Source organism: Panthera tigris, chromosome A3 (genome assembly GCF_018350195.1).
Source record: "Panthera tigris isolate Pti1 chromosome A3, P.tigris_Pti1_mat1.1, whole genome shotgun sequence".
NCBI lineage: Eukaryota > Metazoa > Chordata > Mammalia > Carnivora > Felidae > Panthera > Panthera tigris.
Window position 1 is genome coordinate 98,828,156 of NC_056662.1, and position 71,569 is coordinate 98,899,724.

The 71,569-nt window shown below is 44.6% G+C and overlaps 2 protein-coding genes and 2 long non-coding RNA genes across 7 annotated transcripts in view; 2 read left to right on the forward strand and 2 right to left on the reverse strand.

Annotated features, from left to right (window-relative positions):
* Positions 1–355: 355 nt before the first annotated feature.
* On the reverse strand, positions 356–9,922 carry LOC122237368. 2 transcript variants are annotated; one of them, XR_006215845.1, is made up of 5 exons: positions 9,817–9,922; positions 9,349–9,439; positions 4,760–4,885; positions 1,555–1,602; positions 356–935 (listed from the first exon to the last, which is right to left on the reverse strand). It is a non-coding gene; the product is annotated as an uncharacterized LOC122237368 (long non-coding RNA). The 2 variants fall into 2 exon arrangements; XR_006215844.1 differs by having other exon boundaries at positions 4,760–4,889.
* Positions 9,923–11,339: 1,417 nt separating this feature from the next.
* Positions 11,340–12,367, forward strand: TMSB10 (thymosin beta 10). The gene is made up of 3 exons (XM_042981853.1): positions 11,340–11,441; positions 11,718–11,832; positions 12,086–12,367. Exons 2-3 carry the CDS (start codon positions 11,733–11,735, stop codon positions 12,118–12,120), a joined length of 135 nt encoding a protein of 44 aa, XP_042837787.1. The 5' UTR covers positions 11,340–11,441; positions 11,718–11,732; the 3' UTR covers positions 12,121–12,367.
* A 14,466-nt stretch (positions 12,368–26,833) lies between these two features.
* On the reverse strand, positions 26,834–57,293 carry LOC102952812. 3 transcript variants are annotated; one of them, XR_006215847.1, is made up of 3 exons: positions 57,199–57,293; positions 49,584–49,723; positions 26,834–28,036 (listed from the first exon to the last, which is right to left on the reverse strand). It is a non-coding gene; the product is annotated as an uncharacterized LOC102952812 (long non-coding RNA). The 3 variants fall into 3 exon arrangements; XR_006215846.1 differs by lacking the exon at positions 26,834–28,036 and adding an exon at positions 40,595–41,734; XR_006215848.1 differs by lacking the exon at positions 26,834–28,036 and adding an exon at positions 48,569–48,605.
* Positions 57,294–61,049: 3,756 nt separating this feature from the next.
* KCMF1 (potassium channel modulatory factor 1) overlaps positions 61,050–71,569 on the forward strand; it is a 78,036-nt gene continuing 67,516 nt past the window's right edge. Inside the window, exon 1 of the mRNA XM_042981854.1 lies at positions 61,050–61,169. Coding sequence (XP_042837788.1) covers positions 61,154–61,169 — 16 coding nt within the window. The 5' untranslated portion in view covers positions 61,050–61,153. The remainder of the gene's footprint in view (positions 61,170–71,569) is intronic.

A 71,569-nucleotide genomic window follows, 5' to 3' on the forward strand; every position in this document is an offset into this window, starting at 1 on the left:
AATTATTCATCACATTTAACTGCATAGCCAATAGTTTAATTAAATATTTCATTTTTAAATAATGCTGGTTTGGGGCGCCTGTCTTGTTCAGTCAGTAGAGCATCCAACTCTTGATCTCAGGGTCATGAGTTCAAGCCCCACATTGGGCATGGAGCCTACTTAAAATAAAATTAAAATAAAATAAAATAAAATAAAATAAAATAAAATAAATAAAAAATAATGCTGGCTTACAATTTTGAAATTCATTAATAATTATTTGTACTTCACTTTCGAATACTAGATAATATTTTAAGAGAAAATATCGTTTAAAATATATATGAACATCTTAACATTTTAAAATTAACTGATACCTTTTATGAAAACAGCCAATCTTCATTTCTCATGGATTCCCTATTGGAGAATTCACTTACTTGTTAAAATTCATTTGTAACCCCCAAATCAATATCCCGTGTGATAGTACATTATCTTTTGTGAAACTAAAAGAATATGTGTGCGCACATATGTAATGCCAGCATCTCTGAAAGAGTGCACAAAAGACCAGTAGCAGGGATTGCTCCCAAGGAAGGAAATGGGAGATTTGGGGCTTGGAGGTGGGAGAGAGATGTGCCCCAGTTTACTGGTGTGCCCCAGTTTACTCTACATAACAAATCATCCCCCAAAACTCAGTGGTTTAAAACAACATCCAGGTATGAGAGTCACAATTTCTGTTGGCTAGGAAATCCGACAGCGCTTGACAGGGACGGCCGATCCCTGCTCCATGGAGTCCGCAGTCTTTACTCTTACACTGGCTCTATTTGATTCCACCAACATTTTAGGTTTCTTTCAAATCCGTGTCGTCTGCTAGACTGTATGATCCTTAGGACAGGAACCACAGCTTACTCGTCTCTATATCACACGCAGGATGTAGCACAGATACTCAGACAAATCTCGATGGACTTAATGGAGAAACAAGAATACATGTTCTTATTTTCTCTGTAATCCTTCTATTCATCATTTCCTAATCCCAGGTATGACCCGTACCTCCTCATTATCTAATACCATGCCCTAGAGACGAAAAATTCACAACCTAAGGAAAAAGGCTCATTTGTTCTTAGGTATAATTTTCTTGCATCAGAGTGACTCTTCAAAGAGTTTTATCAACATGGAACACTGGTGCCATAGACTGAATGTTTGGGTCCTCATCTCCAAGATGATGGTATTAGGAGGTGGGCCTTTGGGAGGTGATCAGGTCATGAAGGTGGGGCCCTCATGAATGGGATTCATGTCCATATAAAAGAGACCCCAGAGAGCTGCCTTTCCCCTTCTACTAGGTGAGGACACAGTGAGAAGATGGCCGGTTAGGAACCAGGAAACACATCCTGACTAGACACTGAACCTGCCAGCAGCTTGGACTGTCCCGCCTCCAGAATAGTGAGAGATAAATTTCTATTGTTTATAAGCTACTCAGTCTATAGTATTCTGTCATGTCAGCCCTCATGACTAAGACAAAAGGTGTAGACAATAAAGGATTGAACACATTAGCAAGCACTGGTGCACAGAGCAAACTTTACGCACAGATGGGTGGCAGGCAAAATCCAGGACCTCAAGGCTTTCCACTGAGATCTATACCAAGCAGGGAGGGAAAAGAAAAAAGAAAAAAAAAAACTTCTTTATCATTTAAAAGAAAGAAAAACACAGAGGATAGATTATCCTGCCAAAAGACACAAGTGGTATTATCTTAATAACTAACACCAAAATCCCACTGAGGAAGGAACTATCTTTGGGGAAATATTTCCATCAGTTGCATGGAGTAGAAAGGGAGACCCAAAAATTTCCTTTTAGCAAGAACCAGGGTAGCAAAGAACAAGTACACTGTTCTACTGGAAAGAAAGAAGGGACTTTGGTATTTCTCAATGGAAAGAATAAAGAGGAAGGAGGGAATCAGAAAATGGAAATGAGGAGATAGTGACATAGTGTGAGTTACCAGCTAACTAGAAAAAGACCCCAATGTACCAAAAGGGCTTTCAGGATTCAGAATATATCAACAAAGGGGTGCCTAGGTGGCTCAGTTGGTTGAGCATCTAACTTTGGCTCAGGTCATGATCCTGCGGTTCAGGGGTTTGAGCCCCGCGTCGGGCCCTGTGTTGACAGCTCAGAGCCTGAAGCCTGCTTTAGATTCTGTGTCTCCCTCTCTCTCTGCCCCTGCCCTGCTTGCTCTCTGTCTCTACCTGTCTCTCTCTTGAAAATAAATAAACATTAAAAAATATATATATACATATATATATGTGTATATATATATATATATATGTATATATATATATATATACACATATATATATACCATTAAAAATACAGGTTCGTCCCTCTCCTTCACCCACAAACCTTTGGTAAAAATTGTACTGCACAGACCAGCCTTATTTTTACAGTTGCTTTGAAGAAAGAAATGAAAGCCAAGGGCTGGCCCTGTTTGGATGGGATCACTGTGGCGACACAAAAATTCAGAGACCAGAAATAACCATAAGAATATTCAGAGAAACCATGGGAAAGCATCAGACAGGAGTTGGAATCATTCTTATCTAGATCTTTTTCAGACACCAGAAGACATCTAGGTTAAACATAAAATTTCAGGAACATCTGAGAAGGAGATGTTCTAAATTCTCCTTAAATTCTCTCTAAAGGAGAATTTAGAAGTTAGAGATGATTTGAGAATAATGGACGCTAAGCCACTGATTGAAATTATCCCCCTACAGCAGAGTTTGAACTGCTGGACACAACCAGTTAGTGGATGATAAAATCAAGTTAATAGGTCACAATCATATTTTTAATGAAATAATAAAATAAAAAGGAATAGTTCGACACCAGTGGCCATTAGGGAAACGCAAATTAAAACCTTGATGAGGGGCACCTGGCTGGCTCAATCAGAAGAGCATGCGACTCTTGATCTTGGGGTCATGAGTTTGAGCCCCATGCTGGGTGCAGAGATTGCTTAAATAAATAAAACTTAAAAAGAAAAAAACCTTGATGAAATAACTCCATGCCTATTAGAACAGCTAAAATTAAAAATAGTGGCAATACCAAATACTGGTAAGAATGCTAAGAAACTGAATTTCCTATAAATTGCTAGTGGGAATATAAAATAATATCACCACTCTGAAAATTTCTTGGCTATTTCTTTTTCTTTCTTTCTTTTCTTTTCTTTCTTTCTTTTCTTTCTTTCTTTCTTTCTTCCTTTCTTTCTTTCTTTCTTTCTTTCTTTCTTTCTTTCCTTCCTTCCTTCCTTCCTTCCTTCCTTCCTTCCAGAGAAAGAGAGAGCAGGGGAGAGGGGCTGAGGAAGAGGGACAGAGGGACACAGAGAGAGAATCCCAAGCAGGCTTCATCCTCAGCGCAGAGCCCAACATGGGACTTGATTCCACAACCCTGGGATCATGACCTGACCTGAAATCAAGAGTCAGATGCTCAACTGACTGAGCCATGCAGACCCCTGAGCAATTTCTTACAAAACTAAAATGCACTTACCCTATGACCCAGCAAACACTTCCCTAGACATTATCCAAGAGAAATGAAAACTTATGTCCACACGCACCAAAAAATGTACACAAATGTTCACAGCAGTGTTATTTTTAATAGCTGAAAACTGCAGTCAAATGGCCTTCAGTAAGGGGTACATTCATGCCACGGAATACCACTCAGAAATAATAAGGACTGAACTTGTGGTACACTCCACAATTTGAATGGATCCCAAGGGCCTCGTGCTCAGTGAGAAAAGCCAATCTCAAAAGACAAAATTTTAGAGACAGAGGATAGATTGTGTTTGCCAGGGGCTATGAGTCGGGGAAGAGTGGGGGTAGGTGACCCTATAAAGGTGTAGCACAAGGGATTTCCCTTTGTGGTGATGGAATACGTCTGTATCTGGATTGTAGTGGTTGTACAACTCTGTACATGTGATAAAATTGCAGAGAAATACACACACACACACACACACACACACACACACTGCACATAATAAACTGGTGAAATCTAGAAAGGTCTGCAGATTGCACCATTGTCAGTTGCCTGGTTTTGATGCTGCACTATAGTCATACACGATGCTACCATTGAGTACACAGGGGACCTCAGTTGTACCATCTTTGCAACTTTCCATGAGTCTATAATTATTTCCAAATGAAAATGCTTTAAAAAATGAAAATGAATACAACAGAGAAGCTTAGAATATATCACTCATAGTGAAAGTGAATATTGTTCTAGAGAACTTCTGTTTCATTTGTGTGCGCTCATGTGAATACCATATCACAGTGTGAAGTGTACTTAATGGACTTCTTGGGGAGGGAGTCAATCATCAAGGTCAAAAACGATTTGAAAACCGTTGCTTTATAGCAAGCTTGGAAGACTTAAAGACCTAAAGGGGCCAGGTAGAGCACGTGAGGAAGTAAAATCGGCCTGGCTCATGAAGACTGTCTCATCCTTCCCATATACCATAGTTCTTACTACGGCAGGCTTCCTAATGATATAAATATTCTTTACTTCCACAGACAAATAAGCTCTTTCTTAATTTTTTTAACTACATGGTACTCTTGACCTATCTGTTCTCCCCACTTTTGATAGTGAATGAGTTTGTCTCTTGCTGACTAACAAATTATTCCTAACCCTGGCAGCATAAAACAGCAAACACTTACTATCTCACAGTTTCTGGGAATGGCTTGGCTGGGAGGTTCTGGCTCAGGGTGTCCCAGAAGGTTACAGTCAAATTGTCACCCAGAGCTGCAGCCATCTGAAGACTCACCTGGGGCCGGAGGACTTGCTTCCAAACTCGCTTGTTGATCGCCTCAGCTCCTCACTGGCTGTTGGCCACAGACTGGCGCTCCCTCACTCCGTGGTCCTCTCCGTAGAACTGCTCACAACATGGCAGCTGGCTTCCCCCAGAACGAGAGACCCGAGAGAAAGAAAGAGAAAGCCAGGCACCAGAATGGAAATTATAGTCTTTTATAACTCAACTTCAGTCTAACTCATAACTTAACTATCTCCTCTGCCGTATAACATTGGTCACACAGACCCATCCTGGTACAATAGAGGAGAGGACTTTACAAGGGTGGGAACAAAAGGCAGGATCACTGGGGACCATCTTAAAAGCTGACTTCCATAGAGAGAGGCCTGGGAACAAGAAATATTTCTCCACTGGGAGCAAAATACCTGTAAAGATAGGATAAATGACAACTGACACTGGTCTCCATGCAGGGAAGACATTAGGGACTGGTAGAGAATCAGTAAAGTGAAGACAACATGCCCCATTTCAAGGGTGCAGCTGTTAATCACAATGCTGCCATGAGAAGATCCACATCTTAAAGTGGAAATCTTCCCATGTGAAATTTAATGCGGCCAAACAAAATACATATGCCAGCTGGATCCAGACTGCTGGTTTGCAAACACTGCTGCGAGATCAAGGCAAAAGTGCCACAGGTAAGGGGCGCCTGGGTGGCTCAGTCGGTTAAGCGTCCGACTTCGGCTCAGGTCATGATCTCGCGGTCCGCAAGTTTGAGCCCCGCATCAGGCTCTGTGCTGACAGCTCAGAGCCTGGAGCCTGTTTCGGATTCTGTGTCTCCCTCTCTCTCTGACCTCCCCCCATTCATGCTCTGTCTCTCTCTGTCTCAAAAATAAATAAACGTTAAAAAAAAAAAGAAATTTTAAAAAAAAGTGCCATGGGTAAGAGCTCAGGGTTCAGAATCAGCCAGACCTGGGTTCAAATTTCAACAACACTAATCACCTGCTGTGTGACCTTGCCCAAGTCAAAGATCCTCTGCTGTAAAGCAGAAATGATCAAAACAGGATTAAGTGAGATGATACCTGTAAAAGTCCTTAGCACAAGGCTTGGAACACAACAGCCACTCGATAATGTTAGTTGCCATCATCACTGCTATTCTAGCACCAGAAATGAAAACTGGAGCCATACTATTCGCACTCGCACTCTGGCTGTTAGCCACCTGGGTGAGCTAAGCAGCTGCCAAGCTTTATTTAGGGGTTCATCCACACATCTACAGAGCAGAACAATCTACAGAGCTGAACCTCAAAGGCCCGCTTTACATTCTTCACAATTTTATCTCAGGTCCTTAAATTCCATGACCTACAAAGAGAAACAGCCTTTTGATGGCATGGAAAATACAGAGATCACCTCCTGATTTCCTTGCTTCCCATACCTCCTTTGTGCAAGACTCGTGCAGCTATTCTTCAGGCTGGCAAAACTGGTACCCAAAAGGAGGATGTTTCACAACTAAAACAACAGCAAGAAAAGGACCAGAAAGGTCCTGTAGGGACAAGTAGATTTGCTTGCCTGCAAGCCTACTCCAGCCCAAGGTCTGAACCATCTCTATAATAGTCCACATACTTGGCTATCCACTTCTCATTGAATGCCTCCAATGACAGGGAACTCATCATCTCACTCAGAATAGCTTATTTCATCTTGATTAAGAATTTTATGTATTGTTCATTGGGGTGCCTGGGTGGCTCAGTCGGTTAAGCGTCCGACTTCGGCTCTGGTCATGATCTCACACTTCGTGAGTTCCAGCCACCCATCGGGTTCTATGCTGACAGCTCAGAGCCTGGAGCCTGCTTCAGATTCTGTGTCTCCCTCTCTCTCTCTCTCTCTGCCCCTCCCCTGCTCACACTCTGTCTCCCCGTCTCTCTCAAAAATGAATAAACATTAAAAAAAATTTAAAAAAAAAGAATTTTATGTATTGTTCAAAGAACACTGATTGAGCACTTAAGGTGTCAGGGCATTGCATTTGGTGCTGGGGATGCAGTAGTAAACCAGATAGATGAGGTCTTCAATTTCCTAGTATGGGGGAGAGACAACAAATAAGTGAATATATAACACATTTGGTAGAGATGGATTCTATGAAGAAAGAGGAAACAAGGTAAAGGTTGAGAGAATGTCAGGGGTATTACTCTATATGGATGGTTAAGGAAAGCTCTCTGAGAGGAGGACACTTAAACAACGTTCTGAGTGAAATAAGGTGCACAGTGTGAATATTTAGAGTAAAAACAGCATCTCACATGAGGATCCCAACAAGGGCAAAGGCCCTGAGGCAGAAGTGAATGTCTTCCTTGCGGTCAAGGAAAACCTGGACTGAACTCTTTCTTATTCACACAGCCACAAAATTCACCTTCTTTTGAGAGGTAATCATATTTATCATGTCTGTCTGTATTTGTAGGGTTTGTGGTCAGACCAAGCAGGCCCCGCATCTGCCCCTATCAGGTCTAATCTCATCTTATTTTGTCTATATCTCCACTGGATCCAGCTTGCCTTAGTTTTGTTTTGTTTTTTTTAATGATCATTTATTTTTGAGAGAGGGGTGCGGAAGGGGAGAGAATGAGTGGGGAGGGGGCAGAAAGAGAGGGAGGCACAGAATCCAAAGCAGGCTCCAGGCTCTGAGTTGTCAGCATAGAGACCGCTGTGGGGCTGGAACTCGTGAACCACCAGAACGTGACCTGAGCAGAAATCAACTGACTGAGCCACCCAGGTGTCCCTTGCCTTAGTGTTTACAGAGCTACATCCTTCCTAATATGATCAGCATTCTATCTATATCCCCATTCAAAGCCCGAATTAAAAAAAAAAATGTCAAATTGAACAGGCCTGAGGAATGTTGCCCCACAGCAAACCTCCAAAGGCTTCTCTCCACTGCCTTCCCCACCTCCTCACCCCGCAGTTGACAGTCATCAAGACTCCATTAGCTCCCTCTTATTAGCTCGACATTTTCCAAAGCATCCTTCTCAACAAAGAAAATGGAAATGTAATTGGAGTTGAGTGGTTCGGCTCTCTCAATACCATCTGTTAACAGTACACAATCTGTTCCAAGCAGCAGGCTGAAATGTTGTCAGACATAAATGACACCCAAGTCATAAGTAAATGCAAGGCATGAGCATGAGCTTGTTGATTGACTTAGAGCGATTCATTTACTACACTAGACTTGTAACTCAAGGGTCTCATCATCTTTGTCTCTTCCACATCCAGAGAACACTGCTAGAAACTTCATGGATATTTGATAAATGACAACTGACTAAGTATATGTGTGAGTATTGCAGAAGATACTTAGGAAAAATCCCCAAACGGGACCTGAGACCCTGACACCACTAAGTTATGATTTTTCCATCTCACGGTGCTGCTGCATAACAAAACATCCTGAAACTCAGTGATTTAAAACAACTACACATTCATTTTGCTTACGAATCTGTAATAATCTGGCCAGGGACAACTTGTGTTTGTTCCACTCAGCAATAGCTGGGGTAATTTAAAGCTTCGAGGCTCATCTGTTTGCCTGTTTAGTGGTTGATGCTAGCTGATGGCTCAGACCTCAGCTGGGGCTGTAGCTGGAATGCCTACAAGCAGCCTTTCCTTGTAGGTGCTTGGTTTTCTCAGAGTGCAGAGGTATCCTGAGAGAGAGTCGGGCCTTTTATATCTCCATGGACTTTTATGTCTTAGCCATAGAAGTTAAAAAGCATAACCCTTGCTACATTTCACTCGCTAGAAGAAAGTCATAAAGGACAATCTATTCTCAAGAAATGGTGGGAGTGGGGCCCCTGGGTGGCTCAGTCGGTTAAACATCTGACTCTTGGTCTCAGCTCAGGATGTGATCGCACGGTTTGTGAGTCCAAGCCCTGTGTCAGGCTCCACGCTGACAGTGTGGAGCCTGCTTGGGATTCTGTCTCTCCCTCTCTCTCTCTCTCTCTCTGCCCCTCCCTTGCTTGCTCTCTTTGTCTCTCTCAAAATAAACTTAAAAAGTTTTAATAAAAATTAAAAAATTAAAATAAAAACACTACCCATGGGATTGAATGAAACTAATAGATTTGACGAGCGTTCTTAGGCAAAAAATGACAGAGGATACCCATTTTCTTAGAGACGGGCCACAGAGCTGAGAATAAAGAATATCTGTAAGTCCCTGTAGGCTCCTTTGTTTAGGTATCCTGTGCGCTTGATGTGTTTGAAACATGTGTTATAGCTGTATCGAGAAGGAATAGATCCCTTTGTTTTCAAAATAAAAATTGGAATTGGAGTTCACCCTGGGTCCAAACTGGGACAAATGCTCAGGCCAAAGGTGGGGTCCCATAAGATAACACCTAAATAATGCTTGCCATTGCATCTGAAAAGGAATCAAGTGCCAGTGAGACCCAATGAAGAGTTGATGTCTCAGGATGTCTGCATTTTTTCACACTCAAGTTTGGCAGATCCTTTAATAGTGTATGCTCCAGGTCTGCCCAAACCTGCCTTCTTTTTCTCCTGGGTGCACAGCTTGACTACATTTCTCAGCCTCTCTTGTGGTTAGGTAAGACCATGTGACTAAGTCCTGCCAATGAGATGAGGGCAGAAATGATGGCGACTACCTCTAAGACTGGTCCATAAAAACTCCAGTGCAGTCTTGTATTTGTTTCCTCTTTTCCTATCTCCCGGATGCACGGAGTAAACTCCCAGGACCTGGAGGAGGGCAGAGTGACAAGAGAGAAGAAGCCTGAGTACCTGAGTCACTACATGGAGGTAAGCTGCCTGACCAGAAACATCAACGTATAGTGTTGCCACATGAGTGCAATATAAATTCTTATTGCTTTAAGCCACTATAGGGGCCATTTGCTACAGTTGTTTGCCTACCCTGACCACGAAGTTGGATTTTTATTCAGGAAATGTCCATGCCCCTCCCTCCCCCACCAAGGGCAGAATATAATTCTCCACTCCATTAACAGTGGGTTTGGCCAATGTGATGTTCACAGACATGAGGTAACATGATATGCTTTTACACGCACTTCTTCACTTCTACACTCTCTTGTGCTACAACCCTATTGCTGCTCTGCCATCACCTTGAGAAGAATAAGCACCAGCTAGTTCCTGGTCCTGCAGACCTAGATTCAGCTGGCAACCTGCAACCAAGCCCAGCCTGGTCCAAACCAGCAGCAGCTGACTGACCTGTAGATGAACATGCAAAAATAAATGATTAATATTTTAAGGCACTGGGTTTTGGGGTAGTTTGTTACACAGCATACTCTAGAGCTAGATGACTGATACACTAAGGAAGTAAGAGTGTGGCAGTCTCATGGGGCTGCCCTATTAGGCTTCCACTTGATGCCTGTTCTATTAGCTCACTTAAGCTTTATGCTAAAGCTGTTTTCCAGATGAAGAAATAGAGGAGTAGGAAAGACTTGCCCAAGGTCACACAAGGGGTTTGGGATATCAAATTCATAAGCCTAAATCCTCTTCCTTCTCTTCCAAACACACTGAGAGAATGCAAGACAAGCAGAGAAAATAGGGAAGACGTGGACAGAATTTAGATGTTTCCACCAAATCCCACTTTAACAGAGCTTGCTAATACTCCTTGGCACTTGAAAAAGGAAAGTTCTGCACAAATAAGACAACAACCAGCTCCCCCCCCCCCGTTGTTAATTTATGGAACTTACTACCTAAACATCTTTCGATAATACCACTGAAAATAACAACTTTTCTAAGAAAGATTTGAACAATCGCATTATACCCCTCCTATAATGGGTTAATATGGAAAATAAGAACGTTTGTAGGGTATCTTCAAGGTTATCTTCAAGGAGGAAAACCACACCCTTGGACACAGTGTTCTTGGAGCCCTGGTGTGAGAAAGAATAGAGAGCCCTCTCGGACTGCCTGCTCTCACCACCGCCCTTCAGACAATGCTTACAAGCCTTTAAGGAACACCCGCCACCACTCCCGCGAGAGCCTCCCAGCTCAGGGAACGCAGACGACGACGAGAGGGCAACCGGCCCCCAATCCGAGCAAAGAGCAGTGGAAACCCCGTCTCTTCATCTCTAGGAACCCTCGGCTCAGATTCTTTTAGGGCGAGTCTATGCAAGGGTTCAGCCTCCCCAAGGAGAGGAAGAGGGGAGGTTGGGGGAGGGGGGGGGAGGGCAAAGGCATGAGACGTGGGAACTGCACAGGGACGGGGCGGGGGGGATCTCCTGCGAGCCGGGATGACTGCAGAGCCAGCGTGCAACGCTGCACATCCACACCTACAACTACATACTACACACACAACCACACACACAACCACACACTCCTCCCCCCGCCGGCCCCCACGCCCATTATTTTGGAAGGGAGCAGCAGATTCCTGGGGAGGGGAGCGCAGCCCCGAACGGAAAGCAAGGGCCCAGCACCCGTCCCGGCAGCACCGACAGCTTCCACCGCGGGGTCACCGCGGGCTGGGGGCGCGGGGCGCTGGGGCCCCGGAGCAGGAAGTGCCGCGCCCAGCCCCCAAGGCAGCCTGGGCTGAGGGCGCGGCGGGGAAGCGAGCCGCCCGCGCTGCCCCCGCCCCTCGCCTATCAGCACCGCCCCCGCTGCGGCGGGTGAGGGGCGGGGCGGGGCGCGGCATATATAAGGCGAGGGGCGGGCGCCGCTCTTTTGTCTCTTGCTGCAGCAACGCGAGTGGGAGCACCAGTCGCCGGGCTCGAGGCGGAACTCCACGGTGAGCGCTGCCCTGGGCGGGGGCCCCATCCGGGTGGGGTCGAAGTGGGTGCACCTGGCCCGCGCGCCGCGGCCGCAACAGGCGCCCTTCCCCGACGGGACGCCTGTCCGGCGGACCACGCCCTGGGGCTAGGAGGGGGGTGCGGGCCGCGCCCAGATCCTCGGCCTGGGGCTGCCGGGAACGCCCCGGCCGAGTGCCACGTCGAGAGGCGTCGGCGGAGAGGCGGAGGGGACGCGGGCCCCGACCGCAGGCCAACCGCCTTGCTTTCCCCACTAGGATCGCTTTAAGAAAATGGCAGACAAGCCAGACATGGGGGAAATCGCCAGCTTCGATAAGGCCAAGCTGAAGAAGACGGAGACGCAGGAGAAGAACACCCTGCCGACCAAAGAGAGTGAGTGCACCCCCGCCTCCGGGTCCGCGGGCCCCCAGCCCGGTCCCCCCCACCCCGCCCTTCCCGCGAACCCAGCCCCACCCCCACCTGGCCAAGGCGCCGGGTCCCGGCGGCCCCGGCCCCCTTTCTGTTCCACGAAGTGCACGTCTCCCCAGCCCCAAGCCTCTTTCCTAATCCCCAAACCTCGTGGGTGCCTCGGCTGGGGGGTTGCAAGGTGTCCTCCTCCGCCAGTGCCGCTTCCTGCTCTCCACAGCCATTGAGCAGGAGAAGCGGAGCGAAATTTCCTAAGAGCCTAAAGGATTCCCCACCCCCGTCATCTTCGAGACACCCTAGTCGTGGAGGAAGAAGAGCCACCTGCAAGATGGACACGAGCGACAAGCTGCACTGTGAACCCGGGCACTCCGTGCCGACGCCACCGGCCTGTGGGTCTCTGAGGGGACCCCCACCAATCGGACTGCCAAATTCTCCGGTTTGCCCTGGGATATTATAGCAAATTATTTGTATGATTAATGAAAATAAAACACACCTCGTGGCATGGCTGGCGTGGTCTGAGTCTTCGTTGGGAATCTCGTGGGCAGTGTCGCTGCAGCACAGCCCCACGCACAGGAGTTGCTGCCGCAGAGCGGGAGGGGGTCGCAGAACGGGCCGGTTTGGAGGGACCATTTTAAATTTTGACTTTACCTTCTTCAGGGAATTTTGTGCGTTATTGTTAGCTGCTTAGCTCGTGCTTATAATGCAATCTATGTAAAAACTAACCTCACCTTGTCCTTTCTGGAAGCTGGGGAAATGCTTTCTCAGGGGAGCAGGATTTTTGATAAGCTTTTACCGTCCCCCTGTCTCCCTGGCCTCTTAACGGTTCTGATTCACACCCAGAGAGAGAACAGTGATTTAAAGTCTGAGAAGAGAAGGGGTAAGAGACTAAATCTGGAAGGTTGGAAATTGGGTGAGGTCACAAACTCTCCAAGAGGCTTTCTTGGAACTTAAAAGAGGAGGCATTGGAAGGAAAACAAAGGCGGGATCCAGGGAAACCACAGCAGGAACATCGGAACTAGAGGAGCCTTAGGGGACAGCCTAGCTTTTTGTCTTTCAACCCTAGCGCGGAACCTTCCACAAAAGCTAGCCATTAGAGGGAGCGCTGGGCTGAGCAGCAGCAGGAAGGGTAGGCATGCTGAGGGAGGGCTGGGGCTGGCAGCAGAGCCCCACAGGGTCACACCCTCTAGACCCATGGGGAAGAGAGGGACCATCCCAGAGTGGGGTGGGGTGGGGGGATGGGGAGGCTGCAGGACATTCTGGAACAGAAGACCCTAGCTGATGATTTCAGGGGTGAAATCTAAAAAGGGAGATGAGGACACTTTAGTGATTTGTCCCACATTTTTGTCTGACCATAAGGGACTGGACACTGGGTGAGGGCAAGTAATCTCAATGAGGTGTGATCCCTGCCCACAAGAACTTAAACTCCTAGCGGGTGAGATGGGGCAGCCACAGCAGACAAGGGCAGGAACACCTAGGCTGAGGGAGCTGCTGCCCATTTTGCACAAAGAAGTGACTTCTGACAGTGACACCTATGCTGTGGAGGGTAAGTGGGGGTAGGGGGGTAGGGAGGGTAGATAAGGAAACACCTTAGGAGGCCCCGGTGGGGAGGGGCCTTAGCAGAATATCTGCTGTGAGTCAGGCACTGTTTTCGGATTTTTAGTTCTCAGAAACTATTAAGGCAGTATGATTATTATTCCATTTTACAGATGGGGAAGCTAAGTTTCAAAGAGACTAGGGATTTGCTAAAGCCACACAGCCAGTGAGTAGTGGAGCCAGAATTTGGGGCCAAAGCTGTGCTTTGGAGATTCTATAACCTAAGGTTCGGGACATCTGTTGTGTCAAACATTTCATGAGATTTCATGAGCATTTACTACTTGAGCATAATGGACCCTGTTAGGGTCTACCGCTGGAAGGTTAAAGAAAAGGGACCAGAAGAAATGACTACTGCCTTCAAGCAGTGACACAGTATGCCTGCTGGTGAGAAGGGCCCTGGAGAAAAGGCAAGCTGGGTAGGGGGGAGAAGTGTGCTGGGCAGGAAAGGGCATGTAAGTGCCATTGCAGTTTTCAACAGGTCAGTCGAGGGAGGCCTCTGGATAAGACAAGTGCTTCCAGGAGGGGGAACACAAATGCAAGAGTGTTGGGTGATCTGAGGAAGAACAAGCTGGAGTGGAGGGAGCAAGCAGCAGGGAGATGAGGTGTGAAAAGGCAGGAGATGGAGGAGGCAGATTTGAAGTTACCTGCAACTGTTACAAGGTTGGTTGCTGAGGAGTTCCTCCTTCCCCCCACCCCAAGCACCCTCCACCTCTGGACCTCCCTCCATAGGTGCCCCTCGTGGGCATTATGAATCCTGTCCCGGCAGCCACATCTAAGGCCTCTTTGGCCCCAACCTCCTCTCTGGGATGCAAATCACATGCTCCCTTCCTTTGGATCCCACAGATTCTCTGACCCCAGTGAGCTCACCTGGAGAGCAGTTCCTGAGCCCCATTTCCTGGGGCCCCCTCACTCTCAGAAGATTCCCATGACTTTCTCACCCCCTCCCTGAGAAATCTATTCTGAGGTTGCAGGGTGCTGATGACAGCCCTGCTCTAAGATTTAAGTCACAAATCAAGGGGAGACTTAAGGCACTTTTGCTTTTCCACCCTCAGATAATGAGCTGATCGGATGTGGCCAGGACAAAGTGGGGAAAGGAGATGCGCATAGGGGAGGGGGGTCGCTTAATCATTTCAGAAGTCTTAAGCACCGCATCAGTTTATAAGGTAAGCCTGCCTTCCACAACCCACTTGAGCTGCACACTGGCGCACACATCTAGGTATTCAGAGGCCTGAATGTTAAGACAGACCCCAGAGGCCAAGTACTGGCAGGGAGGCCTAGCTTCCTAGGCCCCGCCTCTCTCGCAGTGATTGGTCCCCTGGGATCACTTGGAAATCACAATGGCCCCGGCGCCAGATCTGGGAGTTGGAGTGTGGAAGAACACTGAAGCACCCACGCCTCCTTCCCCCCTCTTTTCTGTCCCTTGCCACATGGGAATACTGACATCTTGGGAGGATTATAGTCAATTGCTGGTTTATCCCTTTTCCTTCGATCTAAGAATTCAGGGACCAATTACTAGTCCAGTCACAAATGACTGAGGTTTGCCCTGAAGCTAAGATAAAACTGCAACATTTGTTTTTCTTTTTTCTTTCAGAAAGAGAGCAGATGTTCCAGGGAGAGGCGCAGAGGGAGAGCAAGAGAGAATAATCTTAAGCTGGCTCCACAGGTGAGGTGGGACTTGATCCCACAACTCTGGAATCATGACTTGAGCTGAAATCAAGAGTCAGATGCTCAACTGACTGAGCCGCTCAGGTACCCCAACAACATTTCTTTTTAAACCTACTTGAATTTCTAGTTTTGTTTCCTTATTTCATTCCTAAGACCAGTTTTAACAATTAGGCCTCAGGGCTTGGGCCTTTCCACTGTCTTATGGTCAAACCAGACCACTCAGGGATTCTTGCAGACGTCCCTCCACCTCCTATTCAACATGCATGTGCTGAATGCCTGCTCACCGTGCTGAGAAAACAGATGGAGGACACTTAGGGAGCACCTGGTCTAGATTAGAAGGAGGAGCCAAGCTCTCTTCCTCACACTTGCCAATCCCCCAGATGGCTTTCCCACCCTCTTTCCCCTCAGGCAAACACCTCCTCTCCTCTGACAATATCAGATGCGTCAGGTCCCATGCCTTTCCTCACCTTCTCCTGTCATTTCCCTGGAATAGAAAAAGCACTTCTGGGGCACCTGGGTGGCTCAGTCAGTTAAGCATCTGACTCTTGATTTCCACTCAAGTCATGATCTCACGGCTTGTGAGTTCAAGCCCTGCTTCAGGCTCAGTGCTGACGGTGCAGAGCCTCCTTGGGATTCTCTCTCCCTCTTTCTCTGCCATCCCCCACCCCACCCTCAAAAATAAATAAACTTAAAAAAAAATGAGAAAAAAACACTTCTGTGTTTCTTCTCTCTACCCTTACTACACTACTTACACCACACATAAAGGAAAAAATCGGTTTCTCCTTTACTACGACACTCTACACAGAGAATACTCTACTTCAGGTCACCAAATGTGTAGGTTTTCCCAATCAAGCAGTTCTGTGATTCTCTGGACACTAGGTAGGTGTCCTAAAATTCAATTCATTGTGACACTATCCGCCTGAAGTTAGTGCAGACCCTATAGGTGAAGAGCTCAGTCCCACAAGGCTGCCGCCCTACCCCCACTTCAGACACCAATCCCAAGTCCAGCCTGGCAACGTGCACCTACTAAAACTGAACATAAGAAACCCAATGACCCAGCAACTCCATTCCTACTTCTATATCCCGGAGAAATTAGTGCATGTGTCCACCAGAGGACATGTTCCTGGCAGCTTTATTCATATTAACCAAAGAGCAAAAACATTCCATATGTCTCTCAACAGAATGGATAGACAAATTTAATATATTCACACAGTTATTCATTAAGTTACTCAACAATAAAAAGGAACCAAGTATTGATACCTAACATCTTACAATTCCATTTAGATGAAATTCTAGAAAAGACAAAACTGCTTTCTGATAATATAACTCAGCCAAACCTACCAGGGTGATGAAAATGTATACCTTGATCAGAGTCATAGTTACATGGGTGTGTACATGTGTAAAAAATCATCAAGATGTAAACTTATGATTAGCACTCATATGCATTTTACTGTATGTACATTTTATTTCAATGAAAAGATTCTTTTAATCCCATGAAGAGCTAAGAATTCCCAGCTTTTAAGGCCACATGCTATTAACTCAGAGGAAAGAGGTGAAGATTGTGTAAACAACCCCCCTTGAATATTTTCCCCACTTTGAGTGATCCTCCATTGGTTTTCTAATTAGTCAAATACTGGCCATCTACAAGGCCCTCCCAACCACCACTCTCTCTGATTAGTCTTCCTACATATCCCCGCCAAAGATGTTCTCTTTCTCCTCTCACCTCCTGTCCGTACCTCCCTATGTATCTGGACACATACATCACCTTCTTGGCTAGGCCAAATAGAGATGGATTCTTATTAGTTGAAGCCAGCACATAATACACAGTAGTTGGCACATAATAACATACTCAATAAACGCTTGTTGAATTGTAACTGAAATATCACCTGCCCTCACCTACTCCATCTTGGCCATGCTAAAGCCAGGCTACTATCAGGCCCCACCGCTGTCGTATTGCTGGTTCTACTGTGCATTGACAGAGCCCAAGCATGAGGGTATGGGAAAGTTACCATGGTTCAGGAAAGCCAAGCATCCTCATTTTCCTCCCAGAGCCCAGTTCAGGATACAATCCTACTACAGTGAGGGGAAGTACAGTTAATTCACAACTGAGGCTATTGACGGAAAGCTGTATGTTTCCTAGATGGCAACTGTGGGTCTCAACCAGTTAAAAGATTTTAGATGTTGGATTGCTGATTTCTGTGATATAGAGGCTGTGTTCTTAGTCAGTTTAATTCAGCATGCATTTTTGAGTATCCAGTGGGTGCCTATCACTGTACGAAACCTATGGCTGCTACAAAAGACATGAGCCAACCAACAATACAAAAGGCAGAATAGGGGCGTCTGGGCGACTCAGTCAGGGGAACATCTGACTCTTGATTTCAGCTCAAGTCATGATCCCAGGGTTGTGGTATCGAGCCCCGTGTCAGGCTCCAAGCTGTGGAGCCTGCTTGGGATTCTCTCTCTCTCCCTCTGCCCCTCTCCCCCACTCACATAAGGCACCCAGGGGTTCAGCATGATAGAAATTTGTGAGGGTGTTTTGTTTCAGTTTGGCTATCATAATGATTAGGGGACCCCCACTGACAGTTCATAAACAGGAATCAGGAATACTAGACAACTGTCAATACTAGACAGTTCCACACATCAAAGATTTGTACTGTGCCCTACATGACTCTTTAAAGGTTCTTTATTGTTGTATAACACAATTACAGAAAAATGCACAGATCATAAGTGTGTTACAGCTCGATGAATCTCCACGAACTGAACACCCCCTAGTGCTGAGGAGAGTCCTATACCTATCCTAACTTCTAACAGCATGTATACATTTTGCATACTTTTGAACTTTACATAAATGGACCCATGACTTGTAAATGAATCACTACGCATTTGCAGAGCTGAACTATCTCTTCACAATTATGTGACTCCAGCAAAAACTAATTCTGCCCAAATTTATTATACATTGCCTATTCCAAGAATGCAGCTAGCATATAACTGTAAATTGAGGGATGCTTTTTTGTTTCATTTTGTTTTTTAACTCAGAGCTTCACCAAGAGTTCATGGCACTGATAGCGATACTTTTTCCTGGTTTTTGAATTGTTGATACAACACAATTGTGTCAGTGTTCCTCTGAAGCTGCTGGATTCCTGGTAACGCTATGTGTAGGTGCAAACACACATAAAGTGCAGACTGCTTCTTTAGGTGCAGAAATAGCTGTGTCAATATTTATTAGTCAGCTTGTGATAGGTTGTACCGCAGTAACAAACTCCAACAATTTCAGTGGCTCGCAACAACAAGCTGTATTTTTTATTCATATGTACATCAGGTGAAACCCGATGCACATGTCTTTAGTCTGAGTGCCAAAGGAGCAGACCCTGTCTGGAACACGCTCTCCTTATGGCAGAAGGAAAGAACGGCGGAGCCATATGATGGCTTTTCAAGCTCTGCCCGAGTGTGGCACTTCCATTCACATTACACTAGCCAAAGCAAATCATAAAGCAAGCCTGACATCACTTGGGTGAGGTGCTGCAAGCCACATGCTATCAGGTTGGCATGTATAATTCTGTGATGGAGAAGGCAGGAAATAATCAGGAGTCATGATAATACAATGTACCATATATACTGAAATGCATATGCATATTTTTTTGTAAATTATATTTCTTTATTTCACCTTTATATTCCAATAAGGGCTTATATTACTTTGTTTTTAAAGTATATGTGAGAGTAGATTATATTCTCTTTGATTTCCACTTCAGGAGAGAGGAGTGTTATGCTACAGAAGGAGATGTTGGTTCTAAGGGGTTGGGAATTAGTGGTCTGACCCAATCATGGTAATTTTATTACCTTTGCAATGATTGACTTACGAATAGATACAGGTTGCGATCCTGACCAAGGAGATCCAAGAGGAAGCCTGTGGAGAGGGACTTCTGGGAAGTCCCTTCCGAGAATTCGCTCTTTAAGAAAAACATAAGAAAAAGCTACACACATCATTGTGTATGTTTTTGTGATCACATCATATGTGATATGTTTTTGAACCATGACAGTTATCTTGAACCCATGAAGGGAAAATGCAACACACTGAGAGTGGCAACGTGGAAAAATAAAAAGAATCTGAGTGGGGCGCCTGGGTGGCTCAGTTGGTTAAGCGTCCAACTTCAGCTCAGGTCATGATCTCACGGTCCGTGAGTTCGAGCCCCGCGTCGGGCTCTGTGCTGACAGCTCGAAGCCTGGAGCCCGTTTCAGATTCTGTGTCTCCCTCTCTCTCTGCCCCTCCCCCGTTCATGCTCTGTCTCTCTCTGTCTCAAAAATAAATAAACGTTAAAAAAAAAACTTAAAAAAAAAAAAAAAAAAAGAATCTGAGTACTTGAGCTCTTGAGCCACTGAGGTTTCTTGAAAGTGCCTTATCAGAAGCTCCTGTGTAGCTCAGTTGGTTGAGTGTCTGACTCTTGATTTCAGCTCAGGTCCTGATCGTGAGGTCGTGAGATCAAGCCTCATGTTGGGCTCTGCCCTGGCAGCTAGGAGCCTGCTTGGGATTCTCTCTCTTTCCCTCTCTCTACCCCTCCCCTGTATGCTTTCTCTCTCTCTTTCAAAATAAATTTAAAAACTTTTTTTAAAAGTGTATTGGGGCACCTGGGTGGCTCAGTTGGTTAAGCATCCAACTCTTGGTTTTGGCTCAGGTCACGATCTCACAGTTTGTGAGTTCCAACCCTGCATCAGGCTCAGGGCTGACAGCGCAGAGCTTGCTTGGGATTCTCTGTCTCATCCTCACTCTGCACCTCCCCTGCGCGCGCGCTCTCTCTCTCAAAATAAATAAGTAAACATTTTTTAAAGTGTCTTATGTTTGAACACCTTGTGTGAAATAATGCATTTTTCTTATATTGAAGAAATCTGTAGTTGACTTTTCTTACTTGCAGTTGAAAGTATTCTACAATGATCATGTGGAATGGGAAGTCTGGGTGCAGAGATACTGGTTAGTAGGATATTGTAACCGTCCAGGCAAGAGGTAATGAGGACTTAAATTAGGGAAAGGTCTGTGTACATCCATGGTGCTATGCTAGTAAATGTTTAACAACCAGCTCTCGGTCAGGGTGGAGGGAGGTACGAGCTGTTTTGTAGCATTTGCTGATTTCTACAGTGTAAATATTGCCAATTTTAAGCTGTCAAGAGTTTGACAACTGGATCTTTGCAAGTTGGTGCCAGTTGGCTCTAGCACACCGCTGGCTGTGGGGTTAGAAAACCAGGGCAGATACAAAAGACTCCGCAGAAGGAGAACTAGTAAGACTTCAGATTATGCGAGCAATACGGAAGTTGTAATCTGACAGGCAAACAGAAATTTTACTTGTCTATGTGACTTCATTTCTGTGTTTGAGGGGAAGACCGAAGCATCCCACAACCAGGACACTTCCCAGAAAGTACCTTAGGAGACACAGCGCTGCTTTGGAGAGAGATTCTACAGCCCCCAAAGAAGTATTATAAATTAATTTTATGGCTAACACACTGTACAGAGAGGCAATAAAATGAAGCTATGATAAAGCGGGTGTCTCTGGCACTGAGCCCAGGAAAAGGCAGGGTGAACATGCAAGACATCACAGTGTCTGAGAGCCCGTATAGGCAAGACCCTGGAAGCTGACGCTGGAGGGAGTCTGGGTGGAAGCACGTGGCAAGGAAAGCAGCAGCGTTGGCCAGAATGAACACGCTAGTTAGGGCCAGCCAAAGTGGAGAAGCCATCGCTAGTCATCAATCTATCGCTTTCTCTGCTTATTCACCCACAATTTAGTAACAGTCTGCTACATACTGGGTCCTAGGCTAGGTAGTTGCTCAGGATGCACAAAATGGATTCTCCCAGACCTCCGTTTGTCACAGGTAAGATAAACAGGTAACCTGGATTAACGGCAAAATACAGGATCATGGAATACTGTATTCTGATTTAAAAGTAAATGTGCATCAAGCTTAATTTTTGTCTCTGCAGTGAAATTCGGAAGACTAAGAGAGGGCCCTGTCGACTCAGCCCTGGCGTTATTCAGCATTTACTCTGAATTTCTGTAGCATTCATGTCTATTGCTGTAATGTTAAATCAATGTGTTTCATAAAAGTCAACAAGATCAGAAAGACTTGGCTATTAATTAGAAGATAAAAAAAAACATTGGCCCTGGGGTGTCTGGGGGGCCTGGGGGGCTCAGTTAGTTAAGCATCTGACTCTTGATTTCAGCTCAGGTCATGATCTCACAGTTCGTGAGTTCAAGCCCTGCCTCGGGCTCTGTACTGATGGCACAGAGCCTGCTGGGGATTCTCTTTCTCCCTCTCTTTGCCCCTCCTCTTCTTGTTCTCTCTCTATCTGTCAAAATAAATAGACACACTTAAAAAATTTTTTTTAAAAAAATACAAAAAACCATTGACCCCATGAATGCTATTTAAGGTTGTCAAGCACCCCCAAGCCATAGCTAAGAATTTTTCTATTGTAGAGAGATCCTATTCTCTAGGAAGGCAATTCTGCAGGAAAAAGCTCCCACTTTTGCATCAATGTAGCCCAAGACCTTCATCTCAGGCATGTGTAGCTAAAAAGAACCTGTTCTTTGAGTCACTGTTTTTATCCAAATGTTATCTCATGCCAAGCAGTCCCTTATTTTGTTTCCTGCTACTCAGATGCCAGGTTATTTGATCTGGCTTGTTCTTAGGAAAAAAATCAGTAGCGTATACAATGGTATCATGAACATTCTTCAGTTTTTTTGATTAAAAAAAAAAAACTTATCCAACCTGTCTTAAGCAAAAAAAAAAAAAAAAAAAAAAAAAGGATACATTTACTTATGTAAATGAGAGATCCAGGGAGTAGGTTTTACTTCAGGTGTGGCTGATGGAGATAGTCAAATGATGTCACAGGGACCTGGTTTCTCTCTCTCCATCTTTCAGTTCTGCATCTTCCTTCTCAGGCTGGCCTCCCTGCTCATGGTGACAATACAGCTGCTGCAGCTCAATACACTCTTCCCAGGTATGAGAACAGCAGAAAATAGAGACCATCTAGTTCTATTCTATCCAGTTCGAACAAAAAGGTTGGACCTAACTTTCACTAGCCAGAATTAGGTCAGATGCCCCTCCCTGACCCAATCACACTGGCCAGGACACAGCCGGGTTAAACCTAGGTCTAACGCCATCCTTGTTGTTAGCAGATGGGTCAGCCTCACTGGAATCACAGGAACATTGAGTAGAGATGGAGTCTATTTCTTTTTTTTTTTTAACTGAAATATAATTGACATATGACATTATATTAGTTTCAAGTGTACAACAATAATGACTTGATATTTGCATACACTGTGAAATGAACACCACTAGACTTAGTCACCATCTGTCACCATCCGAAGTTACAAAATTCGAGTGTATTTGTAAATGCAAATTCAGAACTATTATTAATAACAGGGTAAATGGATATGAAGCACCCAAATTCATCATTGTTCACCACTGTCATGTACTAAACTGATGTATAAAAGCTCCATATTAACCTCTTAACCCCTGGGGACTACATGAGTCTTCCCCTGGTGTAGACAGACTTGAACTGGTGGAGAAGACCTGACTTCTTTGTCATCATGGCTCTAATTCCCAATGCTCTTACCAAAATCCAGAGCTGAGGCACGGGTCCTGAGATTAAAGACACACACACACACATACACACACCCCTACATATATACGTGTGTGTACACGTAGAGAGAGAAAGAGATTTTTAAGGAATTGGCTCACACAACTGTAGGGGCTAGCAAGACCAAAATCCATACAGCAGGTCAGCAGTCTGGAAACTCAAGCAGTTCTTCCATGTTACAATCTTAAGACAGAATTCCTTCCTATCCAGGAAGCTTCAATTTTGGCTCTTAAGGCCTTCAATTGATTGGGTGAGGCCCACCCATACTATGGATGGAGGGTAATCTCTTTCACTTCAAGTCAGTTGATTGCAAATGTTAATCACATACCAAATACCTTCACAGCAACAGGCTGTGTCTGGGCACCATGGTCTAGCACCATGGTGGGCCAAGTGGGCACCCACCAAACAACTGGGCACCATGGTCTAGCCAAGTTGATACATAAAATTAACCAGCACAGTGCTTCAGGTCGTTTGTGATGTCATCCTCCCAGGTACTTGATTCCAGCAAGCATGGTCTCCAGCAAGAAATACAGAATGCAGGAGTCCAGTTCCCACCCTGACCTACAGCCAGGAAATGACCTGAAAGAGAGAAACTATATGAGAGATGGTGGACCAGAAATCTGGGAGGGGCCTCAGCTCTGAGCATTGACTTCCAAGTCACTATCAGGCTTGGATTGACTACTTCCAAACTTCTTCATGAGGAAGACGAAAAAGCTTCTATAATATTTAAGTCATTGAATTTTAGGGGTGTTTCTGTTATGCGCAGCTGAGCTCAATTCTATATAAGACCAAACAAACAAACAAACCCTAAGAAAAATAAAGAAAACACAACTCATTTACAAAAACAAAGGATGAAAGAATGAAGCATTACTTTAATGAAAGCATAGTTCAAGATGACAGAAATAAGACTAGAGAGATTTTTTTACTATAAATATAAATGTTTTAAAAATCTTTGTGAAGGGCTCTCAGATGAGGTCAAAACCATTTTCAATCATATTTTTTCAAGAAAGGCACATTGTTCTCAGAAAGAACTTAGGGTGTGTGAATATCAAGCAAAGTAAAATTCAAGCCAGAAAACAGTAAATAATTAAAGAGTGTTATTTAATATTGGCAGTCTCTATTTTAAAAACATCCACAAGCTTTTATGCACTGAATAACATCATAAGCATGCATGCATGCGCACGCGTGCGCGTGCGCGCACACACACACACACGCACACACACACACACACACACACAAAGTTCGCACATCGTTATAACTTAGTACAGTGCCAAGCCCAGATGGTTTCACAGATGATTTCTTTCAAAGCTGAAAGAAAGCAATAACTTCAACACCTCAAAATTTGTTTCAGTAGCTAGAAAAGGACATATGTCTACCAATACATTTTACAAAGCCAAAAAGATCCTGAAAACAAAATGTACTATGAATATTGTTGCAAAATTCTAAATAAAATACATACCAGGAAACTTAATCAGGAAGTACATTAAAATAGTACCACTGCAATGCTGCTAATTAAAGTTTATTACAACAATGCCAGGATATTTCAGTATCAGGAAATCTATTGTCATAATTTAGCAAGTTAATTGGTAAAAGGAAAAAAGTATATATATATATATATATATATATATATATATATATATATATATATCTTGATGTGAGCCCAAAAGTCTGCTTTTATGAATTTCAAAAGCTATATCTGATTTTTAAAAGTTCTTGGTAAACTAATAATAGGTGAATTATTTCTTAATAGAATATAAAAATATCTGGTTCATACTAGCAGCCAACGTATTATTCAACAGTGAAACAGAGTAACTCCCACTATAATCTTCATCAACCTCATAAATAAAATAAACACTTATAGGGCCACCTGGTTGGTTCTGCCAGTTAAGCATGGGACTCTTTATTTCAGCTCAAGTCATGATCTCACCGTTAGTGGGTTCAAATCCGGTGTCAGGCTCTGTGCTGACAGCACAGACCCTGCTTGGGATTCTCTCTCTCCTTCTCTCTCTGACCCTCCCCCCCTCATATGCACACACTCTCTCTCTCTCTCTCAAAATAAATAAACCTTAAAAAATAAAATAAACAATCATAATAACATCCTCAAGTAACTGTTATAAAGAGATCTCTAGAAACTATTGCTGCTTTATTAAACTGCAAAAGCAATGTCCTTACTAGGCACAAAGCAGATCTGTAGGTGCCTCCCTCATTTCCACCCCACAGGCTACCTTCTTCCAACCAGATTGCTCCCCCAGGCCCTTTAAAAAAATTCCAGAGACCCTAGTAATGATAGAAACAAGGCAGATGAATAGCCCTTTAGCCACGGCTGTTCTCATGGTTAATGCCCAGCTCCTCCTGGAGGTGCCAGAGCGGTAGGTGGGTCTCTCCAGCTTCCCCCTCTTCTGACCACAGGCTCAGGGTGCTGAGGGGGCTCTTTCCAGAACCTCTCCTGGAGTCCAGCCCACCCAGACCCCAGGCCTAATCAATGGCCTTCCCAAGCCAGGAGGGTGCACAGACTGATCCAGGGCAGGTCTAGGCAAGTGGGATGCACAGAGCTGTTATTTTACAGCTTAAGCATCATGAGAGGGTCTGATGACTCAGCCAGCAATTTCTTGAGCCAACATCATCCATGTGGTAAGGAACTGAGAGGTAAGGAACTAAGGGTATTCGGAATTAGCTGTGGGGGCAGAATGGGGTACAAATGCACCTCAAGCCGGCCTCTACTGGGTTCATGAGATCCAAGGACCATTTGGAACAAAGAAAAGCTTGCGATCCAAAAGTGCCAGAGATGTGTGCATAACCCTCCTCCCCAGTCACCACCCGCCTGCGATATGGAGGCCCCAGAGGACTAGACGGGCGCCATCTGGTGGCGCTCCGTGGAGGTGTGCGTGACCCCAGTAACTTAAATCACGCTGAGTACCGGCTCCCTGGCTGGAGGCGGCAGCGCACAACTCCTAAAACACCAGGGGAAGCCATTCTCAAAGATTCTGAAGTGAAGTCGCCCCTTGGAGTGAAGCGGTGCTGTGGTCCTGACTCTGTCGGCCTTTGAGGTACCCACAACCCAGGGGAGGGGAGGGTCACCCCTGAGCTGGCTCTTGAATGAGGTGAGGAAGGGGAGAAAGGGCCTTCCTGACAAAGGGCATGTGACCGGGACAAATGTTGTAGAGGGGCTTGGCACGTTCCGTGGCTAGAGTGTAAGTGCCTGGGGACCAGGTGGGAGATGGGGAGGAAAAGGATGGAAATAGCTGTGAAGGGTCCCCAGCGCCTGGGCGCCTGGCAGGGAGTTTGGACTTTATCCTGGGCCAGGCATTTTAAATCTAAGTAGCATGCTGATGTACATGGTCAGGCCAGCACTGTGTTATAAGAAAATGTGAATTGGAATGCTGTCAAGAGGACACTGTGCTCTCACCAGACCCCACCGCTCCCTGTCGTCTGCCCCTACCCTCAGCTTCATCGGTATACACCACTTCCCCAGCCCCTGAAGCCTGTGCGTTTATGACCCTGTAAGGTCATGGGGTGCTGGTTCCAGATGGCACACCCAGGAACTGACAGAAAAGAGACATACTGCCAGTGGCAGGAGGGTGTGTGAGAAATAAGCCCACTGACCCAATCAAAGGAGGGACGCAGAGACTTGGAGCACAGTGAAGGGAGGCTTTAAGCAACGTTCTTGCAAGAGCGGGTATCTGATGGACAGGCATACTCGGGCAGTTACAGCAGGCAATTTATCTCCCAACATGCAAGTCCCTCCCCTGATTTCTCACTGGCTGAGTACTACAGAGGTGACAGCCTTACCTGGACATTGTCTATGCCCATATAAGGCAAAAAGTAGTCTAATTGGAACAAATGTACATTTCCTGAGGTGACTTAAAGACTTTCAGTCCCGGGGCGCCTGGGTGGCTCGGTCGGTTAAGCGTCCGACTTCGGCTCAGGTCATGATCTCACGGTCCGTGGGTTCGAGCTCCGCATCGGGCTCTGTGCTGACAGCTCAGAGCCTGGAGCCTGTTTCAGATTCTGTGTCTCCCTCTCTCTCTGACCCTCCCCCGTTCATGCTCTGTCTGTCTCTGTCTCAAAAATAAATAAACGTTAAAAAAAAAAAAATTAAAAAAAAAAAAGACTTTCAGTCCCTCCTTTGTTCTTCGGCACGTGCTCATTGCAGAGCCCATGAAAATAAGCCTCTGAGATGGAGGGGGAAAAAGAACCAGGAAGTGAAGTGCCTCCGGGTTTGGGACTCCGCTGGGGGGAGAGGGGGAGGCGGTTTCATATATATTTCCAATAGGTTGTAAACCTACTGTTAACTAGACAGCACAGTTTTTGTTTGGAATTTCTGAAAATGGATTATCTCACTTACTCCTCACAGGTGTGACATCAGCCTCTAATCCTTCACACTGGATGATGTGGGGGCGGGGGTCAGGTGCTGGCCCCCCCCCCCCATCATCATCACTCTGTAATGACATGAGAGGCCCAGGCTCTCAAGGAAAGGCCGCCCCCTGGCCCCTAGCCAGGCCCTGGACACGAGGCACAGCGGTACTGTCTTCCTGTCCTTGCTTCAGATCAACACTGTCTGGGTCGCCTCTGTTTTAAAGATTGCCTCTTCCTCCCTGGCTCAGGATTTCATTCTCTTTGACTCTGTCCTCCCTCAGGGAAGCACTGGATGTTTTAGAGGGAGACCAGACCTCCCCCCATGAAGGGTCAGAGGTACACCAAGGCACTCAAACCACTAGCCCTCAGGCAGCCATATGCAGGTTCCAGGTACAGAAGGGCCGAGGTGGCAGCCAGTGTGCCTTGGAAGGGGGAAAGAATGCCATCTGGTGGCCATTTCTGAAACACAGAGGACTGGAATGCATTGTATTTTGTTCTGATTCTGTCCCAAGATCTTGAGCAAAGTAGAAAAAAGCCAGAGAGTAGTGGAGTACCTAAGGGCCACCAGTATCTAACGGCCAGAGCGGAAACGACAAATTCAAAACATTCCCTCTTCTCTGGCCACAACTGACCTCCCCTCCGTTCCCCTGTCACGGATCCCCCTCCAATGTTATTCCTCTGTCTGAATGCCCCTCTCTCCCTCCAGGCAGGAACCTGCTCTTCCTCGGAGACCAGGCTCAAAGGTGATCTCTCCATGTTCCAGTGTAGCTAATGCCTTCCTCCTGTGCTCTCCTAAACATAGCCAAACCAGTCCTGCACTCCTGGCTGTGCGGGGTCACTCCTTGGCTCTGATATTGTCTCCCACACCGGGCGCAGTATTCTTCCTTGAGGAGTGCTAAGAAGCTTCTCATCCCTCGACTGGTGTCAGAGTGAGTCCTGTGGGTCAAATGACGCGAGAGGTGTTCAGAGGAGTGAGATCCCAAGTTCTCATTGCTGTTCCCTCCCCTTTTTTTTTTTTTAATTTTTTAAAATATTTATTTGTTTTTGAGAGACAGAGAGACATAGTGTGAGCAGGGGAGGGGCAGAGAGAGAGAGAGAGACAGAATCCAAAGCAGGCTCCAGGCCCTGAGCTGTCATCACAAAGCCTGACGTGGGGTTCGAACTTACAGACCGATCCATGAGATCATGACCTGAGCTGAAGCTGGACACTTAACTGACAGAGCCACCCAGGTGCCCCTAGAGTTATTGAAAAGTAGACTTTGATTAATTGTAACAAACTCCAGCAAACTCTGGAGTAACCACTAAAGAGAGTTTGGGTGGTTTTTTTTTTTTTTAATATTTATTTTTGAGAGACAGAACACAAGCAGGGGAGGGGCAGAGAGAGAGAGAGGGAGGCACAGAGTCTGATGCAGGCTCCAGGCTCTGAGCTGTCAGTACAGAATCCCATACGGGGCTTGAACTCACGAGCTGTGACATCATGACCTGAGCCAAAGTCAGACACTCAACCAACTGAGCCACCCAGGCGCCCCTGGTGTTTTGTTTTGTTTTTTAATGTTTATTTATTTATTTTGAGACAGGCAGAGATCATGAGCAGGGGAGGGGAAGAGAGAAAGTCCCAAGCAGGCTCTGCATGAAATCAAGAGTCAGATGCCTGACGCCGGCTGAGCCTCTCATGTGCCCCAAAAAGAGTTTTTTTCAAGAACTATAACTGATATGTTAAGAGGAGAAAAGTAAAATTTTTTAAAATATTCAAAACCAGGGGCAGACCTAGGTGACTCAGTTGGTTAAGCATCTGATTTCAGGCCATGATCTCATAGTTTGTGAGTTTAAGCCCCACATCGGGCTCTCTGCTGTCAGCACGGAATCAGCTTCAGATCCTCTGTCCTCCCTGTCTCTGTGCCCCTCCCCCCCCCGCTCTCTCTTTCTCTTTCAAAAATAAATAAACATTAAAAAAATAAAATAAATTGGGAATGCAAGCTGGTGCAGTCACTCTGGAAAACAGTATGGAGGTTCCTCAAAAAACTAAAAATAGAACCACCATATGACCCAGCAATTGCACTACTGGGCATTTATCCACGGGATACAGGTGTGCTGTTTTGAAGGGACACATGCACCCCCATGTTTATAGCAGCATTATCAACAATAGCCAAAGTATGGAAAGAGCCCAAATGTCCATCGATGGATGAATGGATAAAGAAGATGTGATATACATATACAATGGAATATTACTCGGCAATCAAAAAGAATGAAATCTTGCCATTTGCAACTACAGGGATGGAACTGGAGGGTTTATGCTAAATGAAATTAGTCAGTCCGAGAAAGACAAAAATCATACGACTTCACTCATATGAGGACTTTAAGGGACAAAACAGATGAACATAAGGGAAGGGAAACAAAAAGAATATAAAAACAGGGAGGGGGACAAAACAGAAGAGACTCATAAATATGGAGAACAGAGGGTTACTGGAGGGAGTGTGGGAGCAGGGATGGGCTAAATGGGTAAGGGCCATTAAGGAATCTACTCCTGAAATCATTGTTGCACTAAATGCTAACTGATTTGGATGTAAATTTTAAAAACTTTAATTAAAAATTAATTAATTAATTAGTTAAATTAATTTAAATACTCAAAACCAGAAAAAGCAGAAAAGACGGGAAAGTTAAGAAAGAAAGAAAAGCAGGGACTCAAACAGGCAATTTGTACACTTACATTCAGAGCAGCATTATTTATGCACAATCACCAAATGCGGTGACAACATTTACCACACAATAAATGTCCATCAACAGGTAAATAGATAAACAAAATATGGTATATCAATGTAATGGATTATTATTCAGCCTTAAAAAGGAATTAAATTCTGATGCATGCTACATGAATGAAGCTCAAAAATATTATACTTTAGTATAGTATAGGGGCACCTGGCTGGCTTGGTGGAAGATGCAACTCTTGATCCAGGGTTCTAAGTTCAAGCCCCACATTGGGTGTGGAGATTATTTTAAAATAAAATCCTTTTTTTAAAAATCTTTATTTATTTTGAGGAGGGAAGGGACATAGAGAGAGAGGGAGAGAGAGAATCTTAAGCAGGCTCCATACTCAGTGTGGAGCCCCACACAGGGCTTGAACTCACAACCCTGAGATCATGACCTGAGCTGAAATCAAGAGTGGCATGCTTGACTGACTGATTCACCCAGGTACTGCTAAAAATAAAATCTTCAAAAAAGAAATATATATATATATATATATATATATATATATATATATACACACATATGTGTGTATGTATATATATACACACATATGTATATATACATATGTGTGTATATATATATACACACATATGTGTATATATACATATATATATATATGTATGTATATAGCACTATGTGAAATAAACCAGACACAAAAGGACAAATATTATGATACCATTTTTATAAGGTAGGTAGAAGAGGCAAATTCATAGAGACAAAAAGTAGAATAGAGCTTCCCAGAGGCAATGATGAGGGGGAGTGGGGAGTTTTTGTTTACTGGGTACAGATTTTCTTTTGGGATTGTCAAAAGTTCTGGAAATAGATAATGGTGATGGTCATACGACACTGTGAGTTTGCTTAATGCCACTGAACTGTATGCATAAAAATGGTTAAAATGGTAAATTTTATGTTATGTATATTTTACCACAGAAACAAGGAATAAAGAACAAGTACTATGAATGAAAATGTTACAAACATCGTAGGTATTAATCTAACTATATTTATAATCAATGTAGATGTGAATGGTCTAAATACACCAGTTAAAGAACAGAAACTGTCACAGTGGATTTAAAGAGACCCAATTATATGTTGTGTACAAGAAATCCACTTTAAATATGAAGACATGGACAGATTAAAGGTAAAAGGACGGGGGAGTGCCCCTCTACTTGCTAGATGGCATGCTGCCCAATTCATGAATTATTTAATAAAGTTGATGAGATATTTTTAAAAAAGTAAAAGGATAGAGAAAGACACACCATGCTTACACTACTCAAAAGAAAGCTGGAATTGCTACATTAATTCTAGACAAAGCAGACTTCGAACAGGAAGAATCAGAGATAAAGATGTCAATTCTCCAAGAGGATATAACAGTCCTTAAGCCGTATGCACGTAACAACAGAACATTAAAATACAAGAGACAAAAGCTGATGGAACTGAGCTGAGAAATAGACAGTTTCACTGGTATAGACTTCAGCTCTCTCTCTCTGTGGTGGACAGATCCATCAGGCAGAAAATCATAAGTATATATCTGAACTGAACAGCACAATCAATCAGCTGGATCTAATTGACGTTTATGGACTACTTCATCCAACAACAACAGACTATACTTTCTTCTCAAATTCCCATGTAACATTCACCAAGATAGACCATACCTGGGCCATAAAACACGCTTCAGTGGGGCGCCTGGGTGGCTCAGTTGGTTGAGCGTCACTCTTGATTTCAGCTCAGATCATGATCTCAGGGTTTGTGAAATCCAGCCCCGTGTTGGGCTCATGCTGACAATGTATCACCTGCTTGGAATTCTCCCTCCCTCTCTCTCTGACCCTTCCTTTCTATCTCTCTCAAAATAAATAAATAAACTTAATAAAAAAAAAAAGCACTTCACTGGATTTGAAAGAATAGAAATCATACTAAGTCTGCTCTCAGACCACAATGAAATTAAACTAGAAATCAATAACAGAACAGTAACTGGAAGATCCCCAAATATTTGGACATATTAATATATATTATAACCATTATATGGATGTATTAATATAAAATGTATTAAACAGCGTACTTCACAAATAACAAATGGGTCAAAAAAGTCTCAAAATTAAGTCTTAAAACTGTAAAATATTTTTAACTAAATGAAAATGCAATTTAATAGGAATTTGTGAGAGCAGTACCTAAAGGGAATTTTATAAAAAATAAAGAAACAGGGGTGCCTGGGTGGCTCAGTCGGTTAATGTGTGACTTTGGCTCAGGTTATGATCTCATAGTTCATGAGTTTGAGCCCCACATTGAGTGAGCACAAGCCCCAAGCCCCGCTTCTCTCTCTCTCTCCCCCTCTCTCTCTCTTCCCCTTCTCTCTGCCCCTCGCTCACTTGTGCCCTCTCTCTCTCTCTCTCAAAAAAAATAAAGATAAAAAATAAACAAATTCATAGCACTGAATGTGCATACAGTACTGATACATGCTACAATATAGATGAGCCTTGAAAACATACTAAGGGAAAAAACAGACACAGAGTCCATGCATTGCATGATTCCATTTATATGACACGACTGTCATACACAAATCCATAGAGACAAAGTAGATTAATGGCTGCCTGAGGCTGGGGAGCATTTCTCCTGGGGAGTAAATTTGGAGTCACTGCCAGGTGGATTTCTTTTTGGAGTAATGAAACGTTCTAAAATCGGGGGTGGGGCGTTTGGCTGGCTCAGTCTGCATACTCAAGAGTATGCAACTCTTGATCTCGGGGTTGTGAGTTCAAGCCCCACTTTGGGTGTAGAGATTACTTAAAAATAAAATCTTAAAAAATAAATAAAGTAAAATAGGGGGCGCCTGGCTGGTTCAGGTGATAGAGCATGTGACTCTTGATCTGGGGTCATGTGTTCAAGCCCCACATTGGCCGTAGAGATTACTAAAAAAAAAGAGAGAGAAACAAAAGTGTTCTAAAATTGATTGAGGTGGTGGTTGCACAATTCTGAGTATACTAAAAGCCATAAATTGTACAGGCTAAATGAGTGAATTGTACAGTATGTGAATTCTGTCTCAATATAGATGTTAACCAAAAACAGTAAATAGGAAAAAAAAACTCTAAGTAATCTAAAAGGTGTGAGCAATTTTAAATGATTTTGAAATGCTAGATAGTAGAAACACAAACTAAATAGCAAAAACAACCAAAACAATTATTAAAACCATTCGCATCTAGGACTGACCTCCCCTTGAGTCACCATATTAATCAAACAGCCTTTGGTTCCACAGGGCATGATGGACTTGTGTGGTACGAGATTGCTATGGCCTGAATGTCTGTGTCCCCCAAAATCCATAGGTTGAAATCTTACCCCCATAAGGTGATGAAATTAGGAGGTGGGGCCTTTAGGGGTGATTGGGTCATAAGGGTGGAGTTCCCATGGATGGGATTAGTGCCTTATAAGAGACACCACCGAGCTCCCCAGTGCCTTCCTCCATGTGGGGACACAAAGACAGCTGTCTATGAACCAAGAAGCAGGCCCTCACCAAACACTGAATCTGCCTGCCCCATGAACTTGGACTTCCCAGCTTCCAGCACGGTGGGAGATACATTTCTGTTGTTTATAAACTATTCGGTCAACGCTATTTTGTTATAGCAGACAGAACGGACTGTGACAGAGGTCAAGTAGCATGAATGCAGCCATCCTAAGGCTGTCCCAACACACTGAAGGCTTCCAACCAAGGGGCACAGGAGAAAACTAGAGGTGCAGCCTTTTTCCTAGGGAAGAGTATGTGCACGGGAGGCCTACCCTGGATTGGGACCCTCACATGTCTTAAAGATGCATGGAATTTCACATCAAAATCCTGCATGCCTCCCCGCCTCAGTCAACCACCCCTCCCCCAAATCCCATGTACCAATATGAGCCAGAGCACAGCAGCAGCTGCCTCCTGTGTAAGGGCCTGGGTGTCTGGGCTCTTCCAGTGTCCCCACCCCCACTGCTAACCTCACTCCTGGGTGGCCAGTCGAATTTGCTTTACCTGCCTGGCCCCTAAAGTAAATCCCTGTACCCCACCAAAGATTTCTAAGGAAGGGGCGCCTGGGTGGCTCAGTTGGTTAAATGTCCAACTCTTGATTTTGGCTCAGGTCACGACCTCCCATTTGTGAGTTCGGGTCCCAAGTCCAGATCCGCACTCCTGGCATGGAGGCTGCTTGGGATTCTTTCTCTCTGCCTCTCTCTCTGCCTCTTCCTCACTTGCGTTCTCTCTCTCTCTCTCTCAAAATAAATAAACTTAAAAAAAAATTTTAATTAAGAAAAAAACATTTCTAAGAGAAATACCTGCTCCTTTGGTTTGGAAGAGAAAGAAAGAGGGGACCGATCATCTTTTTGCCTTTAAAAAACGTTCTTCAATTCTTGGCTAAATTTAAAATATGAATCATAAAAGCAAAGGCATGGTGGAGAGGGAGAGACAGGGGACAAAAACCCCTCTCTGGAGGGGAACAAAAAATCTAGATTTAGAAACTACTAGGTTTAGGAGCTGGGTTCCTCAAGCCAGGACATCAGAGAGTATTTAGGGGGTGCTTTGTGGTGACCGTTGGCCGTTATACTTTGGTTTCAGTTTTAAGCACATGGCTTTTAAAGGGACTTTCCCCAGCGGAGCAGGAAGAGCTAACAACTGGAACAGTCGCAGAACAAGGAGCAAACTTAGCTGAAAACAGCTGCTGCCTGCAAGCAATAAAGCGTGAGCGGCTGGAGTGTCGCACAGCTGCCAGCAGCTGGAACCAACCAGGTGACCGTCAGGTCAGAGCCTCAGGACTTTACGCACACCGAACCCTGAGGTTTGTGAAAGCACGATGTCTTCCGTAGGGCGGGGGAAAAGGAAATGAAAGCTAATATTAGGTTGAGCAGCTACTGGTGACACTAAAAGTTCATGCCAAGTCAACGTGAAGAAAAATGCCCAAAGATGGCCTTTCTGGGGGAAGATAGAGGGATCACTGAGATGCAATCAGTCAGGCCCACCCTCCCCATCCCGAGATACAAATTACCACCCCCTCTTCCTGCCTTCAGTTAAAAATAAGGAAGGGGGTGCTTTTTTTAAAAAAAGATAGGACATTAAAAAGTAACAGGTGGTCGGGTGCCTGGGTGACTCAGTCGGTTAAGCATCCAACTTCAGCTCAGGGCATGATCTCACAGGTTTGTGAGTTTGAGTCCCACATCAGGCTCTCTGCTGTCAGCACAGAGCCCGCTTTGGATCCTCTGCCCCTCTCTCCCCCTGCCCCTCCCCTGCTCATTCTCTCTCTCTCTCTCTCCCTCTCTCTCTCAAAATAAATAAACATTAAAAAAAAAGTAAAAGTGGTAAAAATTTGTCCCCTCAGATGCCCAGGTCCTCTCTGCAAAGAAAATATAAGTTTCTTTTGTTTCCTTCCAGAGCTAGTTTATATATGTACAAGAAAAATATATCATTTTCCTTTTTTTTTTTTTTTTTTTTTTGTAAAAAAGGCAGCACATTAGAACACAGTTCAGACACTTGGCTTTTTCACTTCTCAGTATGCCTCAGAGACTGTTCCAGATCCTCACAGACTGAGTTGATTTTCTAGTTTGTATAGTATTCCTTTGTGTGGTTATACCATCTTTTTTTTATTAATGTTGAGCCTCAAGGTTATTTCCAGCCTTTGCAACTACCAACAGCGCTGGAGTGAAAAACCCTGTATGTGTGTAATTTCCTACGTGTGCTCGGAAAGGTATGTTCCCAGAAGAGAAAATGCTGGGAATATTTTGCTAGTTTTTGCCAACTTTACCCTCCCATTTGCAATACAGGCCGGTGCACCAGGCATGAAGTGAGGCGATGTCAACCCCACTGTTTTGAGAAACTGCACAGGTGAATGGACCCCAGGGCTGTGGGTTCCAGGCCCCCAAGGAAGGGTTGTGCCTTCCTTCCAAAGCTCTTCCTCTATTCCTTTATTATACAGAATCATCAAGTTCAGGATGGTCATTTTTTCAGTCTCTCTCCCCTGCTCTGTCCTGTGAGCCTCAAGAGCTAAGGCTGGGCCTTATACACCCTTGTACCTCTGACGTCTGGCCCAGAGTAGGTGATCAATAAATGCTTAGCAGATGAGTGAACAAATTAATAAATTGGGTTCCTAGATTCCACCTAGGAAAAAGAATTGGAAACTACAGAATAGGTACTACGGCTATAGCAACCTTAAAAGACTTGATTTCCTGCAATATTTGTGGGGGTATGGCGAGGGCGGGGGTGGGGTGGGGTGGGTAGTGGCCCTTTTGCCTGTATTTCCCTAGAGAGATTAGCAATTAAATATTGAAAATGAAAAGAGCCTGTGCCTTGCAGGTCTCCAGAGTATCTTGACTCAGCCAGCAGGCACCCCCATCCTCTGGGCCCACACTGACCATAAGGCCAGAGTCCCAGGTGGTGGCTTTGTGGCACCACATTTTCATGAAATGCGGGGGTATTTCCAGAGCTGCAAAATGCCAGGCACTGTGCCCTGTGCGGTCTAAGCTCCACCCTGGTGGGATTTCAGAGTGTTGCCCCCGCTACCCATAGTGAACATTTATTGTTTCCGCTACTCCCTAGGACCCATCCCTCCTTATCCAGCAGAAGACATTGCTGCTGGCCCCTGACCTCAAACATGAGGAGCCAGCAAACAACCATACTGGCCTCATTAGAATGACTCTCGGGCTGTTGCAGGCCCCTCTATAGATAAAGGCTTGCTCCTTCTGGCTGGGCTTGGCTGGAGAGGAATGGGCAGGAGCTGCTACAGCCACTTTTTGCCATCCCACAGGGAGAGCTTGCTGAGAATACAGCCTAGAGCCAGGAAGCAAAACTAAATCATGAATGAATCAAGGTCCTGACATTTATATCCAGCCATGGCTAACGTTAGATCCAGCCCCTGGAATTTTCACTTATGTGAGCCAATAAATTCCCATTTTTGCTTAAACCAATGCCTGCCAGGCTTCCAGTTATATGCAAGAAAGAGTCCTAAAATGTGGCCCCTCTAAGTATAGAGAACGGATCACATGAGAGACACTTTTTCACAAGGCTGCCAAAGCCCTGAGCATCTGGGGTCTGGGCATTTAAAAGAGGCCTCTTGCAAAGATTAAGAGAAAGGATTCCTGGAATACGTGGGTGGTACGGAGACGCTAAGGAAAGCCATTAAGGGGCATTCTACACTACACTGAGACACAACAGATGTAGAAGACACAGAACAGGCCTGACAAAAGCCACGCCTACATCTAGGGCCTGTTAGCCTGGCCCAGGAGTAGGACTGGGGGGTGGTCACTCAACCCCTGCCACGGCGAAACATAATCATAAATGATTGTTATTGGGGTGCCTGGGTGGCTGTCAGTTGAGTGTCCGACTCTTGATTTCAGCTCAGGTCATTATCTAACAGTTTGTGAGTTTGAGCCCTTTGTCAGGCTCTGTGCCAGCAGTGGGAAGCCTGCTTGGGACTCTCTCTCCCTCCCTCTCTCTCTCTGCCCCTCCCCTGCTCTTGCTCTCTCTCTCTCTCTCTCTCACTCAAAACATATAAAATAAACTTAAAAAAATAAAATAAATGATCATTGTTGTTCTGTGTCACTATACAATAGATAACTGCACAATCTTCCTTCTCGTACCTGTTTTTCTTCCCCTATCCCCTGCCTTGGTTTATGCCAGTATCACTTCCTGGGATAAAGATATATTTGGTTTTTGTCTTGGATTCCTGGTACACAGCGGCTAGAACCGTTGGGATCTCTAAAGTAATGCGTGTCTTTTGTCTGCTGATGAACTGACGAGGGGCTGGGAGTTCCTAGAATGCTTCAGGATGGGGTTTGGAAATGTTCTGGGTTGGTGAGCACATTGAAGTACTCAGAGAGTGAGCACCCAGAGAGGGCAGAGAAGCTCCATGCCACCCCACCCGACCCCCTAAAACCTTGCCCTATGCCCCTCTTCCGTCTGGCTGCTCCTGAGTTGTATCCTTTATAATAAACTGATAAATCTAAGTAAAGCGTTTCCCTGAGTTCTGTGAGCCATTCCAGCAAATTACTGAACCTGAACAGGGGGTTGTGGAAACCACCAATTTAAAGCCAGTTGGTCAGTCACCGTTGGGAACCCGGACTTGGAGTTGGCATCTGATGTGGGAGCATCTTGTGGGACCCAGCCTCCTTACTGCCTCTCTAACTCCAGGTAGAGAGTATCAAAATTGAATTGAAGTGGTTACTGAGAGGAAAAACCCACACACACTGGGTGTCAGAAGTATTGTGAGTAGAAGCAGTTCAGACCTCCCTGACTCCCAAACCAGAAAACCCCTCTCACTGCCCACCTTCCCACTAGCCCTGCTCAATCACTTGACAAGTGTTGTGTATTGGGTATTTTATTTTATTTTATTTTATTTTATTTTATTTTATTTTATTTTATTTTATTTTATTTTTTGAGAGGGGGCCAAAGTGAGTAAGGAGCAGAGAGAGAGAGAGAGACAAAGGGAGAGAGAATCTCACAAGGGGAAGAGAGAGAGAAGCGGGGCTTACCCGAAGTGGGGCTCGAGCTCACCCAATGCAGGACTCAAACTCACGAACCATGAGGTCATGACCTGAGCGGAGGTCAGATGCTTAACCCACTGAGCCACCCAGGTACCCTGTATTGGTTTTATTATGACAAAACTGAGGTTGTTTTTAAGAATAAAGCCATTTTGATAGAAGAATAAAGTAAGCTGCGTCAGGAGGTCACCATCTCATCTGTTGTCACTGATAAGCACTCAGTAGGTCAGCTCTTGTGGGGCACCCCTGGGGGCTTATCAAGTAAAAACTTACAAAGAAGCAACTATGTCAACGGGACATTTAGACTATAAATACTGTGCATTTGTGAGGACCATCCCAGTGTTTGGTCTGGCCAAGGCAACTCTTTGCTGATCTAAGTAGCTCTCTAAAGACCTTGGGGCATAAAGGTGACTCCTTTACCTCTTGCCCAACACCTACACCAGCATTCTCTAGAAACGAGCTCTAGCAACAGGGGACTCTGACTTCCATACTGGCACCCGGATGTCAGCTCTCTGGTTGGCTAAGTCATCTCTCCTATAAAGGAATACCTGAACTAAATTTGGACTTTATTCTTTTCATCCTCCCTTGCCTGGAACAATAGTGTGATTAATCTATAATTGGTTTTTATGCCACTGGCTTGTGAAATTCTCACAGTGAACCTGTGTTAAATAAATTGCTGGCAAATCTGCCTCAAATAAAACAACCTGTTAACCTAATTCAGCTTCCCCAGCATGTCTCATCTCCCCGCTTCACCTTTCATTCATCCTTTTATCTATTCAGTCACAGGTATTTACTAATCCCTTTCTCTGTGCCAAGAGAGGGCTTACCCGAAGTGGGGCTCGAGTTCACCCGATGCAGGACTTGAACTCATGAACCGTGAGATCACGACCTAAAGATTAATGAAACCTGGCCTCTACCCTAAGAAAATCACAGTCTAGTGGTAAGTCAGAAATCAAAATACAGTCATAAAGCAATGGGATTCACACGGAGACAGAGGGATACACAGAGCCTCATAGAGCCCTGAGCAGAGGTCTTTGACCCAGCTGGGAGTGTTAGGACCTAAAACGTCAGTGAACTTTTCTTGGTGGAGGTAATGACTGAGTTTTAAAAAATTTAAAGACTGAAGGAGAACTGGCCATGCCAAGAGGAGAGGAGGGAACATGGCAAGCAGAAGGACAGCTTAGAGAATGGCCCAGAGGTGAGGGCAACATGGTTTAAATGCACTCATGAGCTGAATCCAGGCTCATGTCACTTCTGGCCTGGACAAGAGATAATTGATGGCTCTTCCCCCACTCCCTGTGGCCACCAGAAAATCTTCTAAAGCTCAGTTGTGACTTCCTGTCTCCCTTGCCTACAACCCTCTGCTGGTTCCCCTTCCTGACCCGCGGTCTCTCAGCCTCTCTCTTCATAAACTTCTTAGGATGACTTTGACAGTATTTCCCATCTCTGAACCTTCATCTCTGCTCTTCACTCTGCCTGGAATTTCCTGTCTTGCCTTGGCTGATGTGGCAAACTCCTATTCATACTTCAGAGTGACTCAGATGTGACTCAGATGTGACCTATCCCACAAAGAGCCCCTCCCACTTGCACTCCCCCCTGTGGCGCACCCATTCCATAGCCGGACACTTCACCTATTTACTAGTCTGCGTCTTGTTTCACCTGCCAGGGTACAGACCTCCTCCACCCACCACCTTCAGCTCCTGGCTCACGCAAAAGTGCATCTAAGGACCTGTAACATTCCTGACACCCTCCACATCTAGAAGGAGCCGATGGCAGGGGACTGTTGACCAGGGAAGGCCTGAGTTGAGGCTGATGCATCTGTCCCCAACTCTGCCTCAGACCCGGCTTCAGATTCAGCCTCATGCTTCCCAACCAAGGCTCTGAGCTGGCATCTCAACCAAATCTGCCTCCCCTTTGTCCATGGATCCATCTAGACTCCCACTTATAACTGTAAGATTCTGCAGCTCAGACGCAGTGTATTGCTGACTGTGTGGCCATTATGATTGTGAACTTCTTACATTTTATGTAGGATACATGTTATGCACCTTATGAATAAGACCAGTAAAACTCATTTGAATCTAAAAAATCTCAATTGAATTTTATTATTTGTTTGTTTGTTTATTTTGAGAGAGAGCACAAGCAGGGGAAGGTGCAGAGAGAGGAGACAGACAATCCTAAGCAGGCTCTGTACTGTCAGTGCAGAATCGGATGCAGAACTCCATCTCAGGAACCACAAGATCATCACTTGTGCTGAAATCGAGAGCCAGATGCTTAATCAACTGAGCCACCCAGGCGCCCCAAATTTTTTTAAATTACAAAACCAAGGCTCTTTCCGTGTACAACAGTCAAGTAAGGTAAGGAAAAGTACCCGTCTGCCCCAAACTCCCCACTTCCTCAATCCTAATCACTCTGTTACTGTTAACAGGTGGGTGTGTGTCTTTTAAGGCTCTTTTTCGGGCCTGTACAAGTGTGTGTGTAATTTTGCTCTCCTTCTTCCTAAAAATATACATACATATATATATAAATATTTAAACTTGATGGACATCTTTGTCAATACACATAATTCTATTAGATCCTTTAACAGCCACATGGAAGGAGTTCGTTATGTCAGAGGTCAGCAAACCATGGTCTGCAGATCAAAGATGGCCCAAAACCTAAATGAAATTTTACTGGAATGCAGCCACACCCATTTATTTACATATTGTCTATGGCTGCTTTTGCACTAAGACAGCTGAGTTGAATGGTTTCATCAGAGATTCTGTTGCCCACAAAGCCTAAACCGTTACCATCTGGTCCTTTACAGAAAAAGTGTGCCAACCCCTGCAATCTATGGCTGTACCAGGCTTTCTTTAGCAATCCCATATTAATAAAATTTAAATTGTTTCCCTCTGCTCAGTATTACAAACACTTCCACAACTGACACATTTTTTTGGTCAGCATTACACCAGTTGATTACCACCGTTGGTTCTCAGTGTGTGAGAACATGACCAAATGTGAACCCAATATGTCCACACAGAAAGATGACCTTTAAAAAGGGTCTTCAGGGGGTACCTGCCTGGCCCAGTCAGTAAAGCATGTGACCATTGATCTCAGAGTCATGAGTTCAAGCCCCAGGTTGGGTGTGGAGCCTAATACATACAGACATACAAACATACATACACACATAAAATGAAAAGGGTCTTCAGGTTAACAGACCAGGTGTCTGAAGAGGGGACTCCAGGATTAGGAGCAGTTGCCAAAGTCCTGGAAGCAAACGGCCACACAGAGATATATGATCTTCATGATAAAGAACGAGGACAGCCACCAAAGAGCATCAAAAAACACTCTTGGGTCCAGGGTGAGGTGAAAATAAAATATACATACCAGCAATCAGCGGCCTACTTTTGATGATGGCAGGACATAAAGGAGCTCAACAAAAGAAGGGAAGGAAAGAAATTAACAATTACCAACTGCTTGCCAGACACACGAGCTGGGCACTCAATATGTAGGCATGGTATTCCAAACGTTAAAAAAACATCAAGGCATGGGCATCAGCCAATCGGAACAGATGCAGACCTTAAATAACCAGTACTGCTGAACTGAGCCACTGAATATCCTGCTGCCCATATTTAATACTCAATTTAATCCCCACAGTAATATGCCACCTGACAGCCAAGAAAAGCCCTTTGAGGAAAAACATCAACCCACACAGAATTCCTCTTCCTTTGAGGAAGCCTCAGGAATATTCCTCTTCATTCTAACCACTGATGGCAACTTGAATAAGCAATTATCAGAACTCGTACACAGTCTCAGACTGTACCGGGGAATTTGGTTATGTGTGTATACGGTTAAAATCACATTGTTTTAGATAATTTTCCAAAGAAGATATACAAATGGCCAACAAACCTATGAAAAGATGCTCAACATCATTAGTAGAAAAGTACAAATCAAAGCTGCAATGAGGTATAGCTTTACACCCAGTAGGATGGCTACAATAAAAAGATGGACAGGGGCACCTGGGTGGCTCAGTCGGTTGAGCGTCCGACTTCAGCTCAGGTCATGAGCTCATGGTGTGTGGGTTCGAGCCCCACGTTGGGCTCTGTGCTGACAGCTCAGAGTCTGGAGCCTGCTTCGGATTCTGTGTCTCCCTCTCTCTCTACCCGCCCCCCCCCCGATTGTTCTCTCTCTTTCTCAAAAATAAACATAAAAAAATAAAAAAATAAAAAAGGATGGACAATAATCAGTGTTGGCAAGGATGTGTGTGTGGACACTGGAGCCCTCAGACATTTATGGCAGGGAGGTAAAATAGTGCAGCCACTGTGGAAACAGTTGAGTAGTTCCTTAAAAAGATAAACATAGAGTTACCCTCCATATGACCCAGCAGCTCTACTCCTACGTGTGTACTCAAAAGGAAGGAAAACATGTCCACACAGAAACCGGACACAAATGTTCATAATAGCATTAATTCAAATAGCCAAAAAGTGAAAATAACACAAATGCCCTTCAAATGATGAAAGGGGAAAAACAAAAGGTGGCATATCCATAAAATGGAATATTATTTAGCCATAAAAAGGAATGAAGCACTGATACATGCTATAATGTGGGTAAGCCTTGGGGTGCCTGGGTGGCTCAGTCAGTTCAGCATTTGACTTCAGCCTAAGTCATGATCTCCCAGTTCGTGGACTCGAGCCCCATGTAGCAGTTTGTGCTGATGGTGCATAGCCTGCTTGGGATTCTCTTTTCCTCTCTCTCTGCCCCTCCCCCACTTGCTCGCGCTCGCTCACTCTCTCTCTCTCTCTCTCTAAGTGAATAAATAAACCTGAAAAGAAATGGGTAAGCCTTGAAAACATCATGCTAAGTGAAATAACAGACACAAAAGGCCACACACGGAATGTGTGATTCCACTTTTCAAAGTTTCATTTATTTATTTTTTTAGTAATCTCTACACCCAACATGGAGCTTGAACTCACAACCCCAAGATCAGGATTTGCATGCTCTTCCGACTGAACCAGCTAGATGCCCCTGTAGGATTGTGTTTTTAAAAAATGTCCAGAATAGGCAAATGTAGAGGCTGAAAGTAAATTGGTGGCCAGGGGCTAGGGGAGGGAAAAATGAGAAGTTACTGCTAATAGATACAGGGTGATGAAATGTTCTAGGATCAGATAATGGGGATGGTTACACAACTCTGTGAATATACTGAAAACTGCTGGATTCACCCTGTAGAATAAAATTCTCTTAACAGTTACACACTGTTATACCAGTGAACCATATTGATCAGTGCTTTGCCTTAACATTTCATCCCAAAGCTGTCTCTGTACAAGAGAGAACATTTGCTTCATTTTGGTGCACCTCACCTAAGCCCTCATTCCAGCTAATCTTGCTAGTTCCTTTCTGAAACCAAGCATTCTGCTCGGCCCTGTTGCTAAGGGGACAGCTTCAGACTGTGTTCTCCCATAGGTCTTGCAGGCCCCGCACCCCCCTTCAGACCAAGCTCGCTGGTTTTCTTTCTTTTTTAATGTTATTTATTTCTGAGAGAGAGAGACAGAGACGGAGTGTGAGAGGGGGAGGGGCAGAGAGAGAGAGACACAAGATCCAAAGCAAGCTTCTCGCTGAGAGCAGAGAACCCAGTGTGGGGCTCGAACTCACCGAACCATGAGATCATGACCTGAGCCAAAACCAAGAATCAGACACTTAACCGAGTCAGCCGCCCAGGTAACCCTAGCCAATTTTCTTTCTGCACTTAGTGTCTTCTGCCACCCTTATGGGGACAAGAGTCAGCACCACTGGATGGGAAGAAAGAGAAGAGAGGGAGGGAAGGTAGGAGGTGGGGAAGGAAGGTCCCAGGTCACTGAAAGCCAAATCTTACTCTTGACTTATTTATTTTATTGGTTTGATAGTGTTTTTATTTATTTATTTATTTATTTATTTATTTATTTATTTATTTATTAAAAGAATGTTTTAATGCTTATTTATTTTTGAGAGAGAGAGAGAGAGAGAGAGCAAGCAGGGGAGGGGCAGAGAGACAGGGAGACACAGAATCTGAAGCAAGCTCCAGGCTCCAAGCTGTCAGCAGAGCCCGATGTGGGGCTCGAACCCACGAACCATGAGATCATGACCTGAACAGAAGTCAGAGGCTTAACTGACTGAGCCACCCAGGCGCCCCTGGCTTGATAGTGTCTTTTAATTTTTCTTCTTTTTCCTTCCCTCCTTGAATCCATTCATTCATTCTTTTTTTTCTTTTCTTTCTTTCTTTTTTTTTTTTTTTTTTACATTTATGGATTTATTTTGAGAGAGAGAGGGAGTGTGAACAGGGAAGGGGCAGAGAGAGAGAGAGAGAGAGAGAGAGAGAGAGAGAGAGAGAGAATCCAAGCAGGCTCTGTGCTGTCAGTGCGAGCCCAACAGGACTTGATCCCAGGAACCATGAGATCAGGACATGAGCTGAAATACAGAGTTGGGTGTTCAACCAACTGAGCCACCCAGGCACCCACTGTTTTTCATACATTATTCTTAGTGGACCAGGTACAGGACCAGGACCTGAGGAAGCCACATATTTTTTCTTTCAGATTCCTTCTTGCTTTTGGTGAAGCTCCTCTTCCTTTTTCACTATTCACAATTGACATCCCACCTGACTTTCCCCAGTGACCACATAGCCTTGATGGCAGAAGCCCCGTTCCTGGAATTTGTGATCAACACCTGTACAGCTCCTGACAACCCGAAACCCACTCCTATATTTTCCTGTTTCAAAGCCCATGTACACTGGAATCTAATTCCTGACCTAAGAGATGCCCAGTGCCCACAGTTCACTCAGAGTGAAAGAAGCCAGTAGGTTCTGGACATTGTCTAAGTTACCAGCTCTTCACACTTCGCTAAGTTATTAGGGAAAGGACAATTAGCAACCCTCAGCCTTCGTTCAGGTGAAGGGTCACTTGTAGTGAAGAGTAGGAAAAGTGACTTCATAGGGGCTTGAGATTGGATGAAAGGGATAATTGGGTCACAAACTGAGAGTACAGCCACAGGAATAGATCAAGAGGGAGTCCTAGCTCACAAAAGGTCAAGGTAAGTCCTACGTGCTGGTTACAGGGCGCCTGGTTTGAGGCAACATGGCAGGGGCCGGGGTGTCCATTAACCTTTAAAGTATGGCTTACTGGGGCACCTGGGTGGCTCAGTTGGTTGAGAGTCTGACTTCGATTAAGGGCATGATCTCGTGGTTCGTGAGTTTGAGCCCAAGTCCGGCTCTCTGCTGTCAGCACAGAGCCCGCTTTGGATCCTCTGTACCCTCTCTCTCTGCCTCCTCCCCCACTCATGTGCACTCTCTCTCTCTTAAAAATAAACATTAAAAAAAAACTTTAAAACTAAAGTATGCCTTATTATTTTTACCTGTTACGTATACCTTCCTCTTTGAGGAACAAACCTTGCCTGCTTTAATTAGAGAGTGATAACAACAACAAATAACACTTAGAAAGGCTTATTCTAGGCCAGACACTAAACTGAGTGCTTTATATAAGTAAATAAATTCTATGGGTGGGGAGAAGCCACTCTTAATACTTGTAGACCAGTGATCCTTGAGGTTTCCCCATAAGAGTTCTGAAGAGCTGACCCCAACATGGGGATGGTGGGCAGCAGTGGTGTGAGAGAGCACAGGGCTCCAGGTTCAAAAGAAGCAAAAGAAGACTCAGAAGCCTGGTAGAGGATAGCCTGGGACTGTGTCCAGCAATGGAGGAGCAAGCTCAATCTCAAAATCAGGACCCAGGCTGTAGACTGGAATTGGAAAAGAAGTCAAAGTGGGAGGTAGGTTCCCAAAAGGGGACAGTGTTCAGCACCCCACTGAGAGGCTGGTGCTACAACACCTAATCCCAGTATGGTATGATAAATCTAATCAGGTCTACATCGAGAGTTCTTGGGGGGTACCTGGGTGGTTCAGTTGGTTAAGCATCAAACTCTTGATTTCGACTCAGGTCATGATCTCAAGGTTCATGGGTTCAAGCCCTGCATTGGGCCCCACAACGATAGTGTGGAGTCTGCTTGGGATTCCCTCTCTCCGTCTCTCTCTGCCCCTCCCCTGCTCATGTTCTCTTTCTCTCAAAAACAAATAAACTTAAAAGAAAAAAAAAAAAGAGTTCTTAGGGCCAGAGGTGTGTGTGGGGTAAGGCACAGGATGGCTGTGGAGTTCAGGGATGATGCTGGTATGGATTTCCAAGCCTGGTTTTCCAGTGGGTTCAGAGAGGGCAATACGTGGAAGAACGAGGGCAGGATCCAGTGCTCCAGGTGGTGCTCAGAGTCGATCAGTCAACAGGGAGGGCAAGGAAGAGAGCAAGACACAACAGTAGGACCCCAAACAAATGGCCAAGCCAAGGATGGCTTGACAAGCAATCCTCGCTTGCCAAGGTAGGGCAAACAATGATTTCAGAAACACGTAGGATTAGTGGGTGTCCCAGGGCCAGAGTATAAAGCAAAGACGTGGAAATGGCAACACAGGAGGTCAGGGATCAGCCCAGGGCTAGCAGAGCGGAGTCTGCTCCCAACGTGCTCCCCGGAATGAAGGTGGGTAGATGGGCTACATAACAGGTGCTGATACTCTCCCGAGAGCCAGTCTGAAGGGGCTGGGCAAAACCCAAATATCAGGAGGTGGGACAAGGATAGAGGAAGTACATTCAGAATAGAGAGAGGAGGCAGTCCTGGAGAAACTTCCTGTGACACTTGGAGCAAATCAAACATGGTTTTACACCCCGCGGGGAAGAAGGCACCAATGAAGGCATCACTCCAGTTCAGAGGCTGAGTCCTCCTTCCCTCCTCACTGCTTCCACACTCCCCGCCTGGGGGACTGGCTCAATAAGTGGACTTATGGAAAGTAGCAGTGGGCAAGCTGTGAGCCAGCATTTACTGAGCTCTTACTGTGGCCAAAAGCAGTTCTAAGCATGGCCCTTTAGTTATGGTTCATCTTCTCAGACTTTCCATTCTTTCTTCCTTAAATGAAGTTCTCTTTTTGTAATTGTTTATCAACCACAACCTCTACAAGCACCAAAATGACAAGTTTCAGACAAAATGACAAATATCTGTTAATAAGGTAGTCATTGCATGCATATTACAAAAAAAGGGGGGGGGCTGACTAGGCTTTTTTTTCCCATTGTTGGGAGGAACAAAAACATCATACGTGCTTGTCGAGCTCTCTGGAAGTGGGGCACCTGTGTATACCTTATTCTTGTTCAACTGATTTGTAGTTTTAAGTCACTGAAATTTGGGGTTGCTTGATATTGCAGTACAATTTACCTTATTGTGATTTATAGGAGTATAGGGGAAGGAGATCAGGACAGACTTCACAGAGAAGCCAGTAGAGAACAGACAAGAGGACATTCCAGAGAAGGGATGGGAGCCACTGACCTGTTCCATGGTCTGCTGTGGCTGGTGTGCAAGACAGAGACGAGAGGAAGAAGGAAGAGAAGAGGCTGCAGAAGATTGGGGCTAGATCATGACAAATCCTAAAAACTTCATTACGGAGTTGTAGAAAATGAGGAGCCAACAAAGGGTTTTGGGGGAGTACAACCTTACTGGATTTATATTTTAGAAAAACCTCTAGAGAGAGCAGAGGCTAAGAGATCAGTTAGGAGGTGATTATTACACGTTGGGTGTAATGAAGACCTAAATCAGAGACAAACTTTTTCAGTAAAAGGTCTGATGGTAAATATTTTAGCCTTTGTTTGCCATATGGTCTCTGTCACAGCTACTCAATTCTGCCCTTGTAGCACAAAAGCAGTTATAGACAACATATAATAAAAGCATGTGTCCCGGGGCACCTGGGTGGCTCAGTCTGTTAAGCACCCAACTTCGGCTCAGGTCATGATCTCATGGTTTGGGAGTTCAAGTCCCGTGTTGGTTCTGTGCTGACAGCTCAGAGCCTGGAGCCTGCTTCAGATTCTGTGTCCCCCTCTCTCTCTGCCCCTCCCTGATCACACTGTCTCTCTCTCAAAAAAAATAAACATTAAAAAAAAATAAAAATAAAAAGTGTGTCCCATTAAACTTTAATTTCAAAACAGGTGGTGGGGCCAATTTGGCCCATGGGTTGCAGTTTGCCCACCTTTGACCTAAAGTAATAATTGGACAAGGGCACCTGGATGGCTCAGTCGGTTGAGTGTCCAAGTCTTTGATTTCAGATCAGGTCATGAACTCACACAGTTCATGGGTTTGAGCCCTGCATCCGGGTCCATGCTGGCAGTGCAGAGCCTGCTTGGGATTCTCCTTCTCTCCCTCTCTCTCTCTGCCTTTCCCCCCGGCTCAGGTGTGCACATGCTCGCTCTCTCTCTCTCTGAAAATAAACAAAGAAAGAAAGAAAGAAAGAAAGAAAGAAAGAAAGAAAGAAAGAAAGAAAGAAAGAAAGAAAGAAGGAAGAAAGAAAGATATACAGGACTCTCAATTCTTAGGACCTGGGAGAATTCACTCATTCATTCACTCATTCTTTCATTCATTCATCCACTCATTCCTTCAACAAATACTTTGCTTGTGCTGTGTGTGAAGTACTGGGGATTCAAGATGAATGACAGGGGAACCTGAGTGGCTCAGTCGGTTAAGCATGCGACTTCGGCTCATGTCATGATCTCACAGTTCATGGGTTCAAGCCCCACATCAGACTCTCTGCTGTCAGCGCAGGGCCTGCTTCATATCCTATTTCCCTCTCTCACTGCCCCTCCCCTGATTGTGCATGCTCTCTCTCTCTCAAAAGTAAACATTAAAAACAAATTAAAAATTTTTTTTAAATAAATGATACCTGTCCATGAATAGCTTCGTCCAACATTTAGACCTGTAACTGGGTGTGGGGGATGAAGAGAAAATGTAGTAACAAGGAGGTAAAACTTTAAAGTTGCTCTCATCCCTGCCTCCTTCTTTCCTTTAAGCATCCTCTGGGATCAGAGACACCCAATACTTTTACCCTCTAGCATGAATGCAAAGATGGGTTACTGTGAAATTACTGAGGCTAAAGCTTCTGGATCCCTTGCTTCCTGAAACAGGGTCTTCTCCTACCCTGTCTAATTTTATATTTCTTGCTTAAGTGTTGCCCCTCAGAAATATGTAGGTCTCATTCACCCAAATGTGGTCCTACCCTTGAGTGAATGTTTTCCAGAGCCAGGTCTCTTAAATGCTGCTTTTAGGAATTACTAGCTAAGGATCCTGGTTTCAGCTTTCATGGTTTCTCTCAGGGGAGCTAAGAAGCTGGGGACCATCCTCAAAGTCACAAGTGTAGCCGATCCCATGTCTGTTCCCATTATGTCCACTCTCCTCCACTTACCATCAGCCACCCCTGCTCCCTCTTCCTTCAAAGTCAGCCCTGGGCTGCAAAGCTTCTTCTGACCCAAGCTCTTTGGAATTCGATGCTCCAAGAATCCCCTCAGCAACCTCTCAGTGGGCCATCAGGGCAGGCAAGGACACCTGCAAGAAATGCAAAATTAGAGTAATAGAAGGCCCTGTTTCAGGAAGCAAGGGATCCAGACGTGGGGCTGGTGGGAGGAGCCAAGGCAGTGCAGCAATGGAGAGCCGCTGGAGGCTGGCCACTGCCCGCTGCTGGCCTTCCCAGGGCAGGGCTGTTATATCAAGCTCACCAGCGGACTCAGGTTTATAGGCATTTATCCAGAGGAGACCGCACTCTGGGAAATGTTTCACTTCACCCAAGTCACAGGTGATTCAAAACTGGAATGTTATCAGTGTGCGAACAGGAGGGCTCGCTGGCCAAATAATTGGCTCTGGTCACTTGCTCAGAGTCCTATGCCTTGCCAGGCAAGTCCACAAAGCATACCAAATGACAGACTGGGATTTGAGTGACTGGGTGGCAACAATACTGACTCCTTAAGAGCAAGTACTGTGCCTGTTAGCCTACGGTCACATCTCCAGCAGCTAGTAAAGGCCCCTGACCCACGGGAGGTGGTCAGTAAAGTCTCTGATTAAAGAAAGGGGATTTGCTGTTCTTAGGAGATATAATGATTTCTTCTAAGATGACTGCCATTCTTTTGGACTAGTTCTCTCTAAACGAACAGCACTAGCCAATAGTATCAGAGCATCTTTATCCTTGGGTAGTGTGGGAGATACCCTATAATTTCTCCAGACAAGCCACACACAAGCCTTCTGTTAGGACTCATTATCTCCCGAGCATCCACCTTAACTGTTACATTCCAGGGTTCTTTTCCAGAGTATGTTTTAACTCCTTGATAGGTTTGGGGGGAGACTTGGTGACACTCAGAACAGATACCAGCTGTAGAGGTCTTGTGCATCTGAATTCGTGTTGATTCCACTCACTTAACTTCATGTTGTTGTTGTTGTTAAGATTTTATTTTTGAGTAATCTCTACACCCAATGTGGGGCTTGAACTCACAACCCTGAGATCAAGAGTTGCACAATCTATCAACTGAGCCAGCCAGGTGCCCTTCTACTCCCTTGACTTCAGAGCACCTCAAGTTTGAAGGGGGACTTAACCTCATTTTGACCTCACACTTTCTAATTGATTAAGTTGTTCTTTCCAGCTTATCTCTTAACTTAGGCAAAAAGACCCTGAGGGCAAAGCATCCCCTGATGGGAACAAAAGGACCCCCTCAAGCAATCAAGACAGCCCTGAGCCAGCAACACCCGCCTGGGATTGACCCCAAGACAATGACGACTTGACCTTCACTGCCCACCTGCCTGTATTGACCAACCTTTGTCCCACATTCTCCTTACATAACCTGGAAGTATTTTCAGCACTTTGGAAACAGTCTTTGAGAAGCTAGTCCACCGTCTTCCTGGTGTTGCCTCACTGAAATAAAATCCCTTTCTTGTTTCTCCACCACTCATCTCTCTGCCTTTGGATTTTATCAGCGGGGAGTGGCCAAACCCAGCTTGGGACCCCTGGAGCCAGGTGCTCTGGCACCCCTGCTGCGGCCTACACTTTGACTTTCCTTAGAGCAATCAATCCTCCATAAGCCCCATTCTTCCCAGGATCTCTCCATGTGGGTGTGTGAGGTTAAGTTTGCATATGATGTTCAGGCATAGCCAAGCAGGAAATGCTTTCATTAAGAATTCAGAGACCTATGGAGATAACCCATGATGGGGTAGGGAAGTTGTGGGTCACGAGGGTCAAGACACCAGGGCTCCAGCTCTGGACATTTCATTCATTTCACAAATAAGAACCCAAGGCCACTCTCCCAGCCTACATAGTGCAGGGCTGTACTTGAAAGCCCAGAAATGAAGAGACACTCCCTCCCAAGAGGAACACGGTGGGGGAGGGAATAGTTTAATTTCAATAATGGAGGGTTGTAAAATGAATTGGGAACACTTAGTGGGGTGGTTCTCCAACTTTATTGCGCCACCTGAATTCCCCATGGCTGTTCTTTCAAATGTAGATCCTGCGTGCCACCGCTCAGAAATTCTAACTTTAAGTCTTAGAGTGCTCAGGGACTCTGAAAGCTTAACTAGCCCCCTTCCTTCCCCCATCCCCCCACCCCACCAAGGTGATTCTAGAAGGAAGGGGTCAGGAAAGGGGTTGCAAAGGCAGAGATCTACACCTTGTTTTTATTTTTGCTTTTTTTCCTAAGTTTTTATTGATTTATTTTGAGAGAAAGAGCACACGGGCACATGCTTGAGTAGGGGAGGGCAGAGAGAAAGGGAGACAGAGAATCCCCAAGCTGGCTCTGTGCTGTTAGGGCAAAGCTCAAAGCAAAGCTGGAACCCACCAACCGTGAGATCACGACCTGAGCCCAAATGAAGAGTCCGAGGCTTAAACAACTGAGCCACTCAGGTGCCCCTACAGCTGATTTTTAAAGGAAGGAGTAGAAACTTACTAGGCACAGAGGCACAAAGTGGTATGACCTTACCTTCCACTTTGGGAAAAGGAAGGCCAAGGGGTAGGACTGCCACAACTTCCTGCCCTACCCAAACTGACAGCTTTATCTCCATTGACAACTGTCAGCAGAGACTGAAGTGTCCTGCCTCCTGGTGAAAGCAAATCTTATCTGGGCTCCTCCTCACTCCCTCCTCCACGTGCCCCACTGAACACTGACACACACACACACAGGAACGCAGCTCTTCCCCTCGGCCTCTAAACGTGCCGGAGTCTCCTGATTTCAAAAACAATTGGCATCAGAACGGTTCCCTTCACTCGAGGACCTACTCCACTTACCACCTTCTATCTCCCAATTATTTCAATGCCAATCTTTTTTAAACATAAAAAAAAAAAAAAAAGGAAAAAGGGGAGTTCCCCGGGTGGCTCAGTTCATGTGAGCATCCTACTCTTGATTTCGGCTCAGGTCATGATCCCAGGGTCATGGGATGGGGCTCTGTGTTGGGCTCGGCGTTGAGCGTGGAGCCTGCTTGAGATTCATTCTCTCTCTCTCTCTCTCTCTCTCTCTCTCTCTAAAAAAATTTAAAAAAAAAAAAGTTTACAAAGCTAGTCTATGTTCGTTATAGAAAATTTCAAAACTAAGGGGGAAAAGTCCCTTCACATTTGTATCATATGCTCTCAAAATACTCTTGACACTTATCAGAACACCAGTTCAATTCAATTCATTTTGTCACCAGAATGTGAACAACTTGAGAATGGGAACATGGTTTTCTTTCTCATCCTTGTGTCTTTGGTGGACACAGAAGACTCTCAATAAATACGTATATGTTGAACAGGAGAACCTGGGTAGCTTAGTTAAGCATTCGACTCTTCATTTCATCTCAGGTCATGATCCCAGAGTTATGGGATCAAGCCCCCACTTGGGGTTCTCTCTCCATCTCTCTTTGCCCCTCTTTCTCCCTTGCACACACACTCTCTCTCTCAAAAATAAACATTAAAAAATATGTATTGAACAAAAATGTACATCATTTATATTGCCCCCTCTCATAACCATATTAAGAATCTGGGATCTATCCAGTCTTTATTAAAGAAAGAAAGAAAGAAAGAAAGAAAGAAAGAAAGAAAGAAAGAAAGAAAGAAAGAAAGAAAGAAAGAAAGAAAGAAAGAAAGAAAGAAAAGAAAGAAAAGAAAGAAAGAAAGAAAAAGAAAGAAAAAAAGAATGGCATCATGCCGTTTAGAAAAGGCATCATTTAGAAAATGACCAGAATATATTTTGAAACCTGCTTTTTTCACTGAAAATGTACCACAGATATATTTCTAGCTGCTTTGGTTTTATATAAAGCATAATAACTTTGTCTTCAGTTTTAAATATTAAAAAACAACGTAACGGGGCACCTGGGTGACTCAGTCGCTTAAGCCTCCGACTTCAGCTCGGGTCATGATCTCAAGGTTCGGGAGTTCCAGACCCACGTCAGGCTCTCTGCTGACAGCTCGGAGCCTAGAGCCTGAAACCTGCTTAGGATTCTGTGTCTCCCTCTCTCTGCCCCTCCCCTGCTTGACTCTCTCTCTCTCAAAAATAAATAAACATTAAAACACACAAAAACTTTTTTCTAAAAAAAGAACATTATGATAAACATCCTTGTATCTAAAATCTTTACATGTATCATGATTCAGATAGGCTAAATGTCTTGAAGTGGGATTGCAGTGTCAAAGAATGGGCAAAGCCTACGCATACCTCTTGAAATCCTGTTTTGCAATGGCTTAACAATTCATATGGGTAAATAGTAAGAAACAGGACTTAAAAAAATATCAGGGGGCACCTGGGTGGCTCAGTTGGTTAGCGTCTTGACTTTGGCTCAGGTCATGATCTCGCGGTTTGTGAGTTCGAGCCCCGCGTCAGGCTCTGTGCTGACAGCTCAGAGCCTGGAGCCTGCTTTGGATTCTGTGTCTCCCCTTCTCTCTGCCCCTCCCACGCTCATGCTCTGCCTGTTTCTCAATAATAAATAAACATTAAAAAACAATCAGTGTGTGTGGGAGGGTCTTAGAATGCTCAGGAAAGGCTTTTCCAAAATGATCTTAAGTTAAGCCTGTCATATGAAGACTCCGGTACAGACATGCCAGAGAAGCAAATGCAAAGGCCCTGAAAGCAGAAAGAGAGACCAGACTAAAGCCAGGGCAACCCACTTAACACCGACCACATGGTGCGTAACACTGACCACAGGGCAGAGAGTAGTAGACAAGTAGACAAGTCTATATAGACAAGTCCTATATAGACTTTGGACCTTGGTAGGCATTTCAGTTATCATCTGTAAGAGATCTGAAACATTGAAAGTGAGCCATTGGGATGCCTAGGTGGCTCAGTTGGCTGGGTGTCTGCCTCTTGATTTTGGCTCAGGTCATGAACCCAGAGTCATGGGATCAAGCCCCACATTGGGCTCTGCACTGAGCATGGAGCCTGCTTGGGATTCTCTCTTTCTCTCAAAATACATAAATAAACATTAAAAAAAAAAAAAAAAGTAAGACATTGAAGGGCTTTAAGCAGTGGAATAGGATCCAGTCTGTGATTTTAAATAACAGCTCCAGGAAGGAAACAGATCAAGATATAACAATGTTTGTCTCTGGGTGTGAAGATTATAAGCAACTTTTTTATGCTTTTCTGTATTTTCCAAAATTTTTCTGATGAACATGTATTACTTTTACAGTTTGTTTTTGAGTAGGTTCCACTCCCAACGTGGGGCTTGAACTCACAACTCTGAGATCAGGAGTCACATGCTGTACCAACAAAGCCAGCCAGAATGCCAGTTTAAAAAATTTAGTCAAAAAAGAGGCATGCCTGGGTGGCTCAGTTGGTGAAGCAACTGACTCTTGATTTTGGCCCAGGTCACAGTTCGTGGGCTCAAGCCCCCCATCAGGCTCTGTACTGAGAGTCAAAAAGGAAAAAAAAAAAATAGCTAACTGGAAATGGTACAATGAAGACAGCATGATTGGTAGTAAGGAGTCAAGATCACTCTGAGTCTCAAGGATGGATGATAGTGGCCTGAAATGGTTTGGCTGCCTCGGGAATGGAGAAAGGGGTGAACTTGACCAATGTTTCATGGATAAAATTTTCTGGTGACCAACAGGCCATGAGAGGTAAATGGGAGGGAAGTCTAGGATGACTGTTGACTTCATCTTAGGTGTCTGAGTAGGTTGCGACTCTGCTCAACTCTAGGGGATATAGGAAGAGCACAGACATGGTAGGGAATAGGAGTGGCTCACAGCATTAAAAACCAAACAATAAGATTAATCAGGTTATAAAGCTGAGGAAGAGAAGTGAGAATTCTTCCAAGAAGCTTGACTCTGAAGAGAAAGAAACAGGGCAGTACTGGAGAGAGTATAGTGTTGGAGTGGTTTTTTTTTTATTTTTATTTTTTAATATTTGAGAGAGAAAGAGACAAAGTATGAGTGGGGAAAGGGGCAGAGAGAGAGAGAGAGAGAGAGAAAGAGAGAGAGAGAGAGAGAGAGAGAGAATCCTCAGCAGGCTCCAGGCTCTGAACTGTCAACACAGAGCCCGATGTGGGGCTCAAACTCACGAAGTGTGAGATCATGACCTGAGCCAAAGTTGGACGCTTATCCAACTGAGCCACCCAGGCACCCCTAGGGTTGGAGTGTTCTTGGACAAGAGAAATGAACCAGTGAGGCTGAGCAGTTGGAAATACAGATGTTGAGGGGGAGGCTAAGGGAGCATGATCCAAGATGAGATGAAGTGGGATCCTAAGCAGAGGTGGGGATGAACCAAAAGAGGGACATCTCCCCTCCACCCAATCTGTACATTTCCATCATTTTGTGATCTGCTGTGATCTGCACTTCAAGCAGAAATAGAATCACGCAACGGATTCAGGGCTGGGAGTTTGCAGAGCTGGTGCAGCTTGAAAATGAGGGGGTCTAAAGAGTCAAAGGTTATGAGGGAGAATAGTGAGTGGACCATGGTGGCACCCACTGGGTCAGGAAGAGAATGGGGTTAAAAGGAAAACAAAAGGCCAAGTGGAAGGTTCAAGGTAGTGGGGTCCTAAGTCAAAGAATACATTTAGTGCTAGATTAAGAAAACTGGACAAATAGGAAGTCGTAACAGGAAGTTGTATAACCAAGTTCCAGGTATGGTCATGAGGGGGGTGGGTGGCTGAAGTATAGGTGCACATGGTTAGATTGGAAAAAAACCAAGGCATCACAAGGCCAGAGCACTACTTAAATGTTGGCATCATTATCATTTCTCATTTGAACAATGAGGGGTTGTAAGAGTCTCTAAAGGCAGAGATTCTTTTTTTTTTTTTAATGTTTATTTTTGAGAGATCACACACAAGTAGGTAAGGGGCAGAGAGAGGGGGGACAAAGGATCCTAAGCAGGCTCCACACTGACAGTGACCTGGATGTGGGGCCTGAACTCACCAGCAGTGAGATCATGATCTGAGCCGAAGCTGGATGCTCAACCCACTGAGTCACCTAGGTGCCTCTAAAAGCAGGGATTCTTAAACGTTTTGGTCTAACAACCCCTTTACACACTTAAACCCAAATTTTAACAAATTTTTTGTAAGCTTTTTTTTAATGTTTGTTTATTTTTGAGTGTGAGCGGGGGAGGGTCAGAGAATCCCAAGCTGGCTCCGCAATGTCAGTGCAGTGCCCCACTTGGGGCTCAAACTCATCAACCGTAAGATCATAACCTGAGCTGAAGTCAGAGGTTTAACCGACTAAGCCACCCAGGCACCCCAGCAACAAATATTTTTAAGAAAAATAACAATTTTCCAAAAGAAAAACATTTGGAGGTGTGACAATGTTTTACAGCTTTGCAAATACCTTTAACATTTGGCTTAATTGAAGACAGATGGATTCCCTCATCTGCCTCTACATTCAAACTATTGGGATGTGCTGTTCGAAGTATACAAGAAAATCCAAGTAGTGTCACTGCCCCCTGAGAAAGATCTTGAGGACACTGGACTACACCTTCAGAAGTTACTTTAATAAGCATTCTTCCCGTTTTAAATCATTCACTCATTCATTCATTCACTCACTCATTCAACACTACTGGATCCCGGAGATAGAAATGAATCATGTGATTGCCTACCCTGGAGTTTAGCTGAGATGAAAACTAATTAAAAATTACAGCACAGGGGCGCCTGGGTGGCTCAGTCAGTTGAGCATCCGACTCTTGATTTCATCTCAGGTCATGATCCCAGGGTCATGGGATTGAGCCCTACATCAGGCTCCACATGGAACCCACTGAAGATTCTCTCTCTAAAATAAAAAAAAAGTAAAATAAAATAAAAATTACAGCACAGCATTAATGAGAACAGAAGAAGGCGCTAGTATGCCTAATAGAGGCAAGGAAGGCTTAACAGAGTACAGGGAATTTAAATTTGGGCCTGAATTTCCTGTGTTCTCTTTAAGCAAAGGGAAGAACATGTGCAAAGGCCCAGCAGCAGGAATCAATATAGTACAAGACAGCACAGGGTACACTGGTAGACAAAGGAAAAATTTGTTGGACCTTATATGAGAAGTTAGGTTTCACCCTTTGGACCATAGGAGGCTGGGGTGACAAGAGCTTGCTTTTCTTTTTTTCAAGTCAGTTTTCAGGTATCATTTATATAAATAAACTTTGCCCTTTTTGGGTGTACAGTAAACACTAAGACAATCAAAACTTAGAATATCTTCATTATCTTAAAAAGTTCTCTCTGTAGTCAACGCCCACTGTCCCACCCTCCCTCTGAGGCCCGCAATTATTGATGATTTCTGTCTCCATAATTTTTTACTCTGAAATAATAATGCACTCACAGGAAGTTGCAGAGAGGGCCCATGTACACTCACCCAGCTCCCTCCGATGGTAGTAGCATTTTACAAAACTATAGAAAACTATCAAAGCCAGGAAGCTGACGTTAGCACAATGCAATTAACTAGGCTACAGACCTTATTCAGATTTCGCCAGTGTTTACACTCATTAGCTTGTTTTACAGAACATAGTTGGGCCACAATATGAAAGATGGGTTAGCAAGGTAAGGACAATGGAAGAACTCAGAGGTACAGGGAAAGGAAAGGACCAGAGGAACCATTTCTGAAGACCAGAAATCATCTGATGGGACAATTTGGTACAAGCACTTAATCTTTCTGGAAATGACATCTCCCATACCACAGAACAGCAAACAGAAGGTTGTTTTAAAGCGAAGGGCCTGGGGCGCTTGGGTGGCTCAGTCGGTTAAGCAGCCGACTTCGGCTCAGGTCATGATCTTGCGGTCCGTGAGTTCAAGCCCCGCGTCGGGCTCTCTGCTGACAGCTCAGAACCTGGAGCCTGTTTCAGATTCTGTGTCTCCCTCTCTCTGACCCTCCCCCGTTCATGCTCTGTCTCTCTCTGTCTCAAAAATAAATAAACGTTAAAAAAAAAAAAAAAATTAAAAAAAAAAAAAAAAAAAAGCGAAGGGCCTGACCTCTAACCGAATTGAGGAAATGTTTCCTTCAGCCATGAAAACACCAGAAAACTATAATATTCCTTCTCACGCTTATACAAAGAAGAAAAATGTTTAGTCATTTTCATTTTCTTACTTTTGACTGATTGCAAACAGTGAAATAACTGTCAAAGGTCTGAGATTCTCTTGAGGTTTAGACACTTTTTCTGTTTGCTCTCCTTAACAGAATAAGCTAACAACTCCCCAAACTGAAACAAACTAAACCTCTATACTTACTCTTATTCCTTCCTGGAGTCCAGTTATTTTTGTTGCTTCTCTTACCTGCTCCAGCCACGTATACTATTGACAATGCCTTAATGTCTGTACCTTCATATATTTACAGACATCAATTACTTATCACAAAACTGTAGGGTGTGGTTGTCCTCACTTTTATAGCCCGAGACCCAGAAGCTCCTTAGTGTTGGTACCCAGGATCACACACGCCAATACTGTAAAGTGCTTAGAAAGGCACACGTTCAGTAAGTGTTAGCTAGACTTGTCAGAAGCCGGGTTCTCTCCACTTACCAAACCCCAATGATAGCCTGGATGGACCTCTTTCTTCAACAGCTGTGCTGGACTTAATTTAGGCAAAAGCTCCACGAGTGCAATGGAAATATTTCTGGTGACAAAGTCCCCGTTTAAATCCCGTTTGTTTAAACCTTATTCGGCTGACAGCTAGTTTATCACTAGTTACTACCAAATAGAGTGCTTGGGTAGATCTGAGTGACTCAATACCTGTTTCTTGACTTTAAAACAAGCTTTTTAATATGTTTGAAAGTAGATTTAATTAAATATGGCAACACTATACTGTGTCCTGTGCTAGATATTTTATACACATTTTAGCACTAAATCCTCCAAATTCCAACTGTTATGATCATTATTAGCCATATTACCATCTGTAATCTGGCTGATTTTAAAGATGGGGAAATCAAGGCCTAGGAAAGCTGTCATGCGTTGCCCCAGGTCACAGAGCTAGTAACGGGGTGTACAGGATTAAGAACAGCTTTCGCCTAGGGACAGACTCCTATATGATACACACACAAACCAAAAAGCCCAGAACAATTTCAAATATAAAAGAGTAAATTAAAATAAGCAAAAGCAAACATAGGACAAAGAAACGGAGGCTCAGCAAGGTTAAATAACTGGTCCAAGGTTACAGAGAGACTATCAGAACCAGAATCCGATGGCATATCTGTCTTGACTCCAAAGCATAGTTCATTTCCACCAAACCACACTACCACGGACACCTGGTAAGGGGTAGTATAAATATTCATTGAATTAATAAGTCTGAAAACAAAGTTGACAAGGAAGAGGGTTAAAAAAAAATGTAAAAGAGAAATGAAAATGGAAAGGTAGTTCACGGGCAAGGGAAAAAAGGAAAATACAAACACACCCTCCAACAGTTTTCCAAGCAGCGCATTCAGGGTGAGGCAAGGTGCTGGAACAAACTTTGCTCGGGTCCCGCCGGACACCCAAGCTGGCGGGCGCGGAGTCTTCAAAGAGATGGTTCCGGAGGAGCCTGCCTTGGAGCACAGCAGCGAAGTCCGGCCGCCTCCCGCGCCCACGCCCTCTCCCGACCGCGAGTCACCCGGCCTGGCAACACGCGACGACGACCGGAGGGCTGCCGCCTCTCCCTTCCGAGCTGCTGGTTTAAAAAGAAATACAAACACATGTCCCCAGGCAGCCCGCAGCCTCTCCTCGGGGTCTGGGCCCGAAGCTCGCTTCCCGGGTCGGCTGGACAGAAATGCGCCCGAGGGCCAGAGACCCTCGGGGCTGCAGCTCGTCTCCGGGCAGCGCCCGCCGCCCGCGGTCAGCCCAGCCCAGCCTAGCGGCGGAGGCGCACACAGCCCGGACCCGGATAGGCCCCAGACGGAGCTGGGGCGGCCGGGCAGGCGGGCGCCCTACAGGCCACGCGGGCCGGCAGTACCGGCGAGCAGCGGGCGCCGGCGGCTGGGCATTTCCTCTTCCTCCCTACGCGCTGCGCGGCGGCGCGGCGGCGGCCAGGCCAGGCCGAGGCCCGGCTCGGGCGCCCGACCGCGGCCTGCTGGCTAGCGCGGGCAGGCGCCGCGCCGCCCCCGCCACGACCGCCGGCCGCGGGGCCTCGGGGCAGCTGGGCCCGGCGCGGGCAGCGAGAGGCGGGGCCGGCGTGCGGGCGGCGGAAGGAGGCGGAGGAGGAGGAAGAGGAGGAGGAGGCGGCGGCCGGGAGCCGGGGGAGAGGGGCGGGGGGTGGGTCGGGGGAGGGGAGGAGCGGGATTTGCGGAGCGCGGCGCCGCAGCCGGGAGCCGGCGGGCCCGAGAGTGACCGAGTCACGGCGGGCGCCGGCGGAGCCGCGGCGTCGGACCCGCCTCCTGGAGGAGCTCAGCCCCGGCCAGGCCCGGCCCCATTCCCGCCCCGCGCCGCCTCCCCGCCGCCGCCGCCGCCGCCGCCGCCGCCGCGGGAGCGCTCCCCTGCCCACCCCGCCCCCGCGGCCGAGCCCGGGAGTCGAGTGGGAGTCGGCCGGCCGGCGCGGGCAGCGCCGGGACCCCGCCGGGGACACTGCAGCCGGAGCCCGGGAGGGGCCGCGCCGCCACCGTCTGAACTAGGATGTCCCGACATGAAGGTGAGAGGAGCCCCCGCCCCCACCCCCACCGCCCGGGCCTCGGCCTACCCCGCCCGGGCCAGGCGCCGCGGAGGGCGGCCGGGAAGCGGAGGAGACTTCGGCCGAGCCCGAGCCGGGCCCGAGGCGCCGGGCCTGGGAGCGAGCGAGCGAGAGCGGAGAGCCGCGGCGCCGCCGCCGCCACCACGGCCGCGGCCCTGAGCTGGGCCTGGTGCCGGAGGCGGGGCGGCCGGGCCGGCCGGAGGGTTTGCACTGTCATGGGGCGGGGGAGGGGGAGGGGAGTCGGCGGGGCCCGTTACCGGCGGGAGCCGGGCCCTCGGGACTGATACCGGCCGCCGCGGCCCGCCCGGCCAGCCCCAGAGCCGCGGGCTCCGGCGCGGCCTAGCGCTCCCGCCGCCCCGGAAGGGCTCGGTGCGGCCGCCGAACGGGGCCCCAGGCGGCAGCAGGAGACACAGGAGCCCTCCGTGGACCCAGTAGGCGCGTCCGGTCGCCGGGAGACGACGGCGAGCGCCCCTGCCTGCGGGCGACCGCGGGGCGGGCGGGAAGGCTCTGCGGCCGGGGAACGGGAAGCCCCCGCCACCCGGAGCCCGCCCCGGCCTCGCGGCTAGGCCTCGGCGAGTCCCTGGGCTCGGGTAACCAAGTTCCCGGGGCGGATCCGGCCCGGCCCCGGCGAGTAAACTCCCTGCTCGATCACCCGGTCAGAGCGGGACTCGCTCCCGGCGGGCCGCGGGCCCCTCGCCTGGCGTGCACTACCCTACCTAACCAGGTTTAGGTAAATGACCGTGGTGTAGTCTGTTAGTGGTCAGGGGCGTTTTGGACTTGTTTTTCGGTCTAAAAGCATGATTGGGGTACAGTTGCAGATAAGCAGACAGCTCTAGCCCAGTCCCAGGGCACAAAGAGAAACATGTTTAGGAACGATGTATAGGCATTGAGCCGGTAAAAAAATAAATAAATAAATAAATAAGTTAACTTCAATTTACTGCCATATGGTTTAGAAAAGGGGGAGGGGGTTGTGTTTTCTTTGTTTCGCTACCACAGGTCTTTAAGTAAATAAAAAGTGTTAACATACTTGGCGAAAAGTTTATCCTGGTAAGGTTAATGCAAGATTGTAGAAGTGGCTTTCAAGTATTATGTACTCTTGCTTTTAAAATCCTGTATAGGTGATGTAGGAGTGGAGAAAGTTTAGTGAGTCAGATTAGTGTGTTTCACACCATTGGAAGGGTATTCTTAAGGTAATGCAGGCCTTAGAATTTCGAGGTCGAAAAACTTAGATGGATTAAAATTATATTTAGGGCAAGTTTCAGAATTTGCTCAACTGGGCTGTTGAGATTGACTTAAAGAACACTTTGTGTTCAAGGATTCTGTATTTTAAAAGGCTCAAACCTAATAGGAAATATACTGTCTTTTCTTCACTTATTGTGGGCAAGTGTTGGACATTGTAAGGCAATAAGGGACTTAGGCTCATAGAAACTGTGTCCATTTTCCCAATTTTTCCTACTTAATGGGAATGTGTTCTCTATCTCTGTAATTTAAAAGAAGTTGTTACTAAAGCTACAACTAAATTTTAATTTGGGATGTTAAAGTTTATATTAGATGTAGCTGTGTGTACATAGACCATCTTTAAGACAAAATGAAACGGAGCATGGCCGCAGGCTCTCTTACTCTTAAGAACTGGGAGCGTTAAAACTACAGAATCAGCAATGGAAGAATGGGTTTGAGACCCATTCTCCTGCTTCAGGAAAACATCCAGATAGTTCCATTCTAATTGGATGATGTCCTGGGAAGATTCCTTTACCCCCAGTAATCTTTTAAAGTCCCACAGTGTGAACATTCTTGAATATAACACAAATTCTGTAATTTAAGCCCATTTCCCCCTATTTGATCCTGTGGAAAGGCATATGGTTTTGAAACTTACATTACCTTTTACTTACTTGAATACTACTGAACCTCAGCAAGTTAATAGCACACTTTTTCTGGTAACTTACACAATCCCAGATGTTTCTCAAAATGAAACATTGCTATATATAATCCATTAGTTGAAAACTTTTAGTACAATATTTGACAAGTGATTATCTTTTGAGGGGCTAGTTTATGGCCTAAGGCAGGAGTGGCAGTCTCATTAAGAATCACATTTAATTCATTAGATATGTTTTGTGGATTATTAGTTCAGGCTGCCATTATTTTCATCAGTAAAAATTTAATCAACAAATTTAGAGTTTGATACCCTTACTATTATAGTTCTTTTCTCACTTTTCTCTTTTTTGGGCAAGCAAATCTCATTTCTCTTAGCATTTCTTTAGTGGTATGATATTTGAGTTCTTTTAATCATCTGTCCCACCTCCACATTCTCTGTGGTTCTTGTTTCCTTTTGCACTGTGACCCAGACTGGATGTAGTAGTCTGGTAAAACATATGAAATGTGCTGCCTGTATTGTTGTACTTGGATTGCGCTACCTTTTCAGTGCCTTCCGAATGCATGTAATTTGTTACTTTGTCTTTGTGCCCACCCTAATGAGTTGCATGATATATGTAATGATGTAACTTTGGACAACTCAGCCCCAAGGTGGACATATGTCAAGCTGAGTCTCTACCTTGTGAAGCAGTGGACCACGTCTGAGAAAGGAGATGCAACCAGGAGCATAAAGAAATGTTCTAGCCAGGGGTCAGCATACTTTTTCTGTAAAAGGCCAGGTAGTAAATATTGTAGGCTTTGTTTGCTATAAGGTCTCTGTCATCTCTGCCATTGTAGTGCAAAAGCAGCTATAGACAACATGTAAATGAATAAGCACAGCAGTGTTCCAATGAAAACTTTATTTTTGGATGCTGACATTTGAATTTTGTATAATTTTCATGTGTCGTAAAATATGATTCTTTGTTTTACCACTTAAAAACGTAGAAACCATTCTTAACTTGCAGGCGTACAAACACAGGAGGTGGCTGAATTTGGCCCACTTTGACCTGTGGGGTATAATTTGCCTACTTCTTTTCTCACCTAGAGCTTTCGAGAGTTGATGGAACTCATAAAGGGCCCACTGTGCTTGGTATTCATGCCATCATTTCCTTTGGGTAATGGTAATGGGGAGTAACTGGTTTGGTCCATGGTTTGTACCTCAGTTTCCAGCCGCACCGTGGAGATTGGTAGAGAAGTAATTGTTCTTCAGGAGTGAAAAACAGGCTCCCCACCTTCCCAGACCATGTCTGAATGGAGTCGGCAGTACTCTACATTAAGTCTCCTGCTTGCCCATTATGACTTTTCTAGCCAGAATTCCATTTTTTTGTCTTTTAATTCGCTTTGTAACATTCTTGTCATCTTATCAAACTTTTTACATCAGTGCCCAGTCACTTTATGTTCACCATACCAACGCCATCTAGTTCCATGTTACACAGTGAAATCAGTCATCTTTTTTTATTTGTAAGAGTATTTTTTTTAATGATTCACTACACACTTTCTTAAATATAGGTATGTTATTCAGAGCTTAAAATGCATTTAATAGCTTGGCAAATTAAAAACCTCAAGTTACTCAGTGCTTATTAGATAAAATGAAATTATGAATGCTCTTGCATGAGTTTGAGCCTAGTTGATTCCCTGGAATTAGGAACACATTTATTGCCTTAAATCAGTCAACCTTTTTTCAGTTGCTACTATGTATAAGGCACTTTCCTAGGAACCAAGGAGTGTGGAGATGAATGAGACATGGCTCCTCACCTTGAGTCTGGTGGGAAGATGCATGTGTATACAGCTTCTACAGCACAATGGGAGACCGTAAGGAGATAAATGAATTGAGGACAAAATCATTATCAACTTTATTCCTAATGGGTTTTGCCCCACTTCAGAGAGGGAATCTGTTTTTCTTGAGCGCTTTCCTTTTTTGTGGGCTCCTCTTGATTTTGGGAAAAAATGAGATTTCAAATAGAGTCCTTATCTTTACCAGATTTATATTTCCCCTAGCTTTTAGAAGACTTTCATATGTAAAAGTGAGAGCAAGTAGGTGAACAGGTAGGTGATCTTATTGTTACGTTTTTCTCAGAACCATCTGATATTGTTTATTTTCAGACTGTAAAGTATAAAAGTATGTAGGCCATTAATCTAGCTTTTGAAAGTTGTACCATTTTTTGAAATTGTACTGCTCTTGTTAGTAGATTTACATTTCCTCGTCTCTAAAAATATTATCTGACCCTAAAAGCTCACATGCAGATGATCCCAGAGTGAAGTGCAAGAATTTTGTTTTCAGGATTTGGGGACTGCAAAAGCCAGGATTGGTAATTGGCTTGTGATTGTAAGGTGATGACTTTTGCCTTCCTGTAAGTGAAGTAAATTGACTCCCACTGAAAAGATTTTGATTTTTGCTAACATGTCAGACCATTTATTTTACTTTAACTATGATTTGTTAAAAGATTACGACATTCTTAATTAAGGCTTTTTCAGTTCAATAGGTCATGAATTATATTTACCCTGATTTTAAATAAATGATAGATAAAAATGTAAATATTTTATTCCTGGGGTCTTTGATTTCATTTCATAAAAAGTTGATTTTGAAGCTCATTTGTCCCATATTTTTGGCATTTGTGTTTAAGTTAAAATGTCATTAAATAAAACTTTCTTGTTTTAAATTAGAAATTTAATTTGGAAGAAACTCCTTTCAGTCTTAGAACTTGAAGAAATATTAGCAGCAATCTTGTTTAAAAGAAAAACTTTTTTATGATAGAAACTTAAACTTCTGATGTGAAATGAACAAAACAAATCCCTTCGATTAGGCTTGCAAATCTTAAAAATGAAGAAATCCATGCACTTACGACTCATAATTTTAAAAACATCAGCTTTAGAGAATCTACCATATACATTTGCTGAGGCTTGTTTTTTGTTGTTGTTTTAAACTGGAGGCTCCAAAAGCTGTTTCTAGTGAAGGTTAAAGTGTGGTTGAATTATCCTAGAAATAGTGTGTCTTTTAATTACATTATAAATATTGCTGGGGAGCTATTTTCATGAGCATGAACTCAAAGGAAACATTTCCTACATTTTATGCTTGTAAAAGTTAAAAGTAAAACCCTGTTCATAATTAAAATCTTTTTTATTTTTATTTACTTATTTAAAATGTTTATTGATTTATTTTTGTATGTGAGACACAGGGAGAGCATGTGGGAGGGGCAGAAAGAGACGAAGAGAGAATTCTAAGCAAACTCCGTGCTCTCCGTGCAGAGCCCAACTCAGTGCTCCATCTCACAAACCATGAGATTGTGATGTGAGCCAAAAGCAAGAGTTGGCCACTCTGCTGACTGAGTCACTCAAGTGTCCCTGTTTGTTTTTTTTGTTTGTTTGCTTGTTTTTGTTTTTGTTTTAGAGAGAGAGAGTGCAAGTGGAGGAGGAGAGAATCTTAAGCAGGCTCCACTCTTAGGGTGGAGCCTGACCAGGGCAGAGCCTGATGCAGGGCTCCATCCTATGACCCTGGGATCATGACCTGAGCCAAAATCAAGAGTCAGATGCTCAACCAACTGAGCCACCCAGGCACCCCTATAATTAAAATCTTTGTTTTGTGTTTTTTAAGTAAGTAATTTTTTTTCTTTTAATGTTTGTTTAATTTTAAGAGGGAGAGACAGAGCATGAGCATGGGAGGGATAGAGAGAGGAAGACAGGATCCAAAGCAGGTGCTGTGCTGACAACAGAGAGCCTGATGTGGGGCTTGAACTCACAAACTGTGAGATCATGATCTGAGCTGAAGTGAGACCCTTAACTGACTGAGCCACTCAGGTGCCCCCCCCCCGTAATTAAAATCTGTGTGAAAGATTAATTCCATATTAATTTTAGTGTTATACTAGGAACCATGATGTTTTTCAGGTTTTTATTTTAAATGATAAGGTATGGTTTTTTCAATTGCTGAAGTTATTTATTAAATTGAGGAAAGAGCCCTTAAGAGGTATACAGATCAGAACTTTTTTAAAATGTGGTAACTTTGGGGTGCCTGGGTGGCTGAGTCGGTTAAGCTTCCGACTCTTGGTTTTGGCTCAAGTCAGGATCTCACACGGTCTGTGGGTTTGAGCCCTGCCTTGGGCTCTGTGCTGACAGTGCAGACCCTGCTTGGGATTCTCTGTCTCTACCACTTTCTCTGCTCCTTCCCCCTCAAAATAAATAAATAAACTTTAAAATAAAAAAATTAAAACGTGGTAACTTTTGTATTAGTCATGTCCTGATTCGTGTTGGAGTGGGGATAAGGCAGACAGTTCCCGAAGGGAACATACTACCTAGATTACATAGGAAGGAAGCGAGTGATCATGAAAAGAGAGGGTGTTCTTGGGATGGTAAAGATAGGAGGACAGGACAGTGCCGTCAGAGGAAAGTTAGGCAAGGTGGACATGAAGCTTGGAAATGATCTGTAGCCACAGGAAGTTAGAGACAGAAGACCACCTTTCATGCTGAGTACCAGGAGGTGAAAATTCATCTTCCTGTGAAGCTAGCAATAGATGAATTTCCTTGTTAGGCACCTTCCAGGGTGCCATCCCTACTACCTGTCTCACCACTCTCCCACAGTGTTTGTTAATCGTGCTTTTAGTTGTTGTCTTTCTGAATAGAAAGACAGTTCACGTACATGGGTCTATCCAGTTCATGTACATGGTCCATTTATTTCTTCCACAGCCACAGTGCCAACCAGCAGTCCAGCAGACCTTGCCAATGGCTGTAAGGAGTATCAGGGAGGAAGTATGAATGGATCCCAGCAAGTCCATCACTGCTGTTAGAAAAAAACAACTAAAATCACGAGAGTGGGTCAGTCAAGTCACCTTCAGCTAGGAGGGACAGACAATAAATGGGTGAAGCCTCTTGACATCATGATTAATTAGGTTTAGCATTATGTTCTACTGAGTTGTGTGGGTTTGTTTTTTTTCCCCCCCTCACTGGTTCTCAGTGCTAGTGTCATGAACTTCAGCTTTTTTTTTTTTCTGTTAAGAGGATTTTCATAAGGAGAGTCACTTTAGAGTGCTAACTTGAGGACCTATTAGAACAGTCACAGGCATAATCAGTTATAATTTATTTTTTGTTTTTGGCTTTTGTTTCTTTTAGAGACTGTCACCCTCCCCTCCCACCTAGTAAAGTGGAGGGTCCCTCTAGTGGCACCCTTGCCTTATTCTCCAAGCATTTTTTTATGCCGTAATTGTTTGCTTGTGTGCCTCCCCAACAAGTTACCTGAAAGACAGGTATAGTGTTACACTTACCTTTACACCCTACCACCAAGCACAATGTCTGGACTGTCGGAGGCCAGACATTTGAACACTTGTGGGTGATTGTTAGAGATGTTATTACTTGTCTAAAAAATGGTGAGACTAGAAACTGCTGTCTTCTGCTTTTATCTGGGAAGCTGGTTAAGAAGGAGGGAGATGGTAGGAAAGATTTGGAACTTTCATAAAAGTAAGAGGGGATGAATAAACTACATAGAGTGAAAACTTAAAGGAAGGTGACTCCTGGGGGAATGACTTGGGATTAGACTCAGGTATTATTTTTTTGTTCTACTTCTGTCTCTGGTTTTGGATTAACTGGCTATGGGTTCTGAATATTAATTGCACCATGTGTGAGTTTTCTGATTCATTCATTCATTCATTCATTCAGTGGGTATTTATGGACTTCCTACTTGAGTACTACTCAAAATCATCTCGAGAGCTTGCCGCAAGTTGTTGACCCTTGCTGCAGCATTGATAATATTCAGTGGGTTTGAAACACCTTTGGGAATTAAATGCTTTCCTGTTGCACAGGCTGTGGTTCTTTTACAATTTGCTGGAATTAGTCCTTAAAATTTATATCTTATGACAGGGTAATTAAATCATGTAAATACTTTAATGTTTTGACAATATTCATCCACCCCTCCTTTTTTGGGAGAGAGCATGTTAGCAGGGGCGAGGGGCAAGGGAGTAAGGGAGAGAGAGAAAGTGAGAATCCTAAACAAGCTCCACACTCAGCACTGAGCCTGACGTGGGGTTCGATGAACCCTGGTTCATGACCTGAGCCAAAATCAAGAGTTGGACACTCAACCAACTGAGCCACCCAGGCGCCCCTCTTTTTAAGCCTACTTTCATTTAAGTTTCTCAATTCTAATTCTGCCCAGCAGTACATTTCTTTCCTTAATATTGTCCTTAGACTGTGAACGTCTCAACACATATCTGCATATGTGAAAGTATGTTCAAGTAGGTTTATAGGTTTATAAGTAAAACTCATAGGTTTATAAGTATCTTTGATGCTTAGAAAACAACTCAAGGGATTAAATGTTTAATTTTTGTATTCAGTATAGTTTGTGTGTGAAGGCCTAATGGTTATATAGCAACTGTTGGAGTACCTAGATGGTACTTGTTTTTATTATTTCTCCTCAACCATTATTCTTCTTTGGTGTCTTCTATGGTTGTAGAGGTTTGGCAGTGCAAGGAAATGAGAATCTTTCTAAATTAGGAGTTAACGGCATCGCAGTAAAACAGGCAGGGATTATTTAAAGGAGTTGTTACAGATGTGTCTCTTCTGTAAGAATGAAATAAGTACATGCTGGGAGCTGGGGGTGCTTGGGTATTGGGAACCACATAGTTTTCTAGTTTTCATAATCTGAGATCTTATATTTAGCCTGATTAACACTGCTAGGGACTCTGATACAGTAAATTGCAATTTGAAATTAACGTAAAATGTGCAGAGGAGGGACTGATCTTCCCTTCCATAGGAAAAATGGTGATTAGCACCTGAAGTGACAGTGGGTAAGCATTTGACCCATGGTTTTCCTGACATTCCCTGTTAGGCGTATGATATCACTTCATGTTCTTTCACTGCTCCATGTCATTTTCTACAAGCTTTTTAGAAGTGCAAGCCACATGTAATTTTATTTTTTTATTTTTATTTTTTTAAGCCACATGTAATTTTTTTTTTGAGAGAGAGAGCCACTGAGCGCAAGTGAGGGAGGGGCAGAGGGAGAGAGAGAAAGAGAAGAGAGAATCCTAAGTAGGCTCCATGGCTCATTCTTATGACTGGTGAGATCATGACCTGAGCCAAAATCAAGAGTCAAATGATTACCCAACTGAACCATCCAGGTGCCCCTAGGCACATTTAATTTTAAATTCTCTGGTAGCCACAGTAGTAAACTAAGAAGGTGAAATTAAATTTAAATAGTTTAATACTTTAACCTAGTATATCCAAGTTAACATTAATCAATCAAGATAAAATTATTATATTCTTTTTTTCTTACAAAGTTACAAAATTCTAGTATATATTTTACACTTAGCACACTTTAGTTCATATCATCTGAGAATCATCTTTAGACTTGTACATTAGGAGTCTGCTAATAGACCATATATAGTCTCTTTCTGTAGGTACGTTTTGATGTAGTATTGCCATCTGCTCAATGGTGAGTTCATTAACATTCTGGATTTTTGCTTCTTGAATTAATTTCCTAAGAACCCAGATTTTACCTTTTTCACTTAAAAATTTTTTTAACCTACATTAGCAACATTTAACCATTACAATAGAAAACTACTTTATAAGTAGCTATAAATGTATATAAATTATAATCCCTCTGGGCCCTTCAGATTGGAAGAGTAAATAATGGCCTCAGGGTGATTTTAATGTGAGTTCGTGGGGTTATTTTAAGTCCTCCGTAATGACAAATGTAAAATTTATAAAAATTGTTACTAGTCCATTGCAGGTTCTATTATGGTGGAATCCGAAGATTGTTTGGGTTCTATCTGGTGTGGATAGACTTTTCATCATTTGAAGAAAGTGACATCCAGGCTTGGTAATTTATTGTAGGTGTATTTCATTGTAATGAGATTGGGTCTCTAGTATCCATCTGGAAAAGGCCTTTGCCATCTAACAACAGAAAAACAGATGGTTATGACTCTTATTTAAAGCAGTTTTAAGAAAATTGGGGCATTTGGCTGGCTCAGTAGAGCATGCAACTCTTAATCTCAGGTTGTGAGTTCAAGCCTCACATTGAGCATTTTAAACCTATGTTACTTTAAAAAAAAAAAAAACAAAGAATTTTAAAAAGTAATTTTAAGAAAACGGATTATGGAGCTAATAGCCAGCCCATTGTCAAGGTTAGCCAGCCACTGGTGATTTCTCTTTTTTACCTGTTTGGTGTGCTGTTTAGCCAGTTAGAACTAGATTTGCAAATAAAAATGGACTGTTTCAGAGATAGTCTGTTAAAAATTAAAGACCTAGTGTTTTTTTTCCTTCATTTCACTGAAGCAGCAGTTCCACAGAGCAGTGGGTTTTATGGTTCTGTTCTTTTTCAGTCCCCCTACAGCCAGATCTTTGAAACATCAGGAATTTATGGCTTTTTTTTCTTTAATAGTGTAAAAATACTAGTATTGTATGGCTTGGGTGCTTTCACCTAGTGTTTTTCAAAGGGTAATTTAGGACGTGCGCTATTAGCACCACCTGGGAAC

Excerpts from the sequence above, each read along its gene's own strand:
- TMSB10 (XM_042981853.1), top strand. The coding sequence starts at position 11,733 with ATGGCAGACAAGCCAGACATGGGGGAAATCGCCAGCTTCGATAAGGCC. Across the intron at positions 11,833-12,085 it reads CACCCTGCCGACCAAAGAGA|CCATTGAGCAGGAGAAGCGG; the intron begins GTGAGTGCACCC and ends TGCTCTCCACAG.